We start from the raw sequence: 72,089 nt of genomic DNA, 5'->3' as shown, positions 1-72,089 counted from the left end.
CCTGATAAAGCCATCATTCAAAATGACACACACACCCTAACATTCACTGCAGCATTACTTACAACAGCCGAGACACCAAACCATCAAAATGTGCACTGACAGATTAAAGCTTAAAGAAGATGCGGTACATATAAGCACGTGGAACTTTGCTCGACCTTCTGCAGGAAATCCTACGGAAAAAGAATCCAAAGAAGAACAGACACACTGTATCTATATGTCAATACTGAACCAAGTGTTGTATACTGACAGGAAGCACAAAACTACAAATCAACTATACTCCAACATGGGATCGGCATGAGGAAAAGAAAGAGAAAGAAAGCAATGCCTAGTTTATTCCCTGCAAACTCCCTCTCTTGGGATGCTATCCCATCCCTGGAGTCTGAGCACTGTGTCTCATGTCTGGACTGGATGGCATTGAGAAAGCCAGGTGGAGACAACCAAAATTATAAGAGAGATGAGTCACCCTGCAATTCCGGCCCCACTATGTGCAACAGCCAAGACAGAGAACCAAGTTAACTGCAGAACAGATGAATGGATAGATACAGACAATGGGGTACGTGTACACAATACAATATTTCTCAGCAATCAAGAGCTAGGAAATAATGTCAAGTTGGGCCACAGAAAAGAAAGTAGAGATGATCATTCCAAGTGAATTGAGGCAGACAGGGAGAGACAAGTATCACATGATATCACTCCTAGGTGGAATCTAAAGATGGATAAAAATGAACTTGTTGCCTGGAGACACAGACTTAGGCATTTCCAGTCACCAGGATATAAAGACGGGGGCATGGAGAAATGAGCAACTTCAGACTAATACATGCCCAACACTGTTTATAAAATGAATGACCAAGACCCACTGTGTAACACAATGAAACTTACTCCACACTCTGTTATAACCTATATGGAAAAAACCAAAATATATACACATTTATGTATTAATAGAAGTGAAACAAGTTGTGGTAGAAGGAAAAGGAAAAAAAAAAAAAAAAAACACCACCATCAAGGCAGTAATTCACCTACATACTCCAGTTCAAATGGTGGAAAAAACGAAAAAGAAATGCTGACTCTGATCAGAGACACCGATGTAAAGAACAGACTTTTGGACTCAGTGGGAGAAGGCGAGCGTGGGATGATTTGAGAGAGAGAACAGCATTGAAACATGTACATTACCATATGGAAAACAGACAACCAGCGCAACTTTAATGCATGAAGCAGGGCACCCAAAGCTAGTGCTCTGGGACAATTCAGAGGGACGGGTGGGGGGAGTGGTGGGGAGTTCAGAATGTGGGGGACACATGTATACCTGTGGCCGATCCATGTTGATGTATGGCAAAAACCATCACAATATTGTAAAGTACTTATTCTCCAACTAAAATAAATAAATTAATTTAAAAAAATAAAAATTTTTTAAAAAGTAAAAAAAAAAAGACTGTTGTCACATCCCTGGACCCTGATTGGCTTGGGTCCCAAGGCTGGAGTGTCCCGGGGCTGAGAGAGCTGGGAGCATGTGGCAGGCTGTGTGCCTCCACAATGGACCTGGAGTGCTCATTATCCTCCAGATGCAGGCGGGATAATTTAAGGGATTGGAATTAACATACACACATTCAGTTCAGTTCAGTTCAGTCGCTCAGTCATGTCCGACTCTTTGCGACCCCATGAATCACAGCATGCCAGGCCTCCCTGTCCATCATCATCTCCTGGAGTTCACCCAGACTCACGTCCATCGAGTCAGTGATGCCATCCAGCCATCTCATCCTCTGTTGTCCCCTTCTCCTCCTGCCCCCAATCCCTCCCAGCATTGGTCTTTTCCAATGAGTCAACTCTTCACATGAGGTGGCCAAAGTACTGGAGCTTCAGCCTCAGCACTGGAAGTGTCCTTCCAATGAACACCCAGGACTGATCTCCTTTAGGATGGACTGGTTGGATCTCCTTGCAGTCCAAGGGACTCTCAAGAGTCTTCTCCAACACCACATATACATCAAATAGATGATCAAGAAGTACCTACTGAATAGTACAGGGAAGTTTACAGAACACACTCTAATCACCTATATGAAAAAAGAACCCAAACGAGAATAGATAAATATTATGTATTAATGAACCAGGTTCCTGAACACCTGAAACAAACACAAATCACTCATACAGCTCAATATAAACAACAACAATCAATCTCAATAAAAAATCGCCCAAAGATCTAAATGCACATTTCTCCAGAGAGGTCAGAGAGATGGCCATAAAGAACATAAAAAGATGCTCAGCATCACTAGCTCTTAGAGAAAAACAAATCAAATGTACAACGAGGTGTCACCTCACACTGATCAGAATGGCCATATCAAAAAACCTACAGCAATAAATTCTGTAGAGGGTGTGAAGAGAAGGCAGCCCTCCTACACTGTTGGTAGGAATATAAAATGGTACACTCAATAGGGAATACATTATACAGGGTCTTAAAAAAACTAAACATAGAAATACCAAGTGATGCAGCAATTTCATACCAAGGCTTAGATCCAAAGAAAAATCAAAATTTAAAAACACACCTATATCCCACTACTGATCATGGCAGCACTAGGTACAATAGCCAAGACAAGGAAAAAACTCCAGTATACTAGGACAGATGGATGGATACAGGAAATGGGGTACATATCCCCAGTGCAGTATTACCCAGACATATATAAGGATGAAACAATGCCATTTCCAGCAGGGAAGAAACCGGAGGTGATCATACTAACTGAAGTGAGACAGGGAGAGAGATATCATAGAATACCCCTCTGGTGGAATCTAAAAATGGATACAAATGAACTTCATTACAAAAGAGAAGCATCACAGACTTGGGAAAGAAAGTTACGGGTGCCAAAATGGAAAGGGGGAGCAGGGAGTAATTAGCCGGTTCTGATCAACACACACATTAAAACAGGTGCTGCTGTTGTTTAGTCGCTCAGTTGTGTCTGACTCTTTGTGACCATAGGGACCGTAGTCTACCAGGCTCCTTTGTCCTTGGGAGTCTCCAGGCAAGAATACAGGAGTGGATTGCCATTTCCTTCTCCAGGGGATCTTCCCAACCCAGGGACTGAACCCATGTCTCCTGCAAGTCTCCTGCATTGCAGGTGGATTCTTTACCACTGAGCCAGAAGGGAAGACATAAAAGAGGTGCTGAAGAGCTCTTAGTAGTCACAAGTCTGACGGGGCTGTAAATGACACCTGCCCTCAAGAATGTCCTGGGGTAAGTTAGGAGAAAAGAATTCCAGACAGGGCCAAGTTTCAACAGGTAAATTGTACTCATACGGTATAAAATAATAAAAGCACATGGAAAGATACTCCACACCAGTAATTATTAAATCAATGCCAATCAAACTACAATGAGGTATTACTTCACACTGATCACAATGGCCATTGTCAAAAAGATCTACAAAGAATACTGCAGAGGATGTACAGATAAGGGAATCCTCCCACAATCATGGTGGGAACGTAACTGGTGAAGCCATTAGGGAAAACAGCATGGAGGTTCTCTGAAAAACTAAACAGAGATGTATCATATGATCCCTACAACCCCTTCCCAGGCTTAGATCTGGAGAAATTCATCATTTGAAATGACACGTGCACCCCAATTTTCAGGGTAGCACTATTTACAATATCCAAGACTTAGAATCCACCAAAATATCCAGTGACAGAAAAATGAAGACTACATGGTCATAAAACAGAAAAAATAATATTGGGAACAGCCTAGATGTACTAAGAAATTATTATTCTAAGTAAGGTAACTCGTGGAGAAAGAGACAAGTATCCTAAGATAGCACATATAGGTGGGATCTATAAATTCATACCAGTGAACTAATGTGCAAAACAGAAACAGGTTCACAGACTGAGAAAACCAAATTACGATCATCAAAGTTAGAAGGGAGGGGTAAATTATGAGTTTGGAATGAAAATAAACACACGAATATATATCAAGTTGATAATGAAAAAGGACCTATGGAATAAATAGAACAGGCAACTCTAATGAAAGAAAGTTAATATCCCATATGAGGCAAAAAACAGTAAAAGGATAGATATATGCCTATATATAACTGAAGGAAGTTCAGTTCAGTTCAGTCGCTCAGTCGTGTCCAACTCTTTGCAACCCCATGAATCGCAGAACGCCAGGCCTCCCTGTCCATCACCAACTCCTGGAGTTCACTCCGACTCACGTCCATCAAGTCAGTGATGCCATCCAGCCATCTCATCCTCTGTCGTCCCCTTCTCCTCCTGCCCCCAATCCCTCCCAGCATCAGAGACTTTTCCAATGAGTCAACTCTTCGAATGAGGTGGCCAAAGTACGGGACTTTCAGCTTTAGCATCATTCCTTCCAAAGAAATCCCAGGGCTGATCTCCTTCAGAATGGACTGGTTGGATCTCCTTGCAGTCCAAGGGACTCTCAAGAGTCTTCTCCAACACCACAGTTCAAAAGCATCAATTCTTTGGCGCTCAGCCTAATTCACAATCCAACTCTCACATCCTAACGTGACCACAGGAAAAACCATAGCCTTGACTAGACGAACTTTGTTGGCAAAGTAATGTCTCTGCTTTTGAATATGCTATCTAGGTTGGTCATAACTTTCCTTCCAACGAGTAAGCGTCTTTAGCATAGGAACCTGGAATGTCAGGTCCATGAATCAAGGCAAATTGGAAGTGGTCAAACAAGAGATGGCAAGAGTCAATGTTGACATTCTAGGAATCAGTGAACTAAAATGGACTGGAATGGGTGAATTTAACTCAGATGACCATTATATCTACTACTGCAGGAATCCCTCAGAAGAAATGGAGTAGCCATCATGGTCAACAAAAGAGTCTGAAATGCAGTACTTGGATGCAATCTCAAAAATGACAGAATGATCTCTGTTCGTTTACAAGGCAAACCATTCAATATCACAGGAATCCAAGTCTATGCCCCAACCAGTAAGGCTGAAGAAGCTGAAGTTGAACTGTTCTATGAAGACCTACAAGACCTTTTAAAACTAACACCCAAAAAAGATGTCCTTTTCATTATAGGGGACTGGAATGCAAAAGTAGGAAGTCAAGAAACACCTGGAGTAACAGGCAAATTTGGCCTTGGAATACGGAATGAAGCAGGGCAAAGACTAATAGAGTTTTGCCAAGAAAATGCACTGGTCATAACAAACACCCTCTTCCAACAACACAAGAGAAGACTCTATACATGGACATCACCAGGTGGTCAACACCAAAGGAAGTTCATATATACCTAAAACAAAACATTGAAATCAACTCTACTCAAATTTAAAATAACAATGAAATTACAAATTAAATTACCTGAGCTCAGTCTAGGGGAAACCAGGCAGTCATGGCCCCTATGATTAGACATGTGATGTGCTATGAGAGTAACATGACACCACCAAAGATTTTCACTCAGCAGATCACAGAGCAGAAACCCACTCAAAGATGCCTGACCTCATGTGAATGCAACAAGATGAAGAGAAGGAAAAGGACCACAGGTTAATCAGGGCAACACCCTCAATTCAGATGCTGGGAACTTCTGAGGAGACGAGACAAACTGCAGGTAAAGAGCAGACATGTGGTCTCCGGGTACAGGATCCTGACCCATGTGGATGGGGTGAGACCCACACAATCTCCAGACCTTGTACCTGGGGAATCACTTCCACAGTCTCCAAGGTGACACCACCTCCCCAGACCCTCCACTTGGGGTCCCCTGACCATGGTTAGGACACCAGGTCTCTGCTGCTTGGGCCCCTAAAGTGAAAACAAGTGGGTTCCTGTAACCCCCTGGGATGGCAGAAAGAGGTAGGGTCGGTCTCCTCTCCCCACACTGTCCCAGAGAAGTCCTCCTCTTTTCCCTTTGGTTCTGTGTCATATTAATGGTTTTTACAGGTGTCATGATAAGGTTGAACACACTACCTTGATTCTGGCAGGCTTGGTTCTTTCTTGTTTTCACTGAGGTGTTGAGAAAACACGCCAGACGCAGGGCTGGAAGACGAGGGGCAGGTCTGCTCTTTGCTGAGTAGGGACAGTTGACCAGAAGGAGATCACAGCAGCGACCTCACCTGCTGCCCATTGGCTTTTTGCCTGATCCACGTGCCCTGCAATCAACTCACCAGGTGGACCTGCCTCCCTTCCCGCCATGCTCATCCTAGAGAATCGGAATGATTACGAGGTAGACACCGGAGCCAGGGGTAAAGAGGCAAACAGGAACATGCTGTATAAAGTGAACACCACAAAGTATTAATTCCTAAACACAAGTGAAGCTCTCATGTATTCTTCCCTTTTTCTTAGCTTTGTGTGTGTGTGGTCTCCCCACACACATGATCTTGACCCATGCAGATGGTGTGAGATACAGTCCCCAGACCATCCAACCTGGAGTCTATGTCCCCTTGGTCAGAACACCATGGTTGTGGTCCTAGGGCCCCCAGTGTGTAAACAAGCCAGGTCCCTGGGACCTCCGGGGACCCTAGAAAGAAGTCTAGGGTCAGTCTCCTCTTCCCTCAATTGTTCATGAGAAGTCAGGCCCCTCCTGTTTTCACTCTGGTTCTGTGTGATTTTTTGCTGGTTTGAAAGCTCATGCTACAGGTGAACACACTACCTTGGTTCTGGCAGGCTCTGTCTTTCTTGTCCTGCTGATGTGTTGAGAAAACAGGAGAGCTAGGCTGAAAGACTGGAGAAGGCAATGGCACCCCACTCCAGTACTCTTGCCTGAAAAATCCCATGGATGGAGGAGCCTGGTAGGCTGCAGTCCATGGGGTCGCTAAGAGTCGTACACTACTGAGCGACTTCACTTTCAATTTTTCACTTTCAGGCATTGGAGAAGGAAATGGCAACCCACTCCAGTGTTCTTGCCTGGAGAATCCCAGGGACGGGGGAGCCTGGTGGGCTGACGTCTATGGGGTCGCACAGAGTCGGACACGACTGAAGTGACTTAGCATCAGTAGCAGCAGCAGGCTGAAAGATGAGGGGCCTCTCTGTTGTATTCTGAGGAGAGTCAGCAAGGAGGAGAGCACAGCAGCAACCTCACCTGCTGCCTGTTGACTTTTTGCCCGATTCCTTTGCCCTGGAACCAATTCACCAGGTGAACCTGCCTCCCTACTCAACCTGAATGTGCTGGAAAATTGGAATGATTACCAGGTAATCATTTGGTAATCAAACCACCTGATGGGTCTCCAGGAGCCCAGGGAGATGAACCTGGCAGGGGACAGACTAGGAGCCCGACTGCAGCACTGACTCCTGGGAGGGCCATGGAAGCCCACTCAGAGGACAGAACGGTCACCCAGAGAAGCCCACCCAACCCCAGACCCCAGACATCTGAGTGCTGACACTCAGATGCAGGCACAGAGTTTCCCAGACAGAGGCCAGGCCAGGCCTGCACCTGGGTCCCCACGTCCCAGCACACACAGAACAGTCAGGCCTAAATGTCCTCACTGCAGAAAGCACACGGTCTCATTAAACATCATCTGTGCAGACAGGACTTGGAGAGGTCTAAATCTACCATGCAGATGGAACTTGGTCAGGTTCAGACCAAGTTCAGACCTAGTCTAGGGCTGGTCTCCCAGGAGGCACAGGTCACACACATGCAGGGTCTCTCATGGTTGGACAGGGGCCCACCCTCCTATGGGAACAAGAATGTACATTTCTTGAAGAACAAAACATCACTGGGCTCCAGGCTTCACCCACATCAGGAAACTGAAAGGATCTGTGTCATTAAGCTTTTCAAAAGGCAAAACAACAATGTTACTAATTTTTCTGGTCACATGATGGTCAGAATCCAGGGGAGATCCAGGAACTTCTTAGAGTGCAGCCCAGTGTCCTGTAGAGACAGACAGGAAGTGGCCTGATTCCAGCATCACAGGTTTCCAGCAGGAGGCTGCCACATTGGAAGCCTTTTGGAAAAGTACATTTTTTAACAGAATAAAAATATACTGTTTTAAATCCAAGTATACTAGTCATAGCAAACACCCTTTTCTAACAACACAAGAGAAGACTCTACACATGGACATCACCAGATGGTCCACACAGAAATCAGATTGATTATATTTTTTGCAGCCAAAGATGGAGAAGCTCTATACAATCAGCAAAAACAAGACTGGGAGTCGACTGTGGCTCAGATCATGAACTCCTTATTGCCAAATTCAGACTGAAAAATGAAGAAAGTGGAGAAAACCACTAGACCATTCAGGTATGACCTAAATCAAATCCCTTATGATTATACAGTGGAAGTGAGAAATAGATTTAAGGGACTAGATCTGATAGACAGAGTGCCTGATGAACTATGGGGGGAGGTTTGTGACATTGTACAGGAGACAGGGATCAAGACCATTCCCATGGAAAAGAAATGCAAAAAAGCAAAATGGCTGTCTGGGGTGGCCTTACAGATAGCTGTGAAAAGAAGAGAAGCGAAAAGCAAAGGAGAAAAGGAAAGATATTCTCATTTGAATGCAGAGTTCCAAAGAATAGCAAGGAGAGATAAGAAAGCCTTCCTCAGTGATCAATGCAAAGAAATAGAGGAAAACAACAGAATGGGAAAGACTCTCTTCATGAAAATTAGAGATACCAAGGGAACATTTCATGCAAAGATGGGCTTGATAAAGGACAAAAATGGTATGGACCTAACAGAAGCCGAAGATATTAAGAAGAGGTGGCAAGAATACACAGAACTGTACAAAAAAGATCTTCACGACCCAAATAATCATAATGGTGTGATCACTGACCTAGAGCCAGACATCCTGGAATGTGAAGTCAAGTGGGCCTTAGAAAGCATCACTATGAACAAAGCTAGTGGAGGTGATGGAATTCCAGTTGAATTCTTTCAAATCCTGAAAGATGATGCAGTGAAAGTGCTGCACTCAATATGCCAGCAAATTTGGAAAACTCAGCAGTGGCCACAGGACTGGAAAAGTTCAGTTTTCATTCCAATCCCAAAGAAAGGCAATGCCAAAGAAGGCTCAAACTACCACACAATTGCAGTCATCTCACATGCTAGTAAAGTAATGCTCAAAATTCTCCAAGCCAGGCTTCAGCAATATGTGAACCGTGAACTTCCAGATGTTCAAGCTGGTTTTAGAAAAGGCAGAGGAACCAGAGATCAAATTGCCAACATCCGCTGGATCATGGAAAAAGCAAGAGAGTTCCAGAAAAACATCTATTTCTGCTTTATTGACTATGCCAAAGCCTTTGACTGTGTGGATCACAATAAACTGTGGAAAATTCTTCAAGAAATGGGAATACCAGACCACCTGACCTGCCTCTTGAGAAACCTCTATGCAGGTCAGGAAGCAACAGTTAGAACTGGACATGGAACAACAGACTGGTTCCAAATAGGAAAAGGAGTACGTCAAGGCTGTACATTGTCACCCTGCTTATTTAACTTATATGCAGAGTACATCATGAGAAACACTGGGCTGGAAGAAACACAAGCTGGAATAAAGATTTCTGGGAGAAATATCAATAACCTCAGATATGCAGATGACACCACCCTTATGGCAGAAAGTGAAGAGGAACTAAAAAGCCTCTTGAATGTGAAAGAGGAGAGTGAAAAAGTTGGCTTAAAGCTCAACATTCAGAAAATGAAGATCATGGCATCTGGTCCCATCACTTCATGGGAAATAGATGGGGAAACAGTGGAAACAGTGTCAGACTTTATTTTTTGGGGCTCCAAAATCACTGCAGATGGTGACTGCAGCCATGAAATTAAGACACTTACTCCTTGGAAGGAAAGTTATGACCAACCTAGATAGCATATTCAAAAGCAGAGACATTACTTTGCCAACAAAGGTCCGTCTAGTCAAGGCTATGGTTTTTCCGGTAGTCATGTATGGACATGAGAGTTAGACTGTGAAGAAGGCTGAGCGCCGAAGAATTGATGCTTTTGAACTGTGGTGTTGGAGAAGACTCTTGCGAGTCCCTTGGACTGCAAGGAGATCCAACCAGTCCATTCTAAAGGAGATCAGTCCTGGGTGTTCTTTGGAAGGACTGATGCTGAAGCTGAAACTCCAGTACTTTGGTCACCTCATGTGAAGAGTTGACTCATTGGAAAAGACTCTGATGCTGGGAGGGATAGGGGGCAGGAGGAGAAGGGGACGACAGAGGATGAGATGGCTGGATGGCATCACCGACTCGATGGATGTGAGTTTGAGTGAACTCCGGGAGTTGGTGATGGACAGGGAGGCCTGGTGTGCTGTGGTTCGTGGGGTCGCAAAGAGTCGGACACGACTGAGCGACTGAACTGAACTGCACTGATACTGCTGCTGCTGCTAAGTCGCGTCAGTCGTGTCCGACTCTGTGCGACCCCAAAGACGGCAGCCCACCAGGCTCCCCCGTCCCTGGGATTCTCCAGGCAAGAACACTGGAGTGGGTTGCCATTTCCTTCTCCAATGCATGAAAGTGAAAAGTGAAAGTGAAGTCACTCAGTCGTGTCCGACTCTTAGCAACCCCATGGACTGTAGCCTACCAGGCTCCTCCGTCCATGGGATTTTCCAGGCAAGAGTACTGCAGTGGGGTGCCATCGCCTTATTTGCAAACCTAAAATAGTCCTAAAAGCTTGGAACTCTGATTTTACGGTTTCCATTTGTTCATTTGGTTTAGATTTTCTAGGTAGAAGCAAGCCATCATTTCAAATAATTTTCTCCTAATTCTGTTATTATATGAATAAAAGGTCACACTTGAAAATAAAAGAAAATTCCTGCAAAAGATTAATGACTCAAAGAGCACATGAGCTGCAGGTACTTTTTCTTCTGTTTCATTTTTTTCCATAAAGAAAACAGAAAACATAGGCCCATTGATTTTTTTTGCTTCTCTATTCAAACTGAGCTAGAATGAAATCAATATTCACATCAACAGTTTTTGAGGTTTGAAATGTCACTTTAGGGAAATAGGACTTGGAGAAAAGGGAATGTTCCTACACTGCTGGAGAGAAGCCACATCCTAAAAATAAGGCTAAAATTCAAATTGGATTTAATTATGACAGTATGTGGTTACATGGAGTATGAACCAAGAGTCTAAATATAGCAGACAATATGTGAAAACAAATTTGATATCTCAGATGTGAGACTAAGGTTTCTTGTCAGATCCGCAGCTGGTATGCACACACTTCATGTGTCTTTTTGAAGTATAGCTTTTTCTGGATGTTTGGCTAGAAGTGGGATTGCTGGATCATATGGTAACTCTATTTTTAGTTTTTTTGTGGAACCTCCATACTGTTCTCTACAGGTACTGCACCGATTTACATTTTCGCCATCAGTGTAGGAGGGCTCCCTTTTCTCTGCACCAATTTACATTTTCACCATCAGTTAGGAGGGCTCCCTTTTCTCCACGCCCTCTGCGGCACTTGTTCTTTGGAGATTTTTAAGTGATGGCCTTTCTGACCAGTTTGGGGTGGTACCTCATTGAAGTTTTGATTTTAATTTCTCAAATAATTAACAATGAGGAGAATTATAGGATGATTCTTTAATTTTCAGATGTGTAAAATAAATTAGGTTTGACCTACTTGACAATTTTTTCACAGACAAGGATTTATGAAATATTTATTCCCTTTGTTCTTAGTCTAACTATAGAGACATGTGTTATGTTACTCAAGGCGATGGGCTCAGTTTTGCATCTTAGAGCAGTTTTAAAGATGTGCACTGCTCCCTTCAAAGGGAAGGCTTAGTTTTGGTGGGACCAAGTTCCACCATCCAATACAAGCTGTTCCTTGAGCAAATACAGTCACAGCCAAGGGGCCACATGGTGAGACCACCTTGTCTACTGACCCTTCCCACATCTCAGGCCCCAGTGTGACCATTCCATGTGAGGTTTAACAGTTGCCCTGGTGATACAGCTTGACCTCTTTCTGTATGACTAGGTGAATTGTTACTTTTTTTTTTTTTTTTTCCAACAATTTCCTTAGAATTGCTTGTCCTAACACCAAATATCCAATCTGCCACTCTTTTGGGTATTTAAAATTTTAAGACTATACTTTCAGGGATCATTTCTATAGTTTGTTAATGACTTTTAAAAATTCTACTGGGGCTTCCCAGGTGGCACTAGTGGTAAAGAACTGCCTGCCAATGCAGGAGACATAAAGACACTGGTTCAATCTCTGGGTCAGGAAGATCCCTTGGAGGAGGGCATGGCAACCCACTCAATTATTCTTGCCTGGAGAATCCCATGGACAGAATAGTCTTGTGGGCTATGGTTCACAGGGTCACAAAGAGTTGGACACAACTGAAGCAACTTAGCACACAGACACACTCACCCTCAGGAAAGGTCCTGCAGCAGATACTGCAGAAATAAATGACAAACACAACCAATTTTCAAGAAGCTAATGGCAAAAGGTAAATTCTCCTCACACTCTTAAGAAAAAAAAAAAAAAAAAAACCCAAACTGCCATAGGACAATATGCTCAGCATCCCTAATTATTACAGGAGAAATGCCAATCAAAATGACAACAAGAAATCAAATCCAACCTATCAGAATGGCCATCCTCACAAGTCTGCAACAATACATGTGGGGGAGAGCTGGGTAGTGATGGAACCTACCTGACACAATCAGTGGGAATGGAGATTGCCAACAGCCCTAGAAAGTACAGCCTCCACATGCTAGAAAAAGATCTTCAGAAAAACAGCCTAGAATCTGACATATCCTGACATGGGCTTATATTTAAAAAACCAGCATTCAAAAAGACACATGCACCCCAACATTCACTGCAGCCCTACTTACAATAGAAAAACACAGACCCAGGAAAATGTCCACTGACAGATTAAAGCTAAAGAAGATGCAGTATATGTATAAAATGAACTATGAAAAACTGCCACTGAAATTATGAAACTATGCCCCTGGTTGCCACAGGGATGGACCTTGAAGAATCTTACATTAACAAGTTAGCCAGTCAAGGAAAGACAATAGTATACTATCTCCCTTCTATGCAAGATGAAAAAAAGAGCGGCAAAGGAACTAACTTACAACACAAAAAGAGACTCTGAGAACTCAAACACAAAGTCCCCCTCACCCAAAAAAGTGAAGGGCATGAATTAGAAATTCGGGGCTAACGTATACACAAGAATATGTATCTGTAATAAATAATCCACAATGAGTATTTCCTACCATCCTTCCTTCCACATATACAAAGAAATCTGTATCTCTAACGTATATACAGAAATCTGTATCTGTAATAGAAAATCCACAAGGATTACCTCCTTCCTTCCTCATATGCACATAAACCAATATCTTCAATAGATAATCCATAAGGAGTATCTCCTTCCTTGCTCCTCCCTCCCACATAAACACAAAATCTGCATCTCTAACATATACAGAGAAATCTACATCTGTTAATAGACAATTTGCAAAGATTATCTCCTTCCTTCATTCTTTCCACATTTACACAGAAATTTGTCTAACAGATATTCCACAAACATCTGATGTGCAGCACAGGGAACTTTGCTTGAAATTCTGCAATAACCTCTAGGGCAAAACAATCCAAAAAAGAACAGATATGCTGTATGTAATCATATGTCATAACAGAATCAGGTGGTTGTATACTGATGACAAGCAAAAATGGCAAATCAACTATATTCCCATATAGCATTGGCATTAAAGAAAAGAAAATACCTAGTTAGTTTCCTACCATCTCCCTGACTTGGGCTGCTATCCCATCTCTGGAGTCTGAGCAGCCTTGGAACCCATGACTGCTCTGGAATGGGGTCGAACAGTTGGTCAGGGTGTCCTTAACTGAGTACTGTCTGGTTTTCTCTGACTGGGACAAGAGTCCCTAGTACAACAAAAGGATGGTCGACCATCTGGCCTCAAACCCTGGAAAAGTAACCTAGGCTCCATCCAGGTCTATTCGTGCTGGTGCTGAGGTCCCCACTTCAAACCTCCTTCCTGAGAGTGCAGCCTCCTGGGCACCTCAGCAGGTAGGTAGGTAGCCCTAGGTAGGCATGAGTCTGGAGGGGATGGGTGAAGCTTCAGGGGGAAGAAGCAATGAGACACAGGCCCTTGGGTGTTTGCTCAGGCACCTTACACTCTAATTCACTGTCCAGGAAGCCGTCTTTCTTGAAGGCGCTGGTTGCACATGGAACCAGTGTTGGACATGAAGAATTACTGCCACCTTGTGGACATTTTCTATAACTACAACTTGACCACAGGAGCTTACTGGCATCTCCAATTCACAAAGCGGGAGGGACTGTTAAAGCTGCCATCAGAAAAGATCCTACAGTAGGTATTGGAGACATAAAACGACATAACGTCAAACATAACTGACGTTCAAGAACCCCAATTGTGACAGGTAAATTTTCCTCACACCCTTTAATCAAAAAAATAAAAAAAGGAAAAAACACCAAATGGTCATGGAACAAGATACTCAACATCCCTATTTATTACAGGATGACAACAAGTAATCAAATTCCACCTGGGAGAAGGGTTATCCTAACTGTATGCAAACTGTAAATGGGGGAGAGAGCTGAGAAATGATGGAATCCCCCTTCAGGCTCCATGGGAATGGACATTGGCAACAGGCTCTAGAAGGGACAGGCTCCACAGGCAACAATGAAAAATTTCAAGAGCTAAGCCTAGGATTTTAATATCCAGACCTGGGCCTATATTACGAAAAACCATCATTCAAATGACACATGCACCCCAACATTCACTGCAGGGCTACTTCCAATAGCCAAGACACAGACCAAAGATACGTTCCATTGACAGATTAAATCTTGAAGAAATATGGTACATATATACAATGGGCTATTACTCAGACTTGAAAAACCCCGTGAAATTATGCCAATGGTTCCCACAAGGAGGAACCTTGAAGGATCATAAACTAAGCAAAGTCAGCAGCAAAGGAAGAAAATAGCAGATGATGTCCTTTCTAGGTAAAATTAAAAAAAAAAAAAAGGAGAGATCCGTAGGAAATATTTTACAATATAAAAAGAGACTCTGAGATTCAAACACAAACAAAGAATTCCAAATTAAGGAAAAAGAAAAGGGCCAGGGATGAATCAGGAGGTCAGTACTAACATACAGACAAGAATCAGTAATTGAAAAATTATCTCCTTCCTTCTTTCCTTCTACATAGGCACGAAATTCTGTATCTCTAACATATCCACAGAAATATGTATTTGTATTAGGTAATCTACAAGGTTTATTTCCTTCTTTCTGTATATGCAGAAACATTTCTAACGTATACATAGAAATCTGTAGCTGTAACAGATAATCCACAAGGACTCTTTCCTTCCTTGGTTCCTTGCACATGTAAAAGACATCTGTAACTCTAGTAAATGTCCCACAGGGATCTGATGTTCAGCACGGAGAACTTTACTCGACCTTGTTCAATAACCTATATGGCAAAAGAATCCAAAAAAGTAAAATTATGCTCTATGTATATGTCATAACTGAATCAGTCCATTGGACACTGAGGACAAGCACAAAAGGCAAATCAACCATACTTCGAAATAGCTTCGGCATGAGAGTAAAGAAAAGAACAGGAATGAAAAGTAAAGCCCAGTTTACACCCACTGACCTCCATAATTTGGGATAGTATCCAATCCCTCGAACCTGGGTAGTGTTGAGTCCCATGGCTGGACTGGGGCCAGCAGAGTGCACTTCATTGAGACACCTCTTAAACCTGTTTTGCCTGGTTTTCCCTGGCTGTGACCAGAATCCAGAGTGCACACAAAAGATGATGGCCTGACCCTCAGGCCTAGGGGACCAAGGTGAAGTCACCAAGTATTCAGGTCCCCTGGTGCTGGTGTCCCCAGCTGAAGCCTCCTTCCTGAGAGCGCAAACTCCTTGGCCCCGCAGCAGAGAGCCATGCCCCAGGCTGGGATGAGTCGGCTGGGGGTGGAGCTTTTGGGGAAGAAATAATGAGACCTAAACCCTTGGGAGTTTGCTCAGGCACAGTCCACTCTAATTCGGAGCCCAGGAAGCCGACTTTCCCCAAGGCTCTGGTTACATGTGGAATCACATTTGAGCATGAATGAGTGCTGCCTCCTTGTGGACAGTCTGTAACTACATGTTGGCCATGATTGCTTCCTGCTGCTGCTGCCGCTGCTAAGTCACTTCAGTCATGTCCGACTCTGTGCGACCCCATAGACGGCAGCCCACCACACCCGCCGTCCCTGGGATTCTCCAGGCAAGAACACTGGAGTGGGTTGCCATTTCCTCCTCCAATGCATGAAAGTGAAAAGTGAAAGTGAAGTCGCTCAGTCGTGTCTGACTCCTAGCGACCCATGGACTGCAGCCTACCAGGCTCCCCCGTCCATGGGATTTTCCAGGCAAGAGTACTGGAGTGGGGTGCCATTGCCTTCTCCCCGATTGCTTCCTAGCACCTCCAATTCACAAGACCTGTGGGGCTCTTAATGACAGATACCTCAGGAAAAGCCCTGCAACCAGTATTGTAGAAATAAATTCCAAACACAGCTGACTGTCAAGAAACCAATCGGAACAGATAAAATTTTCCTCATGCCCTTTAAAGAAAAAAATGTAAAATCAAAGACCCCAAATAGCCCAGGACAAGATGCTCATCATCCCTAATGATTACCATAGGAATCCCAATCAAAACAACAAGTAATCAAATACCATCTGACAGAATGGCCACCCTGATTGTATGCAAACAGTAAATGGGAGAGGATGGAAGTCTCCTACATGCTCCATGAGAATGGATATTGGCAACAGCCCCTAGAAACGTCAGCCTCCACAGGCAACAAAGAAAATTTTCAAGAGAGCTAAGTCTAGGATTTTGATACCCACACTTGAGCCCATATTACAACAAAAACCATCATTCAAATGACACATGCACCCCAACGTTCATTGCTGTGCTACTTCCAACAGCCAAGACACAGACCAAAGAAACGTTCCGTTGAAAGATAAAACCTTAAAGAAATGTGGTACACACATACATTAGGATTTTACTCATACATGAAAAAAAAACACCATAAAATTATGAAATTATGCCACTGATCCAGACAAGGATGGATGTTAGAGGATCATATATTTAGTGTACTCAGCAACACAGAAAAAACATAGCAGATGATGTCCCTTCTCCACAAAAAGAAGACATACAGGGGAAGTCATTTACCACACAGCAAGAGACCTTAAGATTCAAACACAAAGATTTAAAAAAATAAAAAAGGAAAGGGCCAGGTATGAATTAGGAGGTTGGTACCAACGTATACACAGAAATCTTTATCTGTAATACATAATCCACAAGAGTTCTCTTTCCTTCCACATGTGCACTGAAATTTGTATCTCTAACATACTGACAGAAATCTTTACTAGGTGATTCACAAGGATTATTTCCTGCCTTCCTCCTTCCTTCTTGTCTTTCTTTTTTCCCTCCATGCACATATACAAAGAAATCTTTATCCCTATCATATACATAGAAATCTGTAGCTGTAATAGATAATCCACAAGGACTATCTCCTTCCTTTGTTTCTTGCATATATACAAAAAATCTGTATCTCTAATAGATACTCCTCAAGGATTTGATTTGCAGCCCTGAGAAATTTACTCTACCTTGTTCAACTTACCCTGGCGCTGGGGATCCCAGCTCAAGCCTCCTTCCTGAGAGTGCTGCATCATAGCACCTAAGCACCCTCAGCAGTGTACTGTGGACCCTGAAGGGATTAGTCTGGATACAGTGTTTGTGTGAGGCTTTAGGGGGGAAAGTAGTGAGACTCAAGCCCTTTCCTGTTTGCTCAGGCACATTCCACTCCATCTCACAGCCCCGGAAGCCAACTTGCCCAAAGGCTCTGGTTGCCCCCAGGAACCAAGGTGGGCCTGAAAAAGTGCTGCCGCCTTGTGGACATTTTCTGGAACTTCAACTTGATCACTCTTGCTCACAAGGCACCTCAATTCCAAAGGCCTGGGGTTCTGCGAATGACAGCCATCCTCAGGAAACGTCCTGCGGCCGGCACCGGAGAAATAAATTCCAAACACAGCCGACTTTCAGGAAGCCAATGCCCAAAGCTAAGTTGTCCTCATACCCTTTAAGAAAAAATAAAAAAAGATAGAAAACATAAACCCAAACCTCCCCCACCAAACAAGATGCTCAGCATTCCTAATTGCTACAGAAATGCCAGTCAAAAAGATGATGGGAAATCAAATCCTACCACTCACAATGGCCAACATCACAAATCTGTGACAATAAATATGGCATAGTCTGGGGGACAAAGAATTGCCCTAAGCTCTCAGTGGGAATATACATTGGCAGCAGCCACTATCATGGCCAATCTCCAAATGCCTGAAAAAAATGATCAAGTCCTGCTAAGCCAAGGACCCGACATTCCCCCACTTTGGGCTGAGAAAGCCTTTGATCAAAAAGCACAAGCACCCCAACAAACCTCCAGCACGACTTCCAGTAGCTGAGACACACACCCACCAAGATCTCCAACAAGAAGTTAAAGCTTAAACAAGAAGTGTACATATATACAGCAGACTATTTCTCACTCATTAAAAATCACCACTGAAATTAGGGAATTAGGACCTTGGGAGCCACAGGGATGGACCTTGAAGGATCATACACTAAGGGGAGTCAGTCAGGCAGAGGAAGACTACGGTATATAAGGTACATTCCAGGCAAAATGAAAATAGACCTACAAGTCAACAAATTTACAACCCAAAGAGAGACTCTGAGGATTCAAAGTCAAACAGAGGGTTCCAGGGAAAAAAATAACTGAAGGGTCGTGAATGAAATGGGAGGTCTGTACCTACACAGACAGGAAAAGTATATCTGGAGTAGATAATCCAGATGATCCTCTTCCTTCCTGCTTCCTTCCACGGATACACAGAAATATGTATCTCGAACCCATACACAGAAATCTCTTTCTTAAAGAGATACACCACAAAAAGTAACTATCTTTCTTCTTTGTATCCACAGAAAAGTGTATCTGAGATAGATAATTTCGAAGGCACCTATGCTCAGCACTTTGCTCATTATTCTATGGCAAAAGTCCAACAACCATAGACATACCCCATAGAAATGTGATACCTGAACCCCGTGATGTACACTGACAATGGTCACAACACGGCAAATCGACAGTGCAGCGCTGTAGCATCGACACGATGTTAAAGAAAGGTAAGTAAATCACTGTCTTTTCCATGATCTCCAACCTCCCTGCCAGGGGATGCTATCCCATCCCTGGAGGCTGAGCAGGCTTGGGTCCCAATTTGAGACTGGGGGTGGTCGACACAGCCTGGCCTGGTGCTCTGTGTTGAATCCTATTGAAATGTCTACCTTCTCTTACATTCTGGCTGGGGTCAGGGTTGCGCATGGCATCAAGGCCTCAAGGAATTTGCAGGCAAGGCTCAGCAAGCCTAGTCTTCTCATGATGCTGGGGTTCCCAGCTCAAGGCTCGTTCCTGACAGTGCGGCCTTCTAGCACCCAAGCACCCTCAGCAGTGTGCTGCGGACCCTGAAGGGATGAGCCTGGACCGGGTGTTTGTGTGATGCTTTAGAGGAAAAAGACCTGACACTCAAGGTCTTTCGTGTTTGCTCAGGCACATTCCACTCTATTTCACTGCCCAGGAAGCAAACTTTCCCTAAGGCTCTGGTTACTCCCAAGAACCAAAGGTGGGCATTAAAAAGTGCTGCCGCCTCGTGGATATTTTCTGTAAATAAAATTTGATCACAGGTTCTAAAGGAACCTCAATTCACTAGGCCTGGGATTCTGTTAGTGATAACTGCCCTGAGGAAATATCTAGGACGGATATTGGAGAAAAATTCGAAACACAGCTGACTCTCAGGAACCAACTGTCAAAGGTAAATTGTGATCATACCCTTTAAGGAGGAAAAAAAAAAAGACAAAACAAATGGAAAACTCCACCACAGAACATGTTGCTATGATTCCCTAAATGCTGGAGGAATATCAATCACAATGACAATGGAAAATCAAATTTCACCACTCACAATGGCCATCAGGCCATCATCACAAGTCTACAAAAAATAAATGCGGGAGAGAGCCTGGAGGAAAAACAATCGCACTAAGCTATTGGTGGGCATATACAACGGCATCAGCCAGTATAGTGCACAGGCTTCGAATGACTGAAAAAATACTATCCAGGGGGCTAAGCCTAGGATTTGACATTACAACACTTGGGCCTATATCCTGAGAAAATCACGTAGTTATGTTAAACACTGAACTTCAATTTGAAAACATATACTTAATGTATAGCTACAGCCACAATAGAAAATCAAGAAGAAAAAACTAGCAAAATGAAAATGGGATATTTCTTACACCAGGAGACACAACAGAGAAATTTTCTTGCATGAGACTATTTAAAAAAAACAGAGACTAGTTTACCTCTTTAATCTATATTTCAAAAAGAACTAATTAGCCAAATAAGGCCAATTAATCTACCAACAAGATAAATACGGCCTAGAAAGCAGGTGAAAGACATTTTACCAGACACATTTTATCACATTGTGATAATTGGTACAATTAAAAAATACAGAAAAATTTTGATGATTTTCTTTAAAGAATGAATCAAAAGGAGTTCAGTCTGAAGATATAATTTTCATATTTTGTATATGCCAATATTTTCCTGTATGAAATATGGAAAATTTCATATTTCATGCAGGAGGATTTCATACTTCATGCAGGAAAATCGTGTCTATAATTTCCTCCATGAAATATGGCAAATTTCATATTCCACACAGGAAAACTTGTGCCCATAATTTCCTGTATGAAATATGGAAAATTCCAATTGAAATTATACTATTTTCAGGAAAATGAATCTATATATTCTCATACTAAGGCATGATTGTCAGAAACATAAAATGACCATAAGAAATCACATTTGTGTAGAATCTAAAATATGACACAAAGGAACCTATCTATGAAACAGAAAGAGACTCACAAATCCAGAAACTAATGGATGTCTGTGGGGATTTGGTGTAGATATTGCCAGACTGGGGTAGAGGTTAAGAGATAAAAATCACTATATGTAAGGAAAATAATAGGATATAGTATGCAGCAGAAAGAAATATAGCCATGATTTTGTAATATCTTTAAGTGGAGAATATTCCATTAAAATACTGAATCACTATGTGGTATCCCATACTTCAGTGGAAAAAGAAATAGTGGATTGATAACTATAAACACAAAAAATAATCAAGAATGAAGGTTAGCAAAATAAAAATGGGAAAATTTTAGAAATAGAAATTCCCATCAAGAAATTAATTTGGATGAGATTACTAAAAATGTCCATTGGTCCATCCACGAGAATGAACAACATGGAGGATCTTGAAAAAATGAAACACAGAAGTGCCTTAGGAAACAGCAGTCATGTGCCTGGGCATAGAGTCAGGGAGAAGCAACATTTTCAAAGATAAGGGTACCCATGCCATCCCTGCCAGACTGGTTTCCATAGCAAGGACACTGCTGCAACCTAAGTGTGGAAGGACACAGAAATGAATAAAGAAAATGGGATATATACACACAATGGTTTATTAGTTAGCCATAAGGAAGAATGAAACAATGCATGTTCAGGCACAGGGAAGAAGGTAGAGATGATCATAGTAAGTGAAATAAGAGAGACAGAGAGTGACAAATATAAAACAGATGATCTCAACAAACATCCTAATGGTGGTCATTAGAAAAGATTTCAAAACAGGGCCAAGTTACAAGAAGCCAGTCTTGAGAGGTAAGTTGAACTCACCCTTGAAAATAAATCACCTGAAAAGAAGTCAATGTTGCTAAATATTAGAAATACCAATTGAAACCCCAGGAAGGTATCACCTCACAGAAGGCAGAATGGCATTATCAGAAACTCAACAAACAATAACTGCTGATGAAGATGTGGAGAAAAGGGAATGTTCCTCCCCTGATGCTGGGAATATAAATTGGTAACAGACACTGAAGGGTAGAGTGAGGGTTATTAAAATAAAGAAAATGAGAATGAGGTTAGAATACTTCTCTAACACAACACATGAAATTAACTTCAAATAATACAGATCTAAAGTTCAGGAGAGATTCTATGAGAATCTTAAGGAAAACATAGGCAGGACATGTGATGATAAAAACTGCAACGTCTTTTTTAATCCATCTCTCGGAGCAATGAAAAAGACACTGAAAATAGGAAAACATGACCTCAATTCAGTTCAGTTCAGTTCAGTCGCTCAGTTGTGTCCAACTCTTTGTGAAACATGATCTACTTCAATTTAAAAGCAGGTACCCAGCAAAGAAACCTTAAGGAAAGACAAAAGCAATCCAGAATGGGAAGAAATATGTACAAACCAAGATACCCACAAGGAATTCATCTCTGAAACCAACAAACAGCTCATAATTTTGTAATATTTAAATAGAGTTTAGGACTTCCCAGGTGATGGCAACCCACTCCCGTACTCTTGCCTGGAGAATCCCACGGAGGGAGGAGCCTGGGAGGCTATAGTCCATGGGGTCGCAGAGAGTCGGACATGACTGAGCGACTTCACTTTCACTTTCACAGGTGGTGTCAGTGGTTAAAGAATCTACCTCCCAACGCAGGAGACATAAGAGATGTGGTTTTGATCCCTTGGTCGGGATGATCCCATGGAGGAGGGCATGGCAATCCACTCTAGTATTCTTGCCTGGAGAATCCCAGGGACAGAAGAGCCTGGCGGGCTACAGTCCATAGCGTCACAAAGAGTCGGACATGACTGAACGACTAAAAGACACTGTATGTATACACACATTTCCAGGCACACACACATGCACAAATGGAGTTTATTCTGTAAAATATTGAATCATTATGTTGTATCCAAAAACAAATAGAATTATGTTAATTGACTGTATTTCAATTAAAAAATACTTGATGGATAGCTACAAACATGAAAGAAAATCAAGAATTAAAAAGTAGCAAAATGACAGTGGAAAATTCTTAACAGAAGATCCAATCAAGAAATTAATTTAAATGAGATTACTAAAAATCACAGAAGCTAGATTGACCATTTTAATTGTTGCTTCAGAAAGAACTAATTATTCAAAGCAATCCAATTAATTTACCAACAAGATAAAGATGGTCCAGAAGGCCAGGATAAACCCACATTTTACCAAGCCCACAATGTGATAATTAGTACCATTATAAGATATAAAATTTTTTTGACCATTTTCTTTAGAGAATGATTCAAAAGAAATACATTTTGAAATACATTAAAAAATGTATTTCCTATATTTTCATATGTGCCCAGATTTTCCTGTAGGCAATATGGAAAACTCCAAATTCCATGCAAGAATATCTCCACCCATGTTTTCTTGAATGAAACATGCAACTTGCATATTTCCTGCGGGAAAATCTGTGACCATATTTTCTTGTATGAAATACTGGCAACTTCTATATATCCTTCAGGAAAATCTGTGTCCATATTTTCTGTATGGAATATGGAAAATTCCAATTGAAATAATGCTATTTTGAGGAATATGAAACTACATATTCTAAGCCATATACTAAGCCAAATTTCTCAGAAAGACATAGGCAACTACCATATGAAATAATATTTATGTTGAATCTAAATTATGACACAGATGAACTTATCTATGAAACAGAAAGAGACTCACAAATATAGAAACTAATGGATGCCTGTGGGGATTTGTCTGCGGGAGTTGCCAGACTAGGGTAGAGATTAAGAGGTATAAACACAATAAACAATGTAAGTAAACTAATAGCATATAGTATGCAGCAGAGGAAAATATAGCCATGATTTTGTAATATCTTTAAATGGAGTATATTCCATTAAAATACTGGATCACTATGCTGTAACCCAAAGCAAATATATTAGTATTAATCAACTGTAGTTCAATTTTAAAAGAGATAATGGATGGAAAGCTACAAACACAAAACATAATCAAGAAGAAACATTAACAAAATTCAAATGGGAAAGTTTTAAAAATAAAGATCCCATCTAGAAATTAATCTGGAGATTATTAAAAATGTCCATGGTTCATCCAATAGAAAAAAACAACATGGAGTTTCCTTAAAACTAAAAATAGAAGTGCATTCAGAAACAGCAGTCACATGCCTGGGCATACAGTCAGGGAGAAGTGACATTTTCAGATACAAGGGTACCCATGCCATCCCGGGCGGACTGGTTTCCATAGCAAAGACACTGCTGCAACCTAAGTGTGGAAGGACACAGAAATGAACAAAGAAAATGGGATACACACACAATGCTATATGACTCAGCCATAAAAAGCAATGAAACAATGGCATCTTCAGGCACAGGGAAGAAGGTAGAGATGATCATAGCAGCTGAAGAGAGACAGTGAACAAATGTAATATGATGGTGGAATCTATTAGGTGGAATCTAACAATGGATACATATGAGCTCCTTGAGCAAAGATACACAGTTCACAGACTTAGAAAAAAGAACTTATTGTTAGCAGAGAAGAAAGGTACCAGGCCCATAGAAATCAGCTATTTGAACTAACACATGCACACTACTATTTAGAAAATAAATCACAAGGACCCACTGGGTAACAAAAGGAATGGTACTCCACTCTCTGTAATACCTAAACAGGCATAGAACCCAAAATACAACTATACACATCTACATATGAGTGAATCACGAACAGTCCCTGGTAGCTCAGTCAGTAAAGAATCTGCCTGCAATGCAGGAGATTGGGGTTTGGTTCCTGGGTCAGGAAGGTCCTATGGAGAAGTAAATGGCAATCCACTCCAGTATTCTTGCCTGGGAAATCCCAATGAAGGACAGAGGGGCCTGGTAGGATACAGCTGAGTTATTTCAAATCCTAAAAGATGATGGTGTTAAAGTGCACTCAATGTGACAGCAAATTTGCAAAACTCAGCAGTGGCTACAGGACTGGAAAAGGTCAGTTATCATTCCAATTCCAAAGAAGGGCAACGCCAAAGAATGTTCAAACTACCACACAACTGCACTTATTTCACACAGTAGCAAAAGTAATGCTCAAAAGTTTCCAAGACACACTTCAACAGTACGTGAATGGAGAACTTCCAGATGTTCAAGCAGGATTTAGAAAAGGCAGATAAACCAGAGATCAAATTGCAACATCCATTGGATCATAGGAAAAGCAAGAGAATTCCAGAGAAACATCTACTTCTGCTTCAATGACTACGCTAACCTTTGACTGTGTGGATGACAACTAACTGTGGAAAATTCTTAAAAGAGATGGGAATACCAAACCACCTTACCTGCATCATGAGACACCTGTATGCAGGTGAAGAAGCAATAGTTAGACCCAGACATGGAACAACAGACTGGTTCAAAATTGAGAACTGAGTATGTCAAAGCTGTATATTGTCACCCTGCTTATTTAACTTATATGCAGAATACATCATGCGAAATGCAGGGCTGGAAGAAGCATGAGCTAGAATTTGCCAGGAGAAATATCAATAACAAATATGCAGATGACACCACCCTAATGGCAGAAAGCGAAGAGGAACTACAGAAGGTGAAAGAGGACAATGATAAAGCTGGTTTAAAGCTCAACATTCAGAAAACTAAGATCATGGCATCTGGTTCCATCACTTCATGGCAAATAGATGGGGAAACAATGGAAATCATGACAGACTTTATTTTCTTGGGCCCCAAAATCACTGCATGATTTTGGATGGTGACGCAGCCATGAAATTAAAAGACTCTTGCTCCTTGGAAGAAACGCTATGACAAACCTAGACAGCATACTAAAAAGCAGAGACATTACTTTTCTGACAAAGGTCCACATAGTCAAAGCTATGGTTTTTCCAATGGTCACGTATGAATGTGAGAGTTGGACCATAAAGAAGGCTGAGTGCCAAAATATTGATGCTTTCGAATTGTGGTGTTGGAGAGGACTTTTGAGAGTCCCTTGGACTGGAAGGAGATCAAGCCAGTCAATCCTAAAGGAAATCAATCCTGAATATTCATTGGAAGGACTGATGCTGAAACTCCAAAACTTTGACGTGAAGAGCCAACTCATTAGAAAAGACCCTGTTGCTGGGAAAGACTGAAGGCAGGAGAAGGGGATGACAGAGGACGAGATGGTTGGATGGCGTCACCAACTCAATGGACATGAGTTTGAGCAAACTCTGGGAGACGGTGAAGGGCAGAGAAGCCTGGTGTGCTGCAGTCCACAGGGTCACAAAGAGTTAGACATGACTGAACAACTGAACACAAGGAGTGAATCACAAGTTGCTATGAATTAAAAAAAAACAATCAAACACCCAATGCATTGTAATTCACCTATATTCTTAAGTTCGAATAACTGGATAAACACTATAAAGATAGAAACATATTCTGGCTCTATTCCCCTCATCCCGTGGTTACCTTGGCTTGTATCACATCTCTGGAGACTGGGCAGGCTTGGGTCCCAAGGTTGGATTGTGGTGGAGCTCAAGGACCTGGGAGGATGTGGCAGGCAGTGCATCCCCATGATGTTCCTGGAGTGCCTCTTGCCCTCTCTGCAGGAGCCCTCAATCTCTAGATATAGGTGAAGTAAATTAAGAGCTTTGAATTAACATAGACACACTTATATGTACCAAATAGATGATCGAAATTGACCTACTGATTGAATAGCAGATGGATGTTTACTGAACACACTGTAATTACCTAGATGGGAACAAGAACTTGAAAGAGAAGAGATAAACACCTATACATAAATGAATCAAGTTCCTATATACTTGAAACATATAAATTCAGAAATTATCTTTATTAAAAATAAAATAACATGGAAATTACAGGGGGAAAAATGTGTGGAGCTGAATAAAGCTGCCACCTTGAGGCCATTTTCCATAACAACTACTTGAAAAGCTGTGCTGTTGGGCATTGAGTATTCTCAAGGTCAGAGGGTCTGGAGGTAAAAAACAGCTGATCTCCACAAACGTTCTAGTGGTGGTTATCAGAAAAAATTTAAAACAGGACGAGTTCAAGGGAACCAATCTGGAGAGGTGAGCTGAACTCACCCTTGAAAAGAAACCACATGAAAAAGAGGTCATCATCGCTAAATATTAGAAATGCAAATCTAAACCCCAGGAAAGTATCATCTCACAAAAGGCTTAATGGCCATTGTCAGAAACTCGACAAACAATAACTGCTAATGAAGACGCAGGGAAAAGGCAATATGGAGAATTCCGTATTTCATGCAGGAGAACCTGCACCCATGTTTTTGCTGCAGGAGATAGGGGGTATCCACAAGGACCTGATGCTAAGCACCCCGCTCAACTTGCTATTGTACAAAGTCCAAACACACAACAGCGATTCCCCATAGACATGCAATATCTGAATCAAGTGGCTGTACACTGACAACAATCACGATATTGCAACTCGACTACGCTGCGATGTAGTATTGGCAAGATGGTAATGGAGAGGAAAGGAAAGCAGGGCCTCCTCTTTTATAAATAACCTTCCTGACTTGGGATGCTATCCCATCCCCAGAGTCTGAGCAAGCTTGGGTCCCACTCCTGGATTGGGGAGGGGTGGATACAGCCTGGCATGGTGCCCTTCATTAAACACTTTTTAAAGGTCCATCATCTACAGCTCTCTGGCATCAAGGGCCCGAGGAATTTGAAGGCAAGATTCAGCTAGCCTCGACCTCTCCTGGAGCTGGGGTTCACAGCAAAAGCCTCCTTCCTGAGAGGGCAGCCTCTGAGGCACTGGGTGCTGTGGACCTGGAAGGGATTAGTCTGGATGGTGGGTTTGTGTGATGCCATAGGGGTTTCCCTGGTGGCTCAGACGGTAAAAGCGTCTGCCCGCAATGCAGGAGACCTGGGTTCGATTCCTGGGTTGGGAAGATCCCCCTGGAGAAGGAAATGGCAATCCACTCCAGTACTCTTGCCTGGAAAATCCCATGGACGGAGGAGTCTGATAGGCTACAGTCCATGGGGTCGCAAAGAGTCGGACACGACTGAGCGACTTCACTTTCACTTTCATAGGGGCAAAAAGTACTGAGACTCAAGCCCATTTATGTTTGTCCAGGCACAGTCCAGTCTATTTCACACGCACGAAAGCCAACTTTCTCTAAGGCTCCGGTTGCCCCAGGAACCAAGTGTGGGCATGCAAAAGTGCTGCCGCCTTTTGGACATTTTCTATAACTACAACTAAAAAGCCTCTTGATGAAAGTGAAAGAGGAGAGTGAAAAAGTTGGCTTAAAGCTCAACATTCAGAAAACGAAGATCATGGCATCTGGTCCCATCACTTCATGGCAAATAGATGGGGAAACAGTGTCAGACTTTATTTTTTGGGGCTCCAAAATCACTGCATGGTGATTGCAGTCATGAAATTAAAAGACACTTACTCCTTGGAAGGAAAGTTATGACCAATCTAGATAGCATATTAAAAAGCAGAGACATTACTTTGCCAACAAAGGTCCGTCTAGTCAAGGCTATGGTTTTTCCAGTGGTCATGTATGGATGTGAGAGTTGGACTATGAAGAAAGCTGAGCGCCGAAGAATTGATGCTTTTGAACTGTGGTGTTGGAGAAGACTCTTGAGAGTCCCTTGGACTGCAAGGAGATCCAACCAGTCCATCCTAAAGGAGATCAGTCCTGGGTGTTCTTTGGAAGGACTGATGCTGAAGCTTAAACTCCAATACTTTGGCCACCTCATGTGAAGAGTTGACTCATTGGAAAAGACTCTGATGCTGGGAGGGATTGGGGGCAGGAGGAGAAGGGGCCGACAGAGGATGAGATGGCTGGATGGCATCACCAACTCGATGGACATGAGTTTGAGTGAACTCTGGGTGTTGGTAATGGACAGGGAGGCCTGGCATGCTGTGATTCATGGGGTCACAAAGAGTCGGACATGACTGAGTGACTGAACTGAACTGAACCAAACAACTTGATCACCAGTTCTCACAAGCACCTCAATTTACAAGGCCTGGGGTTCTGTAATGATAGCTGTCCTCAGGAAATATGATGGTGTGGATACTGGAGAAGTAAATTCCAAACACAGTTGACTTTCAGGAAGCTAGCTACCAAACAAATCCAAACCTCCACCACAGGACAAGATGCTTAGCATCCATAATTGCTGCAGGAATGCCAATCAAAATGACAATGGGAAATCAAATTCCACCAGTCACAATGGCCATCCTCACAAGTCTACAAACAATAAATGTGGGAAGGAACCTGGAAGTAAAAGAATCTCCCTAAGCTGTCAGTGGGAAGATACATTGGCTACAGCCAGTATATGAACAGTCTCTGAATGCCTCAAAAAAAAAAAAACCCAAAAAGAAAACAACCAGCTACCAAGATGGGTAAACCTGGGATCTTACGTTCCCACTCTGGGCCTATATGCTGAGCAAATCATTGATCAATTGCACATGAACCCTAACGAACACTGCAGGACTACTTTCAATAGCTAAGACACACAACCAGGAAAATCTCCACCAAGATTAAAACTTAAGCAAGATGTCGTACATATATATGGTAGACAATTTCTCACTCCTAAAAAACTGCCACTGAAATTAGAGAATTATGATGCTGGGAGCCACAGGGATGGACCTGGAAGAATCATGCACTAAGGGAAGTCAGTCAAACAGAGGAAGATGATGGTATGAGATACCTTCCAGGAAAAATAAAAATAGACATACAAGGAAACAAATTTACAACCTAAAATGGGACTTCGAGAATTCAAAGTCAGAATTTGAATCCAGAAACAAAAAAAATTGAAGGGTCTGGAATGAGTTAGGAGGTAGAATCCTACATGAATGAGAAATCTGTATCTGTAATAGATAACCCACAAGGATTATCCTCTTCCTTCCTTCCTTCCACATATGCACAGAAATCTGTATCTCTAACCTATACAAAGAACTCTATATCTCTAAGAAATAATTCACAAAAATGATCATCTGAGATAGATATTCCACAAGGACCTGATACTCAGCACTTTGCTCGAACTTCTATGGCAAAGGTCCAAAAAAACACAATAGAGATATCCCATAGATACATAATACTGAGTCAGGTGGCTGTACACTGACAACAATCACAACATTGCAAATCAACTATTCTGCAAAGTAGCGTCGGCAAGAGATTCAAGAAAAGGAAAGGAGTGCCTGCTCTCTTATCTACCTCCCTGACTTGGGATGCAATCCCATCCCTGGAGGCTGAGCAGGCTGGGGTCCCACTCCCAGACTGGGGTGGGGTTGACACAGTCTGGCACAGTGCCCTTCGTTGAACCCTTTTTAAAGGACTACTATCTGTTATGTTCTGGGACCAGAGTCCCATGTGGCATGAAGGCCTCCAGGAATTTGAAGGCAAGATTCAGCTAGCCTCAACCTCTCCTGGCGCTGGGGTTCCCAGCTCAAACCTCTTTCCTGAGAGGGCTGCCTCCTAGACACCTAAGCGCCCTCAGCAGTGTGCCCTGGACCTGGAAGGCATTAGTCTGGACAGAATGTTTGTGTGAGGCTTTAGGGGGTAAAAGTAGTGAGTCTCAAGCCCTTTCCTTGTTGCTCAGGCACATTCCACTCTATTTCACAGCCCAGGAAGCCAACTGGCCCTAAGAATCTGGTTGCCCCAGGAACCAATGTTGGGCAGGCAGAAGTACTGCCGCCTTGTGGACATTTCTGTAACTACAACTTGATCATGGGCGCGCCCACAGGTATCTTAATCCACAAAGGCTGTGGTTCTGTTAATGACAGCTGCCCTCAGGAAATGCCATGGGGTGGGTATTGGAGAAATATGTTTCAAAACTAGCCAACTTTCAGGAAGCCAACTGCCAAAGGTAAATTGTCCTCACACCCTTTAAAGGAAAAAAACTAAAAAGCAAAACAAATATCCTCCACAAGACAATATGCTCAACATCCCTAACGGCTGCAGGAATGCCAATCAAAATGAAAATCGGGAAATCAAATCCCACCACACACAATGGCCGTTGTCAAAATTCAACAAACTATAAATACGGGAGACAGTGTGGAAGGGAAATAATCCCCTAAACTGTCTGTGGAAATATACACAGACAATAATATATGGACAGTCTCCAAATGTTCAAAAAAAAAAAAAGAGAAAGCTATCAAGAAGCTCTAAGGTGGAAAAAGTGATGCTATCTAGAAGGGTGTGTGTGTGATGCATTAAGAGAAAAGACCAGTGAGACACAAGCCCTTCAGTGGTTGCTCAGGCACATCCCACTCTATTTCACAGCCCGGAAGCCGACTTTCCCGAAGCCTCTGCTTGCCCCAAGAACCAGAAAGAAAGAAAGTGAAGTCGCTCAGTTGTGCCCGACTCTTTGCGACCCCATGGATAGTAGCCTGCATCAAGCTCCTCCGTCCATGGGATTTTCAAGGCAGGAGTACTGGAATGGGTTGTGATTTCCTTCTCCAGGGAATCTTCCCAACCCAGGGATCGAACCCATGTCTCTCACATTGTAGACAGACGCATTACCGTCTGAGCCAACAGGGAAGTCCAAGAACCAGAGGTGGGCATCAAAAAGTGCTGCCGCCTTGTGGACATTTTCTGTAACTACAAACTGACCATCAGGGCTTACCCGCGCCACTAATTCACAAGGGCTGGGCGGGGGCTCATGACCTCTGCCCTCAGGAAATGTCCTGTGGCGAGAACTGCAAGATAAATTCCAAACACAAACAACTTTCAGGCCAAGGGCCACAGGTCTATTTTCCTTACACCCTTAAAGGGTAAAAAAAACAACAGCAGCAGCAATAACAAACCCCATACCTCCACCTAGGACAGGATGCTCATCATCCCCAATCATTACAGGAGGAATGCCAATCAAAATGACAATGAGAAATCAAATCCCACCAGTCAGAATGGCCATATTCACGTCTACAAACTGTAAATGCAGGAGTGAGTTTGGAGTAAAGGGAAACCTCCTACACTGTCGGTGGGAACGTACATTGGCAACAACCACAATAAAGGACAATGTCTGCATGCCCGAATAAAAGCTATCAAGACACTAAGCCTAGGATCTGACATTACCACAGGTAGGGCTTACGAATATCAATAACCTCAGATATGCAGATGACACCACCCTTATGGCAGAAAGTGAAGAGGAACGAAAAAGCCTCTTGATGAAAGTGAAAGAGGAGAGCTCAACATTCAGAAAACGAAGATCATGGCATCTGGTCCCATCACTTCATGGCAAATAGATGGGGAAACAGTGGAAACAGTGTCAGACTTTATTTTTTTGTGCTCCCAAATCACTGCAGATAGTGACTGCAGCCATGAAATTAAGACGCTTACTCCTTGGAAGGAAAGTTAGGAAAGTTATGACCAACCTAGATAGCATGTTCAAAAGCAGAGACATTACTTTGCCAACAAAGGTTCGTCTAGTCAAGGCTATGGTTTTTCCTGTGGTCATGTATGGATGTGAGAGTTGAACTGTGAAGAAAGCTGAGCGCCAAAGAATTGATGCTTTTGAACTGTGGTGTTGGAGAAGACTCTTGAGAGTCCCTTGGACTGCAAGGAGATCCAACCAGTCCATTCTGAAGGAGATCAGTCCTGGGTGTTCTTTGGAAGGACTGATGCTGAAGCTTAAACTCCAATACTTTGGCCACCTCATGTGAAGAGTTGACTCATTGGAAAAGACTCTGATGCTGGGAGGGATTGGGGGCAGGAGGAGAAGGGGCCGACAGAGGATGAGATGGCTGGATGGCATCACTGACTTGATGGACGTGAGTCTGGGTGAACTCCAGGAGTTGGTGATGGACAGGGAGGCCTGGCGTGCTACGATTCATGGGGTCGCAAAGAGTCGGACACGAATGAGCGACTGATCTGATGTTTCATTTATGAAATACAGAAAATTCTCTTTTACATATGAAATATGCATCTGTATTTTCATCTGTGAGATACAGATAATCCTCTATTCATATATGAAATATGCACCTATATTTACACCTGTGAAATATAGAAAATTTTCTTTTCATATATGAAATGTGTACATATATTTTCACGTGTGAAATACAGAAAATTCTCTTTTCATATGTGAAATATACAAATATATTTTGCTCTGTAAAATGTGAAAAAATGTTTTCATATATGAAATATGCATCTATGTTTTAATCTATGAAATACAGAAAATTCTATTTCTGTGTATGACATGTATTCATATTTTCATATCAGAAATATGTAAAACTTATGTTCATGTATGAAATATGCACCCATTATGTCATATATGAAATATAAAAAATTCTATTTTCATATAAAATGTACCCACAGCTTCACATATGAATTATCAAAAATTCTATTTTCATATATGAAACATGCATCGTTTTCATACATGTAATACAGAAAATTCTATGTTCATCTATGAAATATACATCTGTGTTTTCATATATGAAATATTAAAAATCCATTTTCATCCATGAAATATGCACTCATGCTTTCACATATGACATAGAAAGTTCTATTTTCATCCTTGAAATATGTACCCATCATTTATATATGAAATACAGAAAATTCTATTTTCATATATGAAATATACACCCATGTTTTCATATATAAAATGTTGAAAATTCCATTTTGATCCACAAAATATGCACCTATGTTTTCGTATATGAATTATAGAAAATTATATTTTCATTCACAAAATATGCACCCATTTCTTCCTATATGAAATATTGAAAATTCAATTTTTCATCCATGAAATATGCACACATCTTTTAATATATGAAAATTCACACATACTTTCATGTAAGAAATATAGAATATTTTTAGACATGAAATATGCACACATTTTCATATATGAAATATAGAAAATTATATTTTCATTCATTAAATTTGCACTCGTGTATTCATATAGGGTATATTGTTGTTCAGTCACTCAGTCATGTCTGACTCTTTGCAACCCCATGGACTGCAGCATGCTAGGCTTCCCTGTTCTTTACTGTCTTACAGAGCTTGCTCAAACTCATGTCCATTGAATCGGTGATGCCATCCAACCATCTCATCCTCAGATATGAAACATTCACCTGACTTGGGCTTCCATCCCATTCCTGGAGCCTCAGCTGGCTGTTTTCATGGCTGGACTGTGGTGGGGTTGAACTGACTGGGCTGGTTGCTCTTCATTAAGGCCCCTCATAAATCTGTACTTTCTGGTTTTATCTGGCAGGGACCACAGTCCCTAGGGAACACAATCGATGGTGTCCTGACATTCTGGCCTCAATGACCTTGGAAAAGTCACCCAGCTTCCACATCTTCTGGTGCTGGGGTCCCCAGGTCAAGCCTTCTTCCAGAGAGTGCAGCCTCCTAGGCATCTCATCAGGGTGCTGTGGTCCGAGTTGGAATTAGCCTGCAGGAAAGGGGTTAAGCTTTAGGGGGAACAAGTATTGAGATTAAGCCCCTGGGTGTTTGCTCAGGCAACTCCACTCTAATTCACAGCCTAGGAAGCCAGCTCTTCTTTAGGCTTCAGTTGCCTAAAGAATCAGTTGGGTGTGGGGAAAGTGCTGCCGCCTTGTGGAAATTTTCTGTAACTACAACTTGACTACCTGCCCTTACTGGTACCTCCAGTTCAACAGACCTTGCTACAGCTAAGTCGCTTCAGTCGTGTAAGACTCTGTGCGACCCCAGAGACGGCAGCCCACCAGGCTCCCCCGTCAGTGGGATTCTCCAGGCAAGAATACTGGAGTGGGTTGCCATTTCCTTCTCCAATGCATGAAAGTGAAAAGTGAAAGTGAAGTCGCTCAGTTGTGTCCGACTCTTAGCGACCCCATGGACTGCAGCCTACCAGGCTCCTCCATCCATGGGATTCTCCAGGCAAGAGTACTGGAGTGGGGTGACATTGCCTTCTCCAACAGACCTTGGAGACTGTTAATGACAGCTACATTCAGGAAAAGTCCTAGGGAGAATATTGCATAAAAAAATACAATTACAACTTACTTTCAAAAAATGAACTACAACTGGCAAATTTTTCTCACACGATGAAGGAGAAAAAAAAAGAAAAAAACTTACTACCACAAGACAGGATGTTGAGCATCCCTAATTATTACAGGAAGAATGCCAACCAAAATGACAACGAGAAATCAGATCTCACCAGGTTGGCCATCCTCACAAGTCTACAAACAATAAATGCAAGCTAAGCCTACTTAGGCTACGCTGGATCATAGAAAAAGCAAGAGAGTTCCAGAAAAACATCTATTTCTGCTTTACTGACTATGCCAAAGCCTTTGACTGTGTGGATCACAATAAACTATGGAAAATTCTGAAAGAGATGGGAATAACAGACCACCTGACCTGCCTCTTGAGAAATCTGTATGCAGGTCAGGAAGAAACAGTTAGAACTGGACATGGAACAACAGACTGGTTCCAAATAGGAAAGAGAGTACGTCAAGGCTGTGTATTGTCACCCTGTTTATTTAACTTATATGCAGAATACATCATGAGAAATGCTGGACTGGAAGAAACACAAGCTGGAATCAAGATTGCCGGGAGAAATACCAATAACCTCAGATATGCAGATGACACCACCCTTATGGCAGAAAGTGAAGAGGAACGAAAAAGCCTCTTGATGAAGGTGAAAGAGGAGAGTGAAAAAGTTGGCTTAAAGCTCAACATTCAGAAAACGAAGATCATGGCATCGGGTCCCATCACTTCATGGAAAATAGATGGGAAACAGTGTCAAACTTTATTTTTCTGGGCTCCAAAATCACTGCAGATGGTGACTGCAGCCATGAAATTAAAAGATGCTCACTCCTTGGAAGGAGAGTTATGACCAACTTAGATAGCATATTGAAAAGCAGAGACATTACTTTGCCAACAAAGGTCCGTCGAGTCAAGGCTGTGGTTTTTCCAGTGGTCATGTATGGATGTGAGAGTTGGACTGTGAAGAAGGCTGAGCACTGAAGAATTGATGCTTTTGAACTGTGGTGTTGGAGAAGACTCTTGAGAGTCCCTTGGACTGCAAGGAGATCCAACCAGTCCATTCTAAAGGAGATCAGCCCTGGGATTTCTTTGGAAGGAATGATGCTAAAGCTGAAACTCCAGTACTTTGGCCACCTCATGCGAAGAGTTGACTCATTGGAAAAGATCTGATGCTAGGAGGGATTGAGGGCAAGAGGAGAAGGGGACGACAGAGGATGAGATGGCTGGATGGCATCACTGACTCGATGGATGTGAGTCTGGGTGAACTCCGGGAGTTGGTGATGGACAGGGAGGCCTGGCGTGCTGCGATTCATGGGGTCGCAAAGAGTCGGACACGACTGAGCAACTGATGTGATCTGAAGCCTACCATCGGGCTGGAAGAAGCACAAGCTGGAATCAAGATTTCTGGGAGAAATATCAATAACCTCAGATATGCAGATGACACCACCCTTATGGCAGAAAGTGAAGAGGAACTCAAAAGCCTCTTGATGAAAGCAAAAGAGGAGAGTGAAAAAGTTGGCTTAAAGCTCAACATCAGAAAACGAAGATCATGGCATCTGGTCCCATCACTTCATGGGAAATAGATGGGGAAACAGTGGAAACAGTGTCAGACTTTATTTTTTTGTGCTCCCAAATCACTGCAGATGGTGATTACAGCCATGAAATTAAAAGATGCTTACTCCTTGGAAGGGAAGTTATGATCAATCTGCTGCTGCTGCTAAGTCATGTCATTCGTGTCTGACTCTGTGTGACCCCATAGACGGCAGCCCACTAGGCTACCCCGTCCCTGGGATTCTCCAGGCAAGAACACTGGAGTGGATTGCCATTTCCTTTTCCAATGCTTGAAAGTGAAAAGTGAAAGTGAAGTTGCTCAGTCATGTCTGACTCTTAGCGACCCCATGGACTGCAGCCCATCAGGCTCCTCCATCCATGGGAGTTTCCACGCAAGAGTACTGGAGTGGGTCTCCAGTGCCTTCTCCGATGACCAACCTAGACTACAGCCATGAAATTAAAAGATGCTTACTCCTTGGAAGGAAAGTTATGACCAACCTAGATAGCATATTCAAAAGCAGAGACATTACTTTGCCAACAAAGGTCCGTCTAGTCAAGGCTATGGTTTTTCCAGTAGTCATGTATGGGTGTAAGAGTTGGACTGTGAAGAAAGCTGAGTGCCAAAGAATTGATGTGTTTGACCTGCGGTGTTGGAGAAGACTCTTGAGAGTCCCTTGGACTGTAAGATCCAACCAGTCCATCCTAAAGGAGATCAGTCCTGGGTGTTCTTTGGAGGGACTGATGTTGAAGCTTAAACTCCAATACTTTGGCCACCTGATGCGTAGAGCTGACTCACTGGAAAAGACCCTGATGCTGGGAGGGATTGGGGGCAGGAGGAGAAGGGGACGACAGAGGATGAGATGGCTGGATGGCATCACTGACTCGATGCACATGAGTTTGGGTAAACTCCAGGTGTTGGTGATGGACAGGGAGGCCTGGCGTGCTGCAATTCATGGGGTTGCAAAGAGTCGGACATGACTGAACGACTGAACTGAACTGAAGCCTACCATCTGACATTCCCACATGTTGGCCTGTATCCTAAGAAAATCATCTTTCAAGCAGCCACCTGCACACCAATGTTCACTTCAGCACTAAAGTAGCCTGAACACAGACCCAGCAAAGTGTCCATCTTCAGATTAAAGCTTAAAAGCAATGTGGTACATACAAAAAATGAAGTATTACTCAGCCATGAAAAACTACTACTGAAATCATGAAATTATGCCACTGGTAGTCACAGGGATAGACCTTGGAGGATCATACACTAAGTGAAGTCAGCCAGACAGAGGAAGACTATAGCATGTGATATCCCTTCTAGGTAAAAGGAAAAAAGAGATTCAATGGAATTCAATTACAACATAAAAAGAGACTCTCAGAATCAAATAAAATGAAGAATTGCAAAAAAATAAATAAAACCAAAGAAGAGCCAGGGATGAATTAGGAAGTCAGGACTAACAAATACACAGAAATGTGTATTGGTAGTAGATAATCCACAAGGATTATCCCTTTTCTTTCTTCATTCCTTCCACAGAGAACTATGTATGTAACAGATATTCCACAAGGACATGATATGCAGCACAGGGAACTTTGCTCCACCTTCTGCAATAACTTCTACAGCAGATGAATCCAGAAAAGAATACAGGTTATGGCATACATGTCATAACTCAATCAGGTGGCTGGATACTGACAACAGTCACATTGCACACCGACAATACTGCAGCGTACATGAAATTAAAGAAAAGAACAAAAAAGAAAAGCCTTGCCTAGTTTATTCCTGCTGACTCTCCTGACCCAGGCTGCTATCCCATCACTGCAGCCTGAGCAGGCTTTGGTCCAAAGACTGGACTGGGGTGGGGTTGAAACCACCAGGCAGGGTGCCCTTAATTGAGCCCCTCTTAAACTTACACCTTCTGGTTTGCTCTGACAAGGACCATAGTCCCTAGTGCACCAAGGGATGTTGTGACGACCGTCTGGCCTCAAGGACCTTGGAAATGCCACCTAGCTTTCAGTTCTCCTGGTGATGGGGTTCACAGCTCAAGCCTTCTTCTTGAGAATGCAGCCTCCTAGTACCTCAGCAGGGTGCTGTGGCCCCCGTTGCGATGAGTCTGGAGGAAAGGGGTGAAGCTTTAGGGGGAACAAGTAGTGAGACACAGGCCCTTGGGCGTTTGCTCAGGCACATTCCACTCTGGTTCACAGCTTAGGAAGCCAAGTCCAAGTCCCAAGAACCAGAGTTGGGAATGAAAACTGCTGCCACCATGTGGACATTTTCTGTAACTACAACTTGACCACCCGTGCTTACCTGCCAGGCTCCTCGGTCCATGGGATTCTCCAGGCAAGGATAATGGAGTGGGTTGCCATGCCCTTCTCCAGGGGATCTTCCCCACCCAGCAATCGAACCCAGGTCTCCTGCATTGCAGGCAGATTTTTTTACCATCTGAGCCACCAGGGAAGCCTGACCTGTGCTTAATGGCACCTCCAATTAAAGACTTGGGGGCTGTTAATGACAGTTGCCCTCAGGAAAGATCCTAGGGAGAATACTGTAGAAATAAATTACAAACACAACCCACTGTCAAAAAGTTAACTACAACAGGTATATTTCCCTCACAACCATGAAGGAGAAAACAAAGAAAAAAGCATACTTTCACAGGACAAGATGCTCAGCATCCCGAATTATTACAGGAGGAATGCCAATCAAAACAACCACAAGAAATTAAATTCCACCAGTCAGAATGACCACCCTCACAAGTCCACAGACAACAAATGGGGGACAGGGCCAGGAGGAGAGGGAACCCTCCTACGTGGTTGGTGGCAAGGGACTCTGGCAATAGCCACTAGAAAAGACCGTCTTCACATGCCAAAGGGAAAAAAAAACTTCCAAGGAAACTACACCTAGGATCTGACATTCCCACACCTGGGCCTGATATCCTGATGTCCTGATAAAACCATCATTCAAAATAACACATGCACCCCGATGTTCACTGCAGCACTACTTACCATAGCCGAGACACACAACCATCAAAATGTCCCCCGAAAGAGTAAAGCTTATAGAAGGTGTGGTACATATAGGCATGTGGAACTTTGCTTGACCTTCTGCAGTAAATTCTATGGGAAAAGAATCCAAAGAAGAACAGTCATCCTGTATGTATATGTCAATACTGAATCGAGTGCTGTACACTGACAGTAAGCACAAAACTATAAACCGACTATACTCCAACATAGGATCGGCATGAGGAAAAGAAAAAACCGATGCCTAGTCAATTCCCTGCAACCTCCCTCTCTTGGGCTGCTGTTCCATCCCTGGAGCCCGAGCGGGCTGTGTCTCATGTTTGGACTGGGCTGTGGTTGAGAAAGCCAGGTGGAGACAACCAAAATTTTAAGAGAGATGGGTCTTTCAAAGAGATGGGTGTGCGATTTTGGCCCAGTAGGTACAACAACCAAGACAGGGAAAATCAAGTTAATTGTAGAAGAACAGATGAATGGATACAGACAATGGGGTACATACATACAATATTTCTCAACAATAAAGAAATAGGAAATAATGCCATGTTCAGCCAGGGAAAAGAAAGTAGAGATGATCATTCCAAGTGAATTAAGGCAGACAGGGAGAGATGAGTATCCTAGATATAGTTTCTAGATGGAATCTAAAGATGGATATAAATGAACTTCTTGCCTGGAGACACTGCCTCATAGACTTAGAAATTTCCAGTCACCAAGATATAAAGATGGGGGCCATGGGGAAATGAGTAACTTCAGACTAATATATGCACAATGCTGTTTATAAAATAAATGAACAGGATCCACTGTATAACACAAGGAAACTTACTCCACACTCTGTAATAACTAATATGGGAAAAAATATATATACACATTTATGTACTGGAAGAAACACAAACTGGAATCAAGATTGCCGGGAGAAATATCAGTAACCTCAGATATGCAGATGACACCACCCTCATGGCAGAAAGTGAAGAGGAACTCAAAGGCCTCTTGATGAAAGTGAAAGTGGAGAGTGAAAAAGTTGGCTTAAAGCTCAACATTCAGAAAACTAAGATCATGGCATCCAGTCCCACCACTTCATGGGAAATAGATGGGGAAACAGTGGAAACAGTGTCAGACTTTATTTTTCTGGGCTCCAAAATCACTGCAGATGGTGACTGCAACCATGAAATTAAAAGACGCTTACTCCTTAGAAGGAAAGTTATGACCAACCTAGATAGCATGTTCAAAAGCAGAGACATTACTTTGTCAACAAAGTTTCGTCTAGTTAAGGCTATGGTTTTTCCAGTAGTCATGTATGGATGTGAGAGTTGGACTGTGAAGAAGGCTGAGCGCCAAAGAATTGATGCTTTTGAACTGTGGTGTTGGAGAAGACTCTTGAGAGTCCCTTGGACTGCAAGGAGATCCAACCAGTCCATTCTGAAGGAGATCAGCCCTGGGATTTCTTTGGAAGGAATGATGCTAAAGCTGAAACTCCAGTACTTTGGCCACCTCATGCGAAGAGTTGACTCATTGGAAAAGACTCTGATGCTGGGAGGGATTGGGGGCAGGAGGAGAAGGGGATGACAGAGGATGAGATGGCTGGATGGCATCACTGACTCGATGGAGGTGAGTCGGAGTGAACTCCGGGAGTTGGTGATGGACAGGGAGGCCTGGCGTGCTGCGATTCATGGGGTCGCAAGGAGTCGGACACGACTGAGTGACTGATTTGATCTGATCTGATGTATTAGTAGAAGTGAAACAAGTTGTGGTAGAAGGAAAAAAAAACACCAGCAAGGCAGTAATTCACCTATATACTCCAGTTCAAATGGTGGAAAAAATGAAAAAGAAATGCTGACTCTGATCAGAGACACAGATGTAAAGAACAGACTTTTGGACTCAGTGGGAGAAGGCGAGCATGGGATGATTTGAGAGAGAATAGTGTTGAAACATGTACATTAGCACGTGTAAAACAGACAACCAGCACAAGTTCTATGCACGAAGCAGGGCACCCAAAGCTGGTACTCGGGGACAACTCAGAGGCATATGCTGGGGAGGGGGGATTCAGGATGGGGGGATACATGTATACCTGTGGCCGATTCATTTTGATGTACAACAAAAATCATCCAATATTGTAAAGCACTTATTCTCCAACTAAAATAAATTTAAAAAATTAAAAAAAAAATAAGGCTAGTGTCCCATCCCTGGAGCCTAATTGGCTTGCAGTGTCCTGGAACTGAGAGAGCTGGGAGTATGTAGCAGGCTGTGTGCCTCCACAATGGACCTGGAGTGCCTGTTGTCCTCCAGATGCAGGTGGGATAATTTAAGGGATTGGAATTAACATACACACATTCAGTTCAGTTCAGTCACTCAGTCGTGTCCAACTCTCTGCGACCCCATGAACTGCAGTACGCCAGGCCTCCCTGTCCATCACCATCTCCCGGGGTTCAGTCAAACTCACATCCATCGAGTCGGTGATGCCATCCAGCCATCTCATCCTCTGTTGTCCCCTTCTCCTCCTGCCCCCAATCCTTACCAGCATCAGAGTATTTTCCAACGAGTCAACTCTTTGCATGAGGTGGCCAAAGTACTGGAGTTTCAGCTTTAGCATCATTCCTCCCAAAGAACACCCAGGACTGATCTCCTTTAGAATGGACTGGTTGGATCTCCATCCATGGGATTTTCCAGGCAAGAGTACTGGAGTGGGGTGCCATTGCCTTCTCCATACACACATTAATGTACATCAAATAGACGATCAACAAGTACCTTTCAAATAGCATAGGGAAGTTTATTGAACATACTCTAATCACCTATATGAAAAAAGAATCCAAATGAGAATAAATATTATGTATTAATATAACTTAACTGAGTTCCTGTATACCTGAAACAAACACAAATCACTAGTACAGCTCAATATAAGCAACAACAACAAAAACTTGCCCAAACAATAAAAAATTGCCCAAAGATCTAGATGCACATTTCTCCAGAGAGGTCATAGAGATGGCCATAAAGCACATAAAAAGATGCTTAGTATCACAAGTTCTTAAAGAAAAACAATCAAATCTATAACAAGGTGTTACCTCCCATTGATCAGAAAGGCCATATCAAAAAAGCTACAGCAGTAAATTCTGCAGAGGGTGTGAAGAGAAGGAAACCCTTCTACACTGTTGGTAGGATTATAAAATGGTACACCCACTAGCAAGAACATTATGGAGGGTCTTTAAAAACTAAACATAGAAGTACCAAGTGATGCAGGAATTTCATACTTTGCTGCTGCTGCTTCTAAGTCACTTCAGTCGTGTCCGACTCTGTGCAACCCCATAGATGGCAGCCCACCAGGCTTCCCCGTCCCTGGGATTCTCCAGGCAAGAACACTGGAGTGGGTTGCCATTTCCTGCTCTAGGGGATCTTCTCGACCCAGGGATTGAACCCATGTCTCCTGCAAGTCTCCTTCATTGCAGGCGCATTCTTTACCACTGAGCCAGCAGGGAAGCCATAAAACAGGTGCTGAAGGGGTCTTAATGGTCACAAGTCTGACGGGGCTGTAAATGACACCTCTCAAGAAATGTCCTGGGGTAAGTAATGAGAAAAGAATTCCATACAGGGCCACGTTACAAGAGGTAAACTGTACTCTTAAGGCATAAAACAATAAAAGCACAAGGAAAGGTACTCCACATCAGCAATTATTAAATCAATGCCGAACTACAATGAGGTATCACCTCACACTGGTCACAATGGCCATCCTCAAAAAGATCTACCAAGAATAATACTGCAGAGGATGTACAGAAAAGGGAATCCTCCTACAGTCTCGGTGGGAATGTAAATGGTGAAGCCACTATGGAAAACAGCATGGAGGTTCTCTGAAAAACTAAACAGAGATGTATCGTATGATCCTGCAATCCCTTCCCAGGCTTAGATCTGGAGAAGTTCATCATTTGAAATGACATGTGCACCCCAATTTTCAGGGTAGCACTATTCACAACAGCCAAGACATGGAACTCATCAAAATGTCCAGTGACAGAAAAATGAAGACTACATGGTACGTCTATAAACTGGAATACCACTCAGTCAACAAACAGAAAAAAAGATATTGGCAGCAGCATAGATGTACCAAGAAATCATCATACTAAGTAAGGTAAGTCAGGGAGAAAAAGACAAATATCCTAAGATATCATGTATACACAGGATCTATAAATTCATACCAATAAACTAGTGTACAAAACAGAAACAGACTGAGAAAACCAAATTATGATTATCAAAGCAAAGAAGGGAGGGACAAATTAAGAGTTTGGAATGAAAATATACACACTGATATATATCAAGTTGATAATGAAAAAGGACCTATGGAATAGAACAGGCAACTCGACTGAAAAAGATGGTAATATCCTATATGAGGCAAAAAACAGTAAAAGGATAGATATATGTCTATGTATAACTGAATGAAGTTCATATATACGTAAAACAAACAAAACACTGGAAATCAACTCTGCTCCAATATAAAATAAATTACCTGAGCTCGGTCCAGGGGACACCAGACAGTGGTGACCCCCATGATTAGATATGGGATATGCTGATATTAATACGACACCACCAAATATTTTCACTCAGCAGAACACAGAGCAGCAACCCGCCTGACCTCATGTGAATGCGACAAGATGAAGAGAAGGAAAAGGACCACAGGTTATTCAGGGCAATACTCTCAATTCAGATGCTGGGAATCTCCGAGGGGACAGGACACACTGCAGGGAAAGAGCAGACCTGTGGTCTCCGTGTACACAGGATCCTGACCCACGTGGATGGGGTGAGACCCACACAGTCCCCAGAGCCTGCACTGGGGCACACTTCCACACTCTCCAGGTGACACCACCTCCCCAGACCCTGCACCTGGGCTCGCACGACCCTTGGTTAGGACACCAGGTCTCTGCTGGGCCCCTAAGGTGGAAACGAGTGGGTTCCTGTAATCTCCTGGGATGGTAGAAAGAAGTGTGGGGTTGGTCTCCTCTCCCGATGCTTGTCCCAGAGAAGTCCTCCTCTCTTCCCTTTGGTTTTGTGTGATATTAACTGTTTTTACAGCTGTCATGATAATGTTGAATACACTACCTTGGTTCTGGCAGGCTCAGTCCTTTCTTGTTCCACTGAGGCATTGAGAAAACACGCCAGGTGCAGGGCTGGGAGACGAGGGGCAGGTCTGCTCTCTGCTCAGGATGGAAGGTCGACTGGAAGGAGATCACAGCAGCAACCTCACCTGCTGCCCTTTGGCTTTTTGCCTGATCCGTGTGCCCTGCAGTCAACTCACCAGGTGAACCTGCCTCCCTTCTAAACCTGAAGGTACTGGAAAAATGGAATAGTTACCAGGTAGCCACCTGAGGGGTCCTCAGGAGCCCCAGGGAAGGTGAACCTCCCAGGGATAAAGAGGCAAACAGGCACAGGCCTGTATAAAGTGAACACCGTAAAGTATTAATTCCTGCACACAAGTGAAGCTGTCATGTATTCTTCCCTTTTTCTTAGTTTTGTGTGTGTGTGGTCTCCCCATACACGTGATCCTGACCCATGGAGATGGGGTGAGATTCACATGGTCCCCAGACCCCCTACCTGGGGTCACACATCCCCTCGGTCAGGACAAGAACACCATGGCTGTGGTCAGAGGGTCCCCAATGTGTAAAAAAGCCAGGTCTCTGGGACCCCCTGGGATCCTAGAAAGAAGTGTAGTGACTGTCTCCTCTCCCCACAATTGTCCTTGAGAAGTCAGGCCCCTCCTGTTTTCACTTTGGTTCTGTGTGATTTTTTTGCTGCTTTGAAAGCTCATGCTAGAGGTGAACACGCTACCTTGGTTCTGGCAGGCTCTATCTTTCTTGTCCCGCTGAGGTGTTGAGAAAACACAGGAGAGCTGGGCTGAAAGACGAGGGGCAGCTCTGTTCTCTTTGGAGGAGAGAGTCGACCGGAAGGAGAGCACAGCAGCAACCTCACCTGCTGCCCATTGACTTTTTGCCCGATCCCTGTGCCCGGGAATCAATTCACCAGGTGAACCTGCCTCCCTACTCAACCTGAAAATGTGTTGGAACATTGGAATGATTTCCAGGTAGCCACCTGGGGGTTCTCCAGGAGCCCCAGGGAGGTGAACCTGGCAGGGGACAGACTAGGAGCCCAACTGCAGCACTGACCCCTGGGAGGGCCATGGAACCCCACTCATAGGAGAGCACGGTCACCCTGAGAAGCCCACCCCAGCCCCAGAGCCCAGACATCTGAGCACTGACGCTCAGACACAGGCACGGAGTTTCCCAGACAGAGGCCAGGCCAGGCCTGCACCCAGGTCCCCACGTCCCAGCGCACACAGAACAGTCAGGTCTAAATGTTCTCATAAAAAGTGCACTGTCTCATCTAAACATGAGTGTAGACAGGACTTGAACAGTAAAATGAAAGTGTTATCATGTCTGACACTTGTGACCCCATGGACGGTAGCCTGCCAGGCTCCTCTATGCATGGAATTCCCCAGGCAAGAATATTGGTAGTGGGTAGCCATTCACTTCTCCAGGGGATCCTCCCAACCCAGGGATCTGACCCAGGTCTCCTGCGTTGCAGGCAGATTCTTTTCCACCTGAGCCACAAGGGAACCCCTAGACAAGATTTCAGTTCAGTTCAGTTCAGTTGCTCAGTCGTGTCCGACTCTTTGCGACCCCATGAATCGCAGCACGCCAGGCCTCCCTGCCAGGCCTCCCTGTCCATCACCAGCTCCCAGAGTTCACTCAAACTCATGTCCATCGAGTCAGTGATGCCATCCAGCCATCTCATCCTCTGTCGTCCCCTTCTCCTCCTGCCCCCAATCCCTCCCAGCATCAGAGTCTTTTCCAATGAGTCAGCTCTTCACATGAGGTGGCCAAAGTACTGGAGTTTCAGCTTTAGCATCATTCCTTCCAAAGAAATCCCAGGGCTGATCTCCTTCAGAATGGACTGGTTGGATCTCCTTGCAGTCCAAGGGACTCTCAGAGTCTTCTCCAACACCACAGTTCAAAAGCATCAATTCTTTGGCGCTCAGCCTTCACAGTCCAACTCTCACATCCATACATGACCACAGGAAAAACCATAGCCTTGACTAGACAGACCTTTGTTGGCAAAGTAATGTCTCTGCTTTTGATTATGCTATCTAGGTTGGTCATAACTTTCCTTCCAAGGAGTAAGCGTCTTTTAATTTCATGATTTAGGGAGGCCTGAATCTACCATGTAGATAGAACTTGGTCAGGTTTAGACTAGTGTAAAGCTGCTGTCTAGGAGGCACCGGCCACACACATGCAGGGTCTCTCGTTGTTGGACAGAGGACTCACCCTCATGTGGGAACTAGGATGTACATTTCTTAAAGAAATCATCACTGGGCTCCACACTTCAGCCACATCAGGAATTGAAAGAACCTTTGCCATTAAACATTTCAACAGGCAAAACAAAACTGTTACCAATTTCTGTGGCCCTGTGATGGTCCAGATCCTGGGGAGAGCCAAGATATTCTTAGAGTGCAGCCCAGTGTCTTATGAAGACAGACAGGAAGTGGCCTGATTCCAGCATCCTAGGCTTCCAGCAGGAGGTGGACACTGGAAGCCTTCTGGAAAAGCTTATTATTTATCAGAGTGAAAATATACTCTTGAAAAAACAAGCACATTAGTTATTATTTGCAAACCTAAAATATTCTTAAAAGCTTGGCATCCATCCTGATCTTTGCGGTTCACATTGGTTCCTTTGTGTTCAGATTTTCTGAGCAGAAGCAAGCCATCATTTCAAACTAGTTTCTTCAAATTATGTTATTTGTTATTATGTGAATGAAAGATCACACTTGAAAACAAATACAAGAAAATTCCTGCAAAAAATGAGTGACTCAAAGAGCCCACAAGCTGCATGTACTTTGTCTTCTAACAGACAAAAGTAAAACAGACAAAAGAAAAACCCTAAAACCTGAAAAAACTTGACCCCCTCATTTTTTTGCTTCTCTGTTCAAACTGAGCTAAAATGAAATTGATAATCATATCAACAAGTAACAGTTTCTGAGTTTTGAGATGTCATATCAGGGTAAGAGGGGCTGGAGAAAATGGAACATTCCTATGCTGCTGGTAGGCAAACCACATCCTTAAATCTTTGTTTCTAATTGTATTTAATTACCACACTACATGGTGACATGGAGTATGAACCAAGAGTCTAAATATAGCAGACAATTTGTGAAGACAAATTCAATATCCCATATGCGAGAATAAAAGCTACTTGTTTTTCCAGCAGTCATATATGGCTGTGAGAGTTGGACCAAAAAGAAGGTTGAGCAGTGAAGACTTGATGCTTTCGAATTGCGGTGCTAGAAAAGACTCTTGAGTCCTTTGGGGTGCAAGGAGATCAAACCAGTCAATATTAAAGGAAATCAACCCTATATATTCATTGGAAGGGCTGATACTGAAAATAAAGCTCCAATATTTTGGCCACCTGATGCAAAGAGCTGACTCAATGGAAAAGACCCTGGTGCTGGGAAAGACTGAGGGCAAGAGGAGAAGGGGACAACAGAGGATTAGATGGTTGGATAGCATCACTGACTCAATGGACATTAGTTTGAGCAAACTCTGGGTGATGGTGAAGGAAAGGGAAGCCTGGCGTGCTACAGTCCATGAGCTCACAAAAAGTCATACATGACTGAATGACTGAAAAAACATTTGTCATAGCTTGTATTCCAAGGGGCAAGTGTCTGTTAATTTTATGGCTGCAGTCATCATCTGCAGTGACTATGGAGCCCAAGAAAATAAAGTCTGTCACTGTTTCCACTTTTTCCCATCTATTTGCCATGAAGTTATGGGACAAGATGCCATGATTTTAGCTTTTTGAATGTTGAGTTTTAAGCCAGCTTTTTCACTCTCCTCTTTTACCCTCATCAGGAAGCTCTTTAGTTGCTCTTCACTTTCTGCCATTAGAGTGGTATCATCTGCACATCTGAGGTTGTTGATATTTCTTTTGGTTATCTCAATTCCAGCTTGCGATGCGTCCAGCCCAGCATTTTGCATAATGTACTCTGCATATAAGTTAAAATAAGCAGGGTGACAATATACAGCCTTGACACACTCCTTTCCCAATTTGAAACCCATCTGTTGTTCCATGTCCAGTTCTAACTGTTGCTTTTGACCTGCATACATGTGTCTCAGGAGGCAGGTAAGGTAGTCTGGTATTCCCTACTATTTAAGAATTTTTCACAATTTGTTTTGATCCACACAGTCAAAGGCTTTAAAGCAGAAGTAGATGTTCTTCTGGAATTCCCTTGTTTTCTTTATGATCCAATGAATGTTGGCAATCTCCAGTTCTTCTGCCTTTTCTAAACCCAGCTTGTACATCTGGAAGTTCTTGGTTCACATACTGTTGAAGCCTAGCTTGATGGATTTTGAGTATTACTTTGCTAGCGTGGGAGATGAGTGCAATTGTTTGGTAGTTTGAACTTTCTTTGGGATTGGAATGAAAACTGATCCTTTCCACTCCTGTGTCCACTGCTGAGTTTCCAAATTTGCAGGTACATTGAGTGCAACTTTAACAGCATCATCTTTTAGGATTTGATGTAGCTCAGCTGGAATTCTATCACCTCCACTAGCTCTGTTCATAATAATCTTTCCTAAGGCCCAATTGACTTCACACTCCAGGATGTCTGGCTCTAGGTGAGTGATCACTCCATTGTGGTTATCAAGTTGGTAAGACCTTTTTTGTATAGTTCTGTGTTTCCTTACCACCTCTTTTTAAATATCTTCTGCTTCTGTTAGGTCCTTGACATTTCTTTCCTTTATTGTGCCCGTCTTTGCATGAAATGTTCCCTTGGTATCTCCAATTTTCTTAGAGATCTTTAGTCTTTCCCATTCTATTGTTTTCCTCTATTTCTTTGCATTGTTCACTAATGAAGGCTTTCTTATCTCTCCTTGCTATTCTCTGGAACTCTGCATTCAAATGGGTATATCTTTCCCTTTCTCCTTTGCCTTTTTTCTCAGCTATTCATAAGGCCTCCTCAGACAACCATGTTGATTTGTCACATTTCTTTTTCCTTAGAGATGGTTTTGATCACTGCCTCCTATACAGTGTTATGAACCTCCATGTGTTCTTCAGGCACTCTATCAGCTCTAATCCCTTGCATCTATTTTTCACTTCCACTGTATAATCATAAGGGCTTTGATTTAGGTCATATCTGAATGGCTTAGTGGTTTTCCCTACTTTCTTCAATTTAAGTCTGAATTTTGCAATAAGGAGCTCATGGTATTGTTTTTGCTGACTGTATAGAGCTTCTCCATCTTCGGCTGCAAAGAATATAATCAATCTGATTTCGGTATTGACCACCTGATGATGTCCACGTGTAGACTTGTCTCTTGTGTTGTTGGAAGAGGATGTTTATTATGACCAGTGTGTTCTCTTAACAAAACTCTTGTTAGCATTTGCCCTGCTTCATTTTGTACTCCAAGGCTAAACTTACCTGTTACTCCAGGTATTTGTTGACTTTTGACTTTTTCATTCCAATCCGCTATGATGAAAAGGACATCTTTTCTCTGGTGTTCTAGAAAGTCTTGTAGGTCTTCACAGAACTGTTCAACTTCAGCTTCTTTGGCATCAGTGGTTGGGGCATGGACTTGGATTACTGTGATGTTGAATGGTTTGCCTTGAAAATGAAGTGAGATCATTCTGTCATTTTTCACAGAATGTCAAATGTAATTTTTGACCCTTAAAAAAGAATTACATGAAAAGATGTCAACATTGTTAAATATTAGAAGTGCAAATAGAAACCACAGCAAGCTATCACGTCACACCAGTCAGAGTGGCCATTCTCAGAAACTCTACAAACAATAACCGCTGGTGAAGGTGTGGAGAAAAGGGAGTATCCTCCCCTAATGCTGGGAGTATAAACTGGTAACAGACACTGTGAAGGATGGTGTGATGGTTATTGAGGCAAAGAAAATAAGGTTAGAATACTTCCTAACACCATACACAAAACAAACTCCAAAGAATATAAAGATCTAAATGTGAGGATGGATACTGTGAAAGCTCAAGGAAAACATAGGCAGGACACACATAGACATAAATCCCAGTGAGGTCTTTCTGGATTCACCTCTTAGATGAATGAAAAATAAACCAAAAATAAGAAAATGGGACCTAATTAACCATAAAACATTTGTACAGCAAAGGAAACCCAAAATGAAAGACAAACGAAGCCCAGAATGGGAAGAAATGTTTGCAGACGAAGATATCCACAAGGAACACGTCTCTGAAACACACAGACAGCTCATACAGCTCAATATCAAAAGCACAGACAACCCAAGACACCAATGGGCCAAACACAGAAATGGGTATTTCTTGGAGGAAGACATGCAGACTGTGATTAGGGACCTGAGGACATTCTCAGCATCACTAATTCTTACACAAACACAAAGCAAATCCAGTGAGGTCTCACACAGGTCAGAATGGCCATCTCAAAATATGTCCAAAAATAAATGCTAGAGATGGTGTGGAGAGAAGAGAATGTTCCTGCACTGTGGTTGGACATGTCCAATGGCGATCCACTAGGGAGAACAGTATGGAGAGTCTTAAAAAACAAAATAGAGAAGTACCTTCAGACCCAGCAATCCTGTGCCTGGGTATACATCCAGAGAAAACCAACATTTTAAAAGACACGGGAACACCCACCATCTGTAGCCCACCAGGCTTCTCTGTCCCTGGGGTTTCCCAGGCAAGAATACTGGAGTGGGTTGGAGGCCCTCCTCCAGGGGGTCTTTCGAACCCAGGTGTCCTGCATTGCAGGCAGAGTCTTTACTGTCTGAGCCACAAGGGAAGCACCCCTACACACTCCATTGCAAACTAGAGGATAAAAAAAGAAAAGAAAAACAAAAACTGACTCTGTTCCCCTCAGCCCATGGTTTCCTTGGCTTGTTTCAAATCTCTGGAGTTTGGGCTGGCTGAGCTGCTAAGGCTGGATTGTTGTGGGGCTCAGGTCCTGGAAGGATGTGGGAGGCAGGGTGCCCCATGATGTTCCTGGAGTGCCTCTTGCCCTCTGCATGAGCCCTCAATCTCCAGATAAAGTTGGGAAAATTAAGAGTTTTGAATACCACAGGAAGTTTACTGAGCAGATGGTAATCATCTAGATGTGAAAAAGAACAAGAAAAAGAATAGATAAATGTCTATATATAACTGGATCAAGTTCCTTTACCCCTGAAACAAATGCCACATCGTAAATCACCTCTAAAATCACCTCTATGCCAATGCTAAATAATAAGAAAATGACAGGACTGGAAAAAAAAAAAAGTTGGACATAAAGTAATGCTGCCACCTTGTGGTCATTGTCAGTAACAACAACTTGAAAAGCTGTGCTGATATTTAATATTCACAGGGTTCCTGTTTAAATTTAGTTGCTCAGTCATGTCTGACTCTTTGCAGCCCCATGCACTGCAGCACATCAGTCTTCCCTGTCTTTGACTATATCCTGGAATTTTCCAAAACTCATGTTCATTGAGTAGGTGATGTCATCTAACCATCTCATCCTTTGTCACCCTCTTCTCTTCCTGCCGTTAATCTTTCCCAGCATCAGGGTCTCTACCAACGATTAGCTCTTCGTGTCAGGCAGCCAAAGTACTGGAGCTTCAGCTTCAGCATCAGTCCTTCCAATGAATATTCAGGGTTGATTTCCTTAAGGACTGACTGATTTGATCTTGCTGTCAAACAGACTCTCAAGAGTCTTCTCCAGCACCACAATTGCAAAGCATCAGTTCTTCAGCGCTCAGCATTCTTTATGATCTAACTCTCACATCCATACATAACTACTGAAAAAACCTTAGATTTGACTATTTGGACTTTTGTCGTAAGTGAAAAACAACTAACCTCAAGACATGTCCTAGTGGTGGTCATTGAAAAAGAATTCAAAACAGGGCAGGCATACAAGACCCATCTCAAGAGGTAAGTTTAACTCACACCCTTTAAAACAAATCTCATGAAAAGACATCAACATGGCTAAATATCAAAGAAATGCAAGTCAAAACCGCAGCGAGGTATCACCACACAGCAGTCAGAATGGCCATTCCTAGAAACTTGACAAACAATAACCACTGGTGAAGGTGTGGAGAAAAGGGAGCATTCCTCCACCGATGCTGGGAATGTAAATTGCTAACAGACACTGTGAAGGATAGAGAGATGGATACTGATACAAGGAAAATGAGGATGAGTTAGAATAGTCCCTAACACCATACACAAAATAACTCCAAATAAAAGATCTAAATGTCAGGATTTAGAAAATCTTGAGGAGCCATAGCCAGGACATACAGTAACATAAATTGCAGGAAGGTCTCTTTGGATACACCTCTTAAATGAATGAAAAATAAACCAAAAATAAGAAGACAGAAACTAATTAACCATAAAAGCATTTGCACAACAAAGGAAACCCCAAATGAAAGACAATTGCAACCTGGAATGGGAAGAAATATTTGCAAATGAAGATACGGACAAGGAATTCATCTCCAAAACATACAAGGAGCCCCAAATAGTTCAATATCAAAAACACAACAACCCAAGACACAAATGGGCCAAACACAGAAATGGATATTTCTTGGAGGAAGACATGGGTATTGTGATTAGGCACATGAGAACATGCTCAGCATCTCTCATTCTGACACAAAGGCAAATCAAAAGTCTGATGTGATATCACCTCACATCAGTCAGGATGGCCATCTCAAAACACCTAAAAGGATGTCTCTTGCATTGGCAGGCAGGGTCTTTAACACTAGTACCACCTGGGAAGCCCTATTCCAATATAAAAAAAAACAATGACAGTTTAGAAAAAGGGTTAAAAAAGAAGAAGAAAAAAGAAAGTGCAGCGCAAAAGAAAGTGTGGCCATATTGGGAACTACAACTATAAAAGTTGTGTTGACTGACACTTAATAGTCACAAGATCTGGGAGTGGGAGGGAGGTGTAAGTAAACAACTGCCTTCCGGAGTCTCCTGCTGCTGCTGCTGCTGCTGCTGCTGCTGCTGAGTCGCTTCAGTCGTGTCTGTGCGACTCCATAGACGGCAGCCCACCCAGGCTCTCCCGTCCCTGGGGTTCTACAGGTAAGAACGCTGGAGTGGGTTGCCATTTCCTTCTCCAATGCATGAAAGTGAAAAGTGAAAGTGAAAGTGAAGTCGCTCAGCCGAGGGTGGTCATTGAAAAGAACTCATAACTGGGTAGACCTTCATGAAGCCAGTTTTAACAGGTACCCTTAACTCACACCTTAAAAAAAAAAAATCACATGAACAGATGTCAGCATCGCTAAATATTAGGGAAGTGTGTTCAATCCTGAAATGAGGTATCACCCCAAACCTGCCAGAATGGACACTGTCAATACTCTACAAAGGTCAAATCCACCAAATGCTGTGGAGAAAAGGGAACTCTCTTCCTCTGATGCTAAAAATGAAAACAGGTGAACACCAATATGGAGGCCAGCCTGCTGGTTCCTTGAGCAATGGAAAGAAGAATGAGGTGGGTCTCTGAGAGCCGAAAATTGAGAGCTTCTTCGTGCCGCGGAGATTGCACCCGGCGGCTCGGCAGCTATCACCATGCCACAAAATGGATATGTTGAGTTACACCGTAAGCGCTATGGATATCGTTTGGATTACCATGAGAAAAAGAGAAAGAAGGAAGGTTGAGAGACTCATGAACGTTCAAAGAAAGCAAAAAAGATGACTGGTCTGAAAGCTAAGCTCTACCATAAACAGCGCCATGCTGAGAAAATACAAATGACAAAGACTATTAAGATCCATGAAAAGAGAAACACCAAACAGAAGAATGATGAAAAGACTCCACAAGGAGCAGTACCTGCATATCTACTGGACCGAGAGGGACAGTCTTGAGCTAAAGTACTTTCCAATATGATTAAACAGAAACGAAAAGAGAAAGCAGGAAAATGGGAGGTCCCTCTGCCTAAAGTTCATGCCCAGGGAGAAACAGAAGTATTAAAAGTTATTTGAACAGGAAAGAGAAAGAAGAAAGCCTGGAAGAGGATGGTTACTAAAGTCTGCTTTGTTGGAGATGGCTTTACTCGAAAACCACCTAAATATGAAAGATTCATTAGGCCAATGGGATTACGTTTCAAGAAGGCTCATGTAACACATCCTGAACTGAAAGCTGCCTTTTGCTTGCCAATACTTGGTGTAAAGAAGAATCCCTCATCCCCACTATATACAACTTTGGGTGTTATTACCAAAGGAACTGTCATTGAGGTGAACGTGAGCAAGTTGGGCCTTGTAACACAAGGAGGCAAAGTCATCTGGGGAAAATATGCCCAGGTTACTAATAATCCTGAAAATGATGGATGCATAAATGCAGTCTTACTGGTTTGACAGCAGTTACATACAAATAACTCCTTATAATTACTGAAGACTACACACCAATTGGGAAACCATTACTCTGATATTTCTGAATACTACCAATCAACCTTACATGTTGTCTTCAGTCAAAGAAAACTATTTATTCTACTGTTTTAAAAAAGAAAAAAGCCAACATTAAAATGATCTAATTTTACAAAAAAAAAAAAGAAAAGAAGAATGAATTAGAATCTCTCTCAAACCATACACAGAAATAAACTTCAAATAAGATAAAGATCTAAATGTAAGGATGGATACTATGAAACTCTTGAGGAAACTATAGGTGGGACATGCTGTGACATCAATTCCACCAGGTGCTTTTGGGATCCATCCCTCAGAATAATGAAAAATAAACCAAAAGTTAGAGAATGGGACCAAGTTAATCTTAAAAGCATTTGCATAGCAAAGGACACCCTAAACAAAAGAGAAAGACAACCTTCAGAATAGGAAAAATATATTTGTAATTGAAGATACTCACAAGGAATCTGTGTCCAAAACATAGAAACAATCCTTGCAGCTTAATATCAAAAAGTTGAATAACCCAAGAAATCAACGGATCAAAATCGATATTTCTTCCAGGAAGGCATACTGAAAAAGAAATGCAAGAAGGCAAAGTGGTTGTGTGACTAGCCTTACAAATAGCTGAGGAAAGAAGAGAAGTGAATGGCAAAGAAGAAGGGAAAAGATACCCAAGTGAATGCAGAGTTCCAGAGAACAGCAAGGAGAGATAAGAAAGCCTTGTTATGTGAACACTGCAAAGAAATAGAGGAAAACAATAGAATGGGAAAGACTAAAGATCTTTTAAGAAAACTGGAGACACCAGGGGAATAGTTCTTACAAAGATAGGCGCAAAAAGGGACAAAAATGGCAAGGACTTAACAGAAGCAGAAGAGATTAAGAAGAGGTGGCAAAAATACACAGAAGAACTGTACAAAAAAGTTCTTAATGACCCAGACAACTGCAATGGTGTTGTCACTCACCTAGAGTCAGATATCCTGGAGTGTGAATTCAAGTGGGCTTTAGGAAGCATTACTACAAGCAAAGCTAGTGGAGGTGATGGAATTCCAGCTGAGCTACTTCAAATCATAAAAGATGATGCTGTGAAAGTGCTGCACTCAATATGCCAGCAAATTTGAAAAACTCAGCAATGGCCATGGGACTGGAAAAGGTCAGTTTTCATTCCAATCCCAAAGAAAGGCAATGCCAAAGAATGTTCAAACTACCATGCAATTGCACTCATTTCAAATGCTAGTAAGATTATGCTCAAAATCCTTCAAGCTAGTCTTCAGCAGTACATGAACCAAGAACTTCTAGATGTACAACATGGATTTAGAAAAGGCAGAGGAACCAGAGATAAAATTGCCAACATCTGTTGGATCATTGAAAAAGCAAGAGAATTAAAAAAAAAAAAACAACCTCTACTTCTGCTTCCTTGACTATGCTAAAGACTTTCACTCTTTAGATCACAACAAACTGTGGAATATTCTTGAAGATATGGGAATAGCAGACCACATTACATGCCTCCTGAGAAACCTCCATTCAGGACAAGAAGCAACAGTTACAACTGGACATGGAAAAACAGACTGGTTCCAAATTGGGAAAGGAGTACGTCAAGGCTGTATATTGTCACCCTGCTTATTTAACTTATATGCAGAGTACATCATGTGAAATGCTGGATTTCACAATGAAATGCTGGATGACTCACAAGCTGGATTCAAGACTGCCAGGAGAAATGTCAATAACCTCAGATATGCAGATGAGACTACTTTAATGGCAGAAAGTAAAGAGGAACTAAAGAGCCTCTTGATGAAGGTGAAAGAGAAAAGTGAAGAAGTTGGCTTAAAACTCAACATTCAAAAAAAGAATATCCTCACATCTGGTCCCATCAGTTTATGGCAAATAGATGGGGAGAAAGTGGAAACAGTGTCAGATTTCATTTTCTCAGGCTCCAAAATCAATGCAGACTGTGCCTGCAGCCACGAAATTAAAAGACGCGTGCTCCTTGGATGAAAAGCTATGACCAAACTAGACAGTGTATTAAAAAGCAGACATGACTTTGCTGGCAAAGGTCCATTACGGTCAAAGCTATGGTTTTTCCAGTAGTCATGAACAGATGTGAGGCTGGACCATAAGGAAGGCTGAATGCTAAAGAATTGATGTTTTCAAATTGTGGTGCTGGTAAAGACTCTTGAGAGCCCCTTGGACTGCAAGGAGATCAAACCCGTCAATCCTGAAGGAAATCAGTCCTGAATATTCACCGGAAGAACTGGTCAGTTCAGTCAGTCAGTTCAGTCGCTCAGTCGTGTCCGACTCTTTTCGACCCCATGAATCGCAGCACACCAGGCCTCCCTGTCCATCACCAACTCCCGGAGTTCACCCAGACTCATGTCCATTGAGTCAATGATGCCATCCAGCCATCTCATCCTCTGTCGTCCCCTTCTCCTCCTGCCCCCAATCCCTCCCAGCATCAGAGTCTTTTCCAATGAGTCAAGTCTTCGCATGAGGTGGCCAAAGTACTGGAGTTTCAGCTTTAGCCAAAGTAATGGAGTTTCATTCCTTCCAAAGAACACCCAGGGCTGATCTCCTTTAGAATGGACTGGTTGGATCTCCTTGCAGTCCAAGGGACTCTCAAGAATCTTCTCCAACACCACAGTTTAAAAGCATCAATTCTTCGGCGCTCAGCCTTCTTCAGAGTCCAATTCTTACATCCATACATGACCACAGGAAAAACCATAGCCTTGACTAGATGAACCTTTGTTGGCAAAGTAATGTCTCTGCTTTTCAATATGCTATCTAGGTTGGTCATAACTTTCCTTCCAAGGAGGAAGCGTCTTTTAATTTCATGACTGCAGTCACCATCTGCAGTGATTTTGGAGCCCAAAACAATAACTGTTTTGGGTTAATAATAATAACAGTGTTATTAACTGACACTGTTTCCACTGTTTCCCCATCTATTTCCCATGAAGTGATGGGACCAGATGCCATGATATTAGTTTTCTGAATGCTGAGCTTTAAGCCAACTTTTTCACTCTCCACTTTCACTTTCACCAAGAGGCTTTTGAGTTCTTCTTCACTTTCTGCCATAAGGGTGGTGTCATCTGCATATCTGAGGTTATTGATATTTCTCCCGGCAATCTTGATTCCAGCTTGTGTTTCTTCCAGTCCAGCGTTTCTCATGATGTATTCTGCATATAAGTTAAATAAGCAGGGTGACAATATACAGCCTTGACGTACTCCTTTTCCTATTTGGAACCAGTCTGTTGTTCCATGTCCAGTTCTAACTGTTGCTTCCTGACCTGCATACAGATTTCTCAGAAGGCAGGTCAGGTGGTCTGGTATTCTCATCTCTTTCAGAATTTTCCACAGTTTCTTTTGATCCACACAGTCAAAGGCTTTGGCATAGTCAATAAAGCAGAAATAGATGTTTTTCTGGAACTCTCTTGCTTTTTCCATGATCCAGCGGATGTTGGCAATTTGATTTCTGGTTCCTCTGCCTTTCTAAAACCAGCTTGAACATCAGGAATTTCACGGTTCACATATTGCTGAAGCCTGGCTTGGAGAATTTTGAGCATTACTTTACTAGCGTGTGAGATGAGTGCAATTGTTTGGTAGTTTGAGCATTCTTTGGCATTGCCTTTCTTTGGGATTGGAATGAAAACTGACCTTTTCCAGTCCTGTGGCCACTGCTGAGTTTTCCAAATTTGCTGGCATATTGAGTGCAGCTGAAAATCCAATACTTTGGCACCTGATGTGAAGAACTGATTCACTGGAAAAGACCTTGATGCTGGGAAAGATTGAGGGCAAGAGGAGAAGGGGGTGATAGAGGATGAGATAGTCGGATGGCAACACTGACTCAGTGGATGTGAGTTTGAGCAAACTCAGGCAGGTAGTGAAAGACAGGGAAGCCTGGCGTGCTGCAGTTCACGGGGCATAAAGAGGCGGATGTGACAGACTGAACAACAACTGCTAAGGGTAAATCCGCCAGAAGCTGTGGAGAAGAGGGAACCCTCCTCCACTGCCGGAAAGGAAAATAGGTGAAAGTCAGTATGGAGGCCAGCAGGGTGGTTCTGAGCACTGAAAATGAGAATGAAATTAGAACATTCCTCAAACCATACACAAAAATAAGCTTCAAATAAGATAAGGATCTAAATGTAAGGATGGATACTGTGAAATTCTTGAGGAAACTATAGGTGGGACATGCTGTGACATCAATTCCACCAGTGCTTTTAGGATCCACCTCTCAGAATAATGAAAAATAATCCAAAAGTTGGGCTTCCCTGATAGCTCAGTTGGTAAAGAATCCACTTGCAATGCAAGAGACCCTGGTTTATTTCCTGGGTCAGGAAGATACCCTGGAGAAGGGATAGGCTACCCAATCAAGTATTCTTGGGCTTTCCTTGTGTCTTAGCTGGTAAAGAATCTGCCTACAATGTGGGAGATCTAGGTTCGATCCCTGGGTGGGGAAGATCCCCTAGAGAAGGGAAAGGCTACCCACTCCAGTGTTCTGGCCTGGAGAATCCCCATGGACAGAGGAGCCTGGTAGGCCACAAAGAGTTGGACATGATTGAGTGACTTTCACTTTCAAACGAAAGTTAGAAAACGGGGCCAAATTAATCTTAAAAGCATTTGCACAGCAAAGGAAACCTTAAACAAAAGAGAAAGACAACCCTCAGAATGGGAAAGTACATTTGCAAATGAAGATACTCACAAGGAATCTGTGTCCAAAATATAGAAACAATTCTTGCAGCTTAATATCAAAAAGATGAAAAACCCAAGAAATCAATGAGTCAAAGATCAAAATGGATATTTCTTACATGAAGGCATGCAGATTGCCATTAGGCACATGAAAAGATGCTCAGCATTACTAATTATTAGAGACAGGCCAATCAGAAGCCCAGTGAGTATCACCTTACACCGGTGAGACTGGCCATCTCTAAACATCAAAAAATAAGTTTAGAGAGGCTGTGAAGGGAAGGGACCCTTCCTACACTCTTGTTGGGAGAGTGAAACGGTACATGAACTAGGGAGAACACCATGGAGGTTCTTAAAAAATATAAACATAACATTACCCGAGGACACAGCAACCCCACGCCTGGGCATCAATCCCGAGAAAGTCAAAATTTTGAAAGGCAGTGGTCCCTGTGATCGTGGCTGCACGAGGTACCATAGCAAAGACTCGGAGCAACTTAAGTATAGAAGGACAGATGAATGGATAAGGAAGATGGGGGTACATAGATGCGAAGCAACATCACTCAGCCATAAAGAAGCAGAGCGTAATGCTATGTCCAGCCTTAGAGAAGAAAGTAGAAATGACCATACCAAGTTAAGTGGGGGACACAGGGAGAGATATTACCATATGATATTACTTCTAGCTGAAATCCAAAAATGGATACAAATGAACTTTACCAAAGAGAAACAGTCTCACAAACTATGTTCCCCAGAAAAGAAAGCTGTGCCTGAGGGAAAAGAGCTGTTTCAGTCTAACATAGGGAGGCTATTATAAAAAGCCACCAGGAATCACTGTGTAACACAGAAATCCTATTCAGCACTCTGTAATATCCTGCACTGCAGAAGAACACGGAAAAGAACATATGTACATCTATGTGTAAGTGAATCTAGTTGCTGTAGATCCAAAAGGAAAGAAAAAAAACCCCACAACCTTGTCATTCAACTATATACTCTAATTCAAATTAGAGAATAATAAAAACACAAAAAAGAAGAGAAATAAAGAGTGCTGACTCTTGCCCTCAGGCTACAGTAACCTGGCCTGGTGTCACATCCCTGGAGCCTGAGCAGGCTTCGGTCTCAAGACTGGAGGGTCTCGGGGCGGACAGAGCTAGGAGCATGTGGCAGGAAACGTGCTTCCTACGATGGACCTGGAGGGCCTCTTGCTATCTGCATGAGCACCCAATCTCCAGATCCAGGCCCACCTGCAGAGAAACCACACCTACTTCAACTACTTCACCCCAAAAATGGTGGAGCCTCTGGGCTGGAAAAGCTTTGCACGGTCCCCTGGGCACCATATGTCCCATATGCTGGATTTCCCAACTCCAGCCTCTGTCCTTAGGGCTGCCCCACTGACAGATGATAGCACCCTCTGCAGAGTGGTGTTCCAAAAATTGGAATGTATCCTGGGGATAAAGGGTAAAGGGGAGGAGAAAGGAGACCCAAGCCTTCGGTGTTTCTTCTGGCACATTCTCCTTAGTTGACAATCCAGGAGCAGAGTTTTCCATAAGACTCATTGGCTGAGGACGAGAGTTGTGCAGGAAGTAATGCTGTTTCCTCAGGACTGCGTTCCAGACAACTTTAAAACAGGTGCTGTCAGGCTCTGAACATTCACAAGCCTGGGTATCTGTAAATGACACCTGCCCTTCAGTCACCTGCCCTATATCAGAAGGAAGACAGGGGAAAGGAATTCAAACAGGGTCATCTTTCAAGAAGACGATTTCAAGAGACAAACTGTACTCAACGCTGCTGCTGCTGCTGCATTGCTTCAGTTGTGTCTGACTCTATGCGACCCCATAGACGGCAGCCCACCAGGCTTCCCCGTCCCTGGGATTCTCCAGGCAAGAATACTGGAGTGGGTTGCCATTGCCTTCTCCAATGCATGAAAGTGAAAAGTGAAAGTGAAGTCGCTCACTCGTGTCCGACTCTTAGCAACCCCATGGACTGCAGCCCACCAGGCTCCTCTGTCCATGGGATTTTCCAGGCAAGAGTACTGGAGTGGGGTGCCATTGCCTTCTCCAAAGCCCAGGCAAATCAAAACTACCATTGAGAAGTCCCCTCACACAGGTCAGAATGGCCACCATCTAAAACATCTACAGAAAATCCGACTGGCAGAGCATGGAGGCAAAAGGGAACACTCCTACACTCTTGGTGTGGATGTAAACCGGTGCAGGAACAATAAAAACCAGCAAAGAGGTTCCTTATAAACTAAACATCCAGAAACCGTAAGGTCCGATAATCCCACGTCTGGGCTTAGACCCAGAGAAGATCAGAATTCACAATGACCCACGCACCCTTCTTTTCAGGGCAGCACGGTTGACAATGGCCAAGAACTAGAATTGCTGCTGGCCAAAATCTTGAGTTTCTCTGCCAGGTGAAGCCAAATAAAAAATATGGACACAGAGTTTGGAGGAAATAGAAAGTGGCTTTAATTCTCAGCTGGTGAAACGGGGAACGCAGTAGGCTCGTGCCTCAAGAACTGTGCTCCCCATGAGTTTAGGGGCTCATATAAGAGGAGGGCTCGCAGTCAGTGATGAGGAACAAAGGCGACAGGATCTTGATTTCTTCCTCTTCCAAACTATATTAATGATATATAGTTTGATATGTATCAATTAGCATAGGTTATTAGCAAAGTCTTAATTTATCCCTCAATTCTAAGACTTTTTCTGGTAATCATAAATTTGTTTTCTAAGTTTGTGAGACTGTTTCAAAGATAGTCATAAACTGGCATCAATAACCCAGTAGTTGAGTCTGGCAATTCGGTGGCCTTCTTTCTGATGTGCAACTAGAAGGGGAAGGGTGTTGCAAGAGTAAACACCAGATAGGGGATGTATTTAGCACAGAAAAGGAAAATAGGTGCAAAGTGTGGCTCCTGCAGAGTTAGGGGGCAGAAAAGCAAACTTAGTTACAGGCATGCAGAGTTAGAGCATTAAAGTAAAAAAACTAGGAACTTTCAGGCCTGCTCACTGTTTCTTCATCTTCTTTGTTCTTAAGAAATAAAAAAACTCATTCCTCCTTTTTTCCTTTTCACTGCAACAAATTCAACCAAGAAATCCATTGACAGAAAAATGAGGACCGAGTGTTGTACCTCTATACTGGAACACTACTCAGCCGTGAATCAGAACAGAATAACGCCATTGACAGCAGCGTGGATGGACAGAGTGATCACCTTACTCAGTAAAGGAAGTCAGAGAGAGAGACAAATATCACAGGGCATCACTGACAGTTGAATTCTTGAAATGAATTCAAATGTCGGATATTGCGTGATACAAACAGACTCACAAACTTAGAAAACAAATTTATGATTACCAAAAAAAAATCTTAGAATTGAGGGATAAATTAAGACTTTGCTAATAACCTATGCTAATTAATATATATCAAACTATATATCATTAATATAGTTGTTTGATACAATCAACTAATCCATTGAATAGTACAGGGCAGTCTATGGAACAGATTTTAATCATTTATATGAGAAAGAGAACCCCCAAAAGAACTGATAAACGTCTGTGTCTAAGTAAATCAAGTGCCCATACACCTGAAACAAAACGCAATATCAGAAATCAATTCTACTCCAAAGTAAAGTAACAATGAATGCCCAGAAAAAGGAAAAATGAAAGTGGAACATGAAGAAATGCTGCCCCCTTGTGCTGTTTTTTGTGACAGCAACTATACAAGCTGCACTGATAGGCACTTTATATTCCCAAGGACCTGGGGCTGGAAGTAAACAACTGCTCTCTGGAAGTCCCCCAGGAGTGGTCACCAAAAAAGAATTCAAAACTGGGCAGATGTTCAGGGAGCCGCCTTCAGCAGGTACCTTTAACTCACATCCTTTAAGAAAAGTCACACGATGTCACCATCGCTAAATATTAGAGAAATGCAAATCAAAACTACAAGAAGGAATCACCTCACACCAGTCAGAGCGGCCATTGTTAAGCACTCCACAAGCGTTTAATGCTGCAGACTCTGTGGAGGAAGGGGAACCGTCCTCCTCTGCTGCTGGAAATACAAATTGGTGACAGCCACTCTGGAGGACAGAGTGCTGGTCATTTCCGATGTGCCCAGCTCTAAGCGGCAGTGAGCAGTAGCTGGAAGCAGGGTCTTAGCTTCCCAGACCGGGAGTCCTAACCACTGAACCACAGGAGCCAGCAGTCAGGGCTAAGGTCCCTTGTCTTGCCTGCCTGGTCAAGGATGAATTCAGGTGAGGAGGCAGAAGGTAAAGAGTAAAGTAAAAAGTTTATTGAGGAAAAAAGTACATGTGGAAAGATCCACAGGTGAGCTCAGAGAGTCGTGCCTTTGGAAGTTTATATCCTTTATAAGAGGCCAGTTATCTGGGTCTTTGTCTTCCCTCAGGCCAATCATCTTGCTTTGTGATCTTTGTAACCCCTCCTCCCCCCCCACCGGTTAATTTGTCTCAGAACCCTCCCCTGGGGTGCACATACAAACCTTAGCCAAGATGTATCTTGAAGTGGGAGGCTTCTGGGAGGAGCATGACTCTTTACGGCCTGGAATTATCCTCTGACTTTTGACTCCAAGGAGCCTTTATGCGCATCGCGCGTGTAGTGTTCTCCCTAATCCTTTACTCAATCAGGGCTTTGCCTCTCTTTGTCCTTGCCAAGATTATTCCCTTGAGATGTTTACTAGAGACAAAGACTGGCTACTTACTCCGTTTCTATTGTTACTTCAATTTCTGAGAGCAAACAGGGGGCTGGTTTTAAATTCCTCAACTGGACCCCACCTATGTTGCCTCAGGAAATGCAGAGCAGAGGCTGGCTGATTGTGAATTTCCAACCTGGAGCCCATCTATCTCCTACCTCACTGGTTTCTTGAACAGTGAAAATGAGAATGAAATTAGAATATTCCCGAATACCATACACAAGAATAAGCTCCAAATAAGATAAAGATCCCATTTTAGTATGGCTCAGTGGTAAAGAACCCATCTGTCAATGCCACAGACTTGGGTTTGGATCCCTAGGTGGGGAAGATTCCATGGAGAATGGAATGGCAACCCACTCCGGTATTCTTGCCTGGGAAATCCCATGGACAGAGGACCCTGGTGGCCTATAGTCCATTGGGTCATAAAAGAATCAGACATGGCTTAGCAACAGATTTTCAAGATAAAGGTCTAAGTGTAAGGTTGGTCTCTTGAGACCCCATAAACTGTAGCCCGCCAGGCTCCTCTGTCCAGGGGATTTTTCAGGCAAGAATACTGGAGTGGGTAGCCATTCCCTTCTCCAGGGGATCTTCCTGATCCAGGGATGGAACCTGCATCGCCTGCATTGCAGGTAGATTCATTTACCAACTGAACCACCAGGGAAGCCCCATCTCCTGGAGGGGGCTGTTTGTAAAGACCTCAACCCAGGCATTGCTGGGAAGGGCTGGGTGGCTCGTCTAGGTCAGCCAATCCTCACCCCTCAGGGGCTCACAGTTGCAAAAATGGGCCTTGTTGTGCTGGCCAGGGGCAAGGAACAGAAAAGTGTAGTCTTGAGGGTCAGGATGGACCTGGGCCTGAAGCTCTGGCCTGATTTCTAATCATTTTTTCTGGCCCACGAGCGGGACAGAATTTCAAGGAGGCTTTCTCCTAAGGAGAGGGACCCAGGAGTCAGGAAGAAAAGGGGTAGTGGGTGGAGACAGGGGCCCAGGGTCCTGGTGCAGTGGAAGCCTCTGGAAGACCTGGTGGAGGGAGGCCACACAGAGTGAAGCCCAGGGTCACCAACTTGTCCAGGAGCAGCTGTTAGTCCAAATCCTGCTCTGAGGTGCTCAGAGCCAGCTCTGCCCAGGAAGAGGGCTGGGGGTGCTCTGCAACAAGGGCTCTGTGCACGGTTCCTGTGTGCTGAGTCCTGCCCAGACGGGCCTCCTGCCCTGGGAGGGATGTGTGAACTGGCTCCCTGTCTTTGCAGCTGGCACAGAGCTGCTTAGGATGCAGATTAAAATCAGCTGAGGACAGAGGTCAGGAGCAAGGTCAAGGGTCCAAGCTCGCTATGCTCACCACATGACACGAGGTGTTGAGGCAAAGAATACAGCTGCATTCTGAGGGCCGGCTGACCAAGAGGATGGCCGATTAATGTTTCCAAATAACCATCTTCTCGGGGGCTGGATGCCAGGTTCTTTTATGAATTAGAGATAGAAGAGGTGAGGAAACAAACTGAAAAGGCTGTTAATCTTGCAAATATCTTGTAGAATGGCAAGTCTCAGGAAGGGAATGTGTTAATTTCTTCCTTCCTGCCATCCACAGGTGGACAGAGTTCTGAACAAAGGCACTTTAGTTTAACAGTCAGGCAGAGGGGCAGGATTCTCTGAGGCAGGCCATTATGTGTGACTACAGTAACAAAAGTAACAGAGAGCAAGTCAAAGAGCACATGCAAGACAGGTGAGTCCTGAAGATGCATGTGGATCTGAGCAGGGGCTGTGCTCCAGGAGGCTGGACTGTACGTGGCTGGTCACTGCCCCACTCCCAGGCACTTCTGTCCTGTGAAGTCCTCTGCCCTTTGTCAGATTCAAACCTTTCATCCCACATTCCATGCTCATCATTTCCCCCGCTTCCAAGGTGGGTAATTCATACACAGAAACCCAGGCAGAACCAAATATTCTTGGCCGGCTGTGTGTCACGTGGCACGTCTCTGGCTCAGATTCTGTACAGGAAGTTCCCATTGCTGTTGGAAAACTCTCATCCCCTCTGCACAACTCTGTCGCTGAAGATCTGGTCACTTGGGTCCCCTGCCTTCAGCTCTTCCAACCTCTGGTCGCTGTCAGTTCCTCTCGCTCCCCCACAATTGCTGGTGGGTGACCTAGAGCAGCAGCAACAGGCACTAAACACTTCCCCTCCTCCAGGTCCTGGACTCCTTTATTCCTTTCCTTCTGTATCCTTGGTGTATCTACTGTGAGTGTTCAATTCAATGGCTTTCAAAGCTGTGCTGTGACCATGGCCTTTGGATGAGGCTTCATCCCCAGGCATCAGCAAACAGCCTGATGCAGACTGGCTTGCAGAAAGTAGTTCTGAGGAATCCAGGGCCTGGGAGCTCCTGGAATGAGTGGGCAAGTCCAGTTTCTTAAGGACTTTTTGATCCTGCTTCAGTTTCTGTTCCAATGTGGTTACTGGAAGGTGAACACGGAGAAAACGAGAGTGAGCTGGGCTTTCCGGCAGAGAAAGCTTTATTATAGGAAGAGAGGAAGTAACTGGCGTTAGAGAGAAACCAGTGATCTCCCTTCAGAGCCAACCCTTCTCATACCCTATCGATGGGAAATTGTGCCCCGAAGGGAGGGGGCCTTAGTTTATCTTTAGCCTGCAGCTGGGGGTCTTGTGATCACATAGTCAGAGGGGTCTCACAGGCGGATGGTCACGTAGTCTTGAGAAACTGGCACCAGCAGGGAAAAATGGGACACTGTCTTAAGGAAAAACAGGACGCTACCAGGGCAACGTGGCCACTGTGACTGCATCCCTTGTTCGCCAGGTCAGCGCAATGGACCATTTTTAAATAACATGCTCTGTGCCCCTTGTGGACCCTAACAGGTACAAATTTGCTTTCTAAAACCCTTCGGATCACACCAGTGCTGACATCAAAGACTTCAGCCAGTCTGGGAACTGACCAAGACTGCAAATTCCCTGTGTAAATACCCATGAAAAAAAGAAGCAGATTTGCCATTTGTGAAGACATCTCCTATCAGAACAGTTAACGGATTATGTAACACTAGAGATAAATCCATGAAAAGAAGGCTTGGAAAAACTGCAAATGCAGTCTCTGTCTTGCGCCACTAAATGACTACAGCCTACTCTTCTGTGCTGAGAGCAACACCCAACTACTCTTGGTCATTTCATTTCATGTCAGCTGGATTCCTCTCACTGCATGACAGGTCCCAGTTAGATCCTGATGATGCAAGAAGACAGTCTTTCCCTTCAGGAAACATACAGTCCAGACATCCCTGACAGTGCAGTAAGGAAGACTGTGCCTCCAATGCAAGGAGCTGGAAGATCCAATGGAGGTGGAGTTTGATCCCTGGTTGGGGAACTAAGATCCTACCTACCCCACTATGCACCCCAAAACAAAACAAAACACAAAAAAGACTGCTGTGTGATTGAATGGTATAATGTGTAATAAGTACCCCGCTCAGGGCCTGTTCCTAAGTGGACATTCAAAAAAAAAGAAAATACAATCTGGTGGTACAGACAAATGTATTAACACCCAGCAACACTATGAGAAGGATCCCACCAAAGGATGCTGTGAGAAAACTGGGGAAGGAAAGGCAGGGACAGGCTAGTGCCACGCCTGCGTGGTAGCCCAGGAATTCCTTCAGGAAGTCCACACTAGAGCTGGTCTGAAAGCTTGAGCAGTTGTAACAAGCTGGTACAGGGGAGGAGAGAAAGAGAGGGTCAAAGGAACTGATGGTAGAGCAGGCAGCAGGTGAAATACAAGGAAGCACATCACCTTTGTTGGGAAGAGCACAATCTGTGTGACAGTGGGAGCTGGAGCAAGGCCAGGCCTCGCTTAGGCATTCTGGAGTTTATCTCAGAGCAACAGTGAACAAGGAAGAATTTCAAGCAGCAGAATGCCGTGAGCAAATTTTCATTTTGAAGCCCAAACCAGTGATGGTGAAACAGGAGCAGTCATTAATTAGATTCCTTGAACTATAATCTGTACATAAATGAATAACAACCTATAACTTGCTTTCACTGACCAAGTGTGTTTTAATTGTTCCTGCAAACTGCATACCCTCCTGGCTTCACAGCCTAGAAAATATATCACACAACTCCTCTAACTGCCCCCTGTAGACAACACTTCTGACCAGGGGTCAGTGTAGTAATAGTTGATTAAATTGTTGTTCAGAATTCGGGGTTAGTTTTGCCCAGCTCAAACCAGTTGAGACCATTGACCATTCAACTGGGCCTGCACAAGTGTCCAATGGGTGCTCTTTCATTGTCAAGGGCAAAAATCTCCATCTTGAGATCATGATAATGCGGCCCATCATTTTCGTAACGTGCATCCTGTGAAGAACCATGTAACTCAGATACCTCTGTGCACAGTTCCAATTACTTCACCTTTTTCTAACCTTCAATAACCTTTCCTGAAGCTTCAAACCACCCTGCTTCTCTTTTTGAATTTTATTTATTTGGCTGCACTGGGTCTTAGGTGTGGCACTTGAGATCTAGATCTCCAACCAGGAATTGCACCCGGGTCCTCTGCATTGGGAGCATGGATTCTTAGCCACTGGACCACCAGGAAGTCTCCCACACTGCTTCTTTACCCCATAAATATCCTAAGCGTCTCCTTCAAGGAGGCCAATTTGAGATTTGTTCTCTTGTCTCCTTGCTTGGCTGCCTGTACCCATGTAACCCCTTTCTCTGCTGCAGACCTCAAGGTCTCAGCCCTGACTTGCTGTACAAACGAACATGATTCAGTTACCTGGTTCAGTAACAGTGGGGTATTTTTGTTCAAGACCAAAGATGGAAAGATCAGGCATCAGGCAAGAGGCTGTCAGTAATTCAGGCAGTCTGAACTGAGGCAGGGGCACTGGGAGCAGAAGAGAAAACAGACTTGAGAAATATTTTAGGAAGACCAAATGGTTGTACTTGGTAAGGAACTAAATACTGGGTTAAGAAATAGGCTGAGAGTCAGTATTTTTAGAGTGGGTGATTGGTGGGACTATTCAGGGATATAGCAAAAACAGGAGCAGAATGAAATTGTCAGAGAACAATGATGAATTCTATTTTGAACACGTTGAGTTTGAGGAGCTTGTGTGACAGCCAAACAGTGAAGTCTGGTGCACAGCTGACTATAGATTCAGAACAACAACATGGCCCGGACAGGATAGATCTGGAAGTCGTAAGCCAACAGCAGGAATGATTGAAGCCACCTGGCATCAGGCAGGGAAATATCCAGAGTGAGATAAAATGACCCAGGACACAACTCTAAAAAATTGCAATACTTAAGGTACAGGAGGAAGAAGGGAAGCCCAGGGAGGAAACAGAAAACCAGTCCTGCCAATAGGTGAGTGGTCCCCTGGGTCAAGGGAGAATTTCAAGAATGCAGACAAGGTCAAATGCTGAGAAGTGTTAGGCAAGCTGAAGTGTTGACAGTCAGTTATGCCTAGCACTGAGGGATTCACTGATATATTTGTGAGCAGTTTTGTCATGATGAGACAAACAAAAAGGAGAGCAGGCAGTCAGGCAGCCAGGAGGCAACAGAAGGAGGAGGAGGAAAAGGGAGTGTAGTGTAGCCTTGACAGCTGGGTTTTGTTTTGTGTGTGTGTATAATCCAAATGTTTGACTTAAGCTTTGCTTGCCAAGGCCTGCATTTTGAAGATGGCTGTCTTCAATAAACACACTGCCAGCCACACAACTAGATAAAAAGCCGGGCTCCTCCCATCCCCATCCCCCACCTCCACACTGAGGCCCCTTTGTTTTAGAGATTATGGTTGACTTCAATGATTAACCACTTGGGCCACTTGCTTTTTCTCTTCCTGTGCCTTAAATTCCTGTTAAATTCACCAATAATGAGTGAGCCCTCAAAATCCTAGGCTCCACCCTCCAGTGCTCAACCCCAATAAAAGTAGAACTCCAGGCCCTTGTTCTCTCTACCCATGACTGTGTGGTGTGGCCTCAGGTTTGCCATGTAATTTCCAGGTCCTGTAAGTGTTAAACTTCCCCCACCCCCCCTGCCAACATTTCTTGATAGTTATTGAAGGGCATCTTGTAATCTTAAGACCCACAAGGGCTGGTCCAGCCACAGCACTGGTTATTGATAGACTGAGCCTGACCCACAACACCAACAATATTAAATTGACAAATCGAGGTCCCTGAGGAATTATGTACGGATTTGACCTAGAGCACCCAGAGGACTGGTCCTAGACAAGTGAAGGATGGCTGCTTCCCCAGTGATATGAACAGAGTACAAGACTGAGAGTAAGGAGGAAGCCAAGACACTTTAATAACTTTTTACCGAAAGGCCTGACTTTCTCTGAATAAAAAGATATTTACTGGTCCCCAAAGGGGAGGTGATAGATAAGAAGAAGGGTTGAAAAGGCTGGTATTCAATACATGAGAGGAAGCTGAGAAAGAGAGGTGTTATAGGCTTATAAAATCTTGGTCATCTCTATAAAACCCCCCTTATTCTAAGTCTCAACTCCAGAGTTTTTCTGATGAGAATGAAAATGGAATATGACCTATGGAGGACTATTGAGCAATGTTTATCAAGATGACAAGGATCTTCCCTGTAGCTCAGATGGTAAAGAATCTGCCTGCAATGCAGGAGACCTGGGTTCGATCCCTGGGTCAGGAAGATCCCCTGGACAAGGGAATGGCTGCACACTCCAGTATTCTTGCCCGGAGAATCCCATGGACAGAGGAGCCTGGCAGGCCACAGTCCATGGGGTCACAAAGAGTCGGACACGACTGAGCGATTAACACTATCGTGACAAAGCTTGGTTTTGGACTTCCCTGGTGGTCAGATGGTAAAGCATCTGTCTAGAATACGGGAGACCTGGGTTTGAGCCCTGGGTTGGGGAGATCCCCCGGAGAAGGAAATGGCAATCTACTCCAGTACTATTGCCTGAAAAATCCCATGGACAAAGGGGCCTGGTAGGCTACAGTCAATGGGGTCACAAAGAGTCGGACACGACTGAGCGACTTCACTCACTTCACTTCACTATCAAGATGCAAATACATTTACCTACTTCTGGCAGATATGTTGTAGACTGATGTGTACACAAAGTTATGTCCTGGAGCACTATTTGTTAAAGCAAATGAGTGGAAACAATTCAAGTGTCCCTTGTTAGCAAGGAAGTTAGAAATGAGCAATGAGGGGAGGCCTGGCTGAAAGGATGTAAATCCCCATGGACTGCAGCAAGCCGGCTTCCCTGTACTCCACTAGCTATCCGAGTTTGTTCAAACTCCTGTCCATTGAGTCAGTGATGCCATCCCACTGTTTCATCCTCTGCCACCCCCCTTCTCCTTCTGCCCTCAATCTTTCCCAGTATCAGTGTCTTTTCCAATGAATCAGCCTTCGTATCAGGTAGCCAAAGTATTGGATTTTCAGCTTCAGCATCAGTCCTTTCAATGAATATTCAGGGTTGATTTCTTTCAGGAAGCTTCACTAGAAGGATTTTGAGCATTCCCTTGCTAGCATGTGCAATGGGTGTAATTGTGTGGTAAACATTTTTTGACATTGCCCTTTTGGGATTGAAATGAAAACTGGCCTTTTCCAGTCCTGTGGCCACTATGAGTTTTCCAAATTTGCTGGCATATTGAGTACAGCATTTTAACAGCATCATCTTTTAGGATTTGAAACAATTCAGCTGAAATTCCATCACCTCCACTAGCTTTGTTCTTAGTAATGCTTCCTCAGGCCAATTTGACTTCACACTCTAGGATATCTAGCTCTAGGTGAGTGATCACACCATCATAGTTATCCAGGTCATGACTTAGTTTGGAGTAATAAAATTCATACAGAAAAAAAATGATTTAAAATAAGTAACAAGATGATGAAAACCAGGAGAGATCTTTCTGACTCAGATGAGAAATTCAGAGTAGTAAACAAAAAACAATGGGCAGAACTTCCCTGGTGGTTCAGTGGCTAAGACTCTGCACTCCCAATGCAGGGGACTCAAGACTGATCCCTGGTCAGAGAACTAGATCCCATATGTCACGAATAACTAAAACCTCACAGCCAAATAAATAAATATTTTAAAAAAAGCAATGGGTATATTTGTTCACATAAGTTTTTTAAAATATGGAAATAGTTGTATGAAAATTCAAACTTCTTTAAGAGTATATACCATT

The 72,089-nt window shown here is 43.2% G+C and overlaps 2 pseudogenes; one reads left to right on the top strand and one right to left on the bottom strand.

Moving 5' to 3' along the window:
- The first annotated feature begins 53,714 nt into the window (after positions 1-53,714).
- On the top strand, positions 53,715-54,756 carry LOC139178195 (ribosome biogenesis protein NSA2 homolog pseudogene; annotated as a pseudogene).
- Positions 54,757-65,833: 11,077 nt separating this feature from the next.
- Positions 65,834-66,972, bottom strand: LOC139178321 (neugrin-like; annotated as a pseudogene).
- Positions 66,973-72,089: the final 5,117 nt, after the last annotated feature.

The sequence above is a fragment of the Bos indicus genome, chromosome 21 (assembly GCF_029378745.1).
Source record: "Bos indicus isolate NIAB-ARS_2022 breed Sahiwal x Tharparkar chromosome 21, NIAB-ARS_B.indTharparkar_mat_pri_1.0, whole genome shotgun sequence".
Lineage (NCBI taxonomy): Eukaryota > Metazoa > Chordata > Mammalia > Artiodactyla > Bovidae > Bos > Bos indicus.
The sequence above is the reverse complement of the archived record's forward strand: the minus strand, read 5'-3'. Positions and strand labels throughout refer to the sequence as shown.